Raw genomic sequence first — 71,108 nt, 5'->3', positions numbered from 1 at the left:
TTTTGAGGCAGGGTCTCAAAAATTCTCCAAGCTGAACTGAAATTTTCGGTCTTCCTGCCTTAGCCTACCACCGAAGCCAGGAATACAGATGTGTGCCACCATGCCCAGTTTATATTTCCTAATATGTTGTCTGTTTTGGAAAAATGCTAATTTACAGAACAGTTTCAAGAATAATGGGTCACACCCATCGACCCTTCATGTGGCTTTACTACCTGTGAACACTTGACCACATATGCTATATTTTTATATCTTGCATTATCACTATTTTACTTATTCAGTTTGCCATACCAGGAATTAGACGCAGGGCCTCCCACACCCCAAACACTCTACCATTGAGCTACATCCCTAGCTCTTGTTTTAAATTTTATTTTGAGACCGGGTCTTGCTAAATTGCCCAGGTTGGCCTTGACTTTGCAATCCTCCTGTCCCCTGAGTAGCTGGGATTATAGGCAACTATACCTGGCTTCCTATATTATTATTTTTACTGCTATTATTTTGTGTGTGGAACCATTGAAGAGGAAGTCAGCCAGAACTGTGATTGTTCCCTCCTACATACTTCCAACATGTATTTCCTAAGAATAGAGATATTCTCTTTCACAACCTTAATTGACTGATCAAATCCAGGAAGGCTAATATTAATTCAACACTGTTACCTACAATCTACATTCAAATTTTTCTAATTATCCTGACAGTGTCTCTAACGACACCCTTTCCTCTCTCTTTCTTTCTTCCTTTCTTTCATATGGTAGATTGAACCAGGAGCTCTCTACCACTAAGCTACATCTCCAGCTTATTATTTTTTATTTTTATTTTTTTTAAAGACAGGGTCTCCTCACTAAGTTGCCGAGGCTGGCCTTGAATTTACAATCCTCCCGTCTCAGCCTCCCAAGTGGGTGGGATTACAACCTTGCACCTCTGTGCCCGACTTGCTTGGTATTTTGTGGTTAAATTCAGGTTGTGCATTTTTTTTTGTTGGAGATGTTGTGTTCTTTTCACTGAATCATATCAGGCCTGTAAGGTTGATTTGTATCCTCTTACTGGTAACTTTATTTAAGACAGATCTCTTGGGCTGGGATGTGACTTAGTTATAGCTCTTGTGTAGCTTGTGGGATGCTGTGGCCTTTATTCCTGACACTGGGGGGGAAAAAAAGTTGTTGGTTAGATTTCTCTACTCTAAAGTTATTATTTTCCCTTTGAAATTTAAATAAATAAATAAATATTTATATTTATATAATTATATATATATATATATATATATATATATATATATATATATATATATAAAATCCGTGGGGAGATACTTTAAGACTGTATAAATATTCTACACACACACACACACACACACACACACACACACACAGCTCCAATTTTATCTAGTGATTTTAATATCCATTTTACCTGAACCAATTATTATTATGGTGGTTGTAATTGGTCAGTTTTTAACTCTATAATCCTTTTAACTTTTTTTTTTTTTCCCCCAGCGTTGGGGATTGAATCCAGGGATGCTCTACCACTGAGTTTCACCCCCAGCCCTTAAAAAAACAAAACAAAACAAAAAAAACTTTTAGTTGTAAACAGACACAATACCTTTATTTTATTTATTTTTATGTGGTGCTGAGGATCAAATCTGGTGTCTCACATATGCTAGGCAAGTGCTGTACCATGGAGCTACAACTCCAGCCCATAGTCAGCCCTTTTAATTTTTTTCTTCTTTGATGCACTTATTTCTTGCTAAGCTGCTTAGGCCCTCGATAAGTTGCTGAGGCTGGCCACAAATTTGCCATCCTCCTGCCTCAGCCTTCGAAGTCTCTGGGATTACAGAAGTGTGTCACCATGCCTGCCTTTGCCATTCTTTCTTTCTTTTCTTATTTTTCAAATATTGTTTTAGATGTTGATGGATCTTTATTTATTTATTTTTTTTCATTTATTTATATGTGGTGCTGAGAATCGAACCCAGGGCCTCACACTTGCTAGGCAAGTGCTCTACCACTGAGCCACCACCCCAGCCCCCATTGTTTCTTTTGATGCTCAAAGTATCCCTGCTTTGGCTTTGTAACTCCTTCAAGCTGGTTCCTTGTCCTTTGGACATGTCTTTATTATTCTTTGAGCACTTATTTGAGACAAGAAGATTTTCCAGGCTTGTCTCATGCTTTGCCTACTCCAGCCCTGGAATCAGTCATGTTTGGAAGAGCCCTGGTTCCTACAGGGACAGTGTATTTGGAAGCCAAGACCTGGTTGTCAGATGCTGGGTCCATTTTGAAGGTGGAAATGACTGCATTTATAGATAGGTTGGATGGATGTGTGTATAAGAGAAGGAGATGGGTCCCTATTTCCTTTAGCTTTTTCTTTTTTTTTTTTTTTTGGTGGGAAGTACCAGGGTTTGAACTCAGGGGCACTTGACCACTGAGCCACATCCCCAACCCTTTTTGTGTTTTATGTAGAGACAGGGTCTCATCGACCTGCTTAGCACTTTGCTTTTTGCTGAGGCCGGCTTTGAACTGGCTATTCTCCTGTCTCAACCTCCGGACCCACTGGGAATACAGGCGTGCATCCCTGCACTTGGCCTCTGGCTTCCTTTAGTTTTTTAAAGATCCAGCTCAAATATATTGCTTCTCTGAAATCTTCCTAGACACACCTAAAGACTGTTATCTAGCCCCTATTTTCTTTTCCTTTTTCTTTTACCTAGCCTCTATTGGATTATTCATACATAAGCAACATCAGATGAAGATCCTTACCCTTGGTCTTTGGCCTTTAAATAGCCTGGCTCTGAATCTCATCTCTAGCACTTGCTGGTTGAAGGAGTTGCAAATCTCTTAATCATTTTGTTTTTCAGACTTGTTTCTCAGTTTCTTCACCTGTAAAATGGGGTTAACGGCATGGATGTCACAGGGTGATTTCAGGAGTAAATGCTATGTGCATAGACCATGCAGGGCTCTGAGCCCAGCTCACCTAAGCTCCTCAGGCAGCTAGTCAACCTCTCAGTGCCTCTGCTTCCTCACGCTTCGAGGAACAATTGGAATCAGGCAGGGAGAATCTTTGGCACTGTACCCGGCAAATGACAAGTGCCAGTCCCCACTGCTGCCAGCAGTTTTCTCAGTTTCACTCTTCTCTGGTACCTTGAGGTCACCCCTAGTTCCTGTTTTTAATCTCTCCCTCACCTTAGGGTCTCTTATTTTTGGCCATGTCAAACATGATTTTTGCCTCAGTGGGTTTTATTTTAAAGGATGAGAGTCTTTGTGCAGTCTTACATCATTTTTTAAAAAATCTTTTTCTACAGTTAAAATATGTTTCACCTCTAATTACTTTGCAGCCATTTATTTATTTATGAATTTTTTTTTTTTTTGAGACAAGTTTGCTGAGGCTGGCCTCGAACTTGTGATTCTCTTTCCTCAACTTCCTGAACTGCTGGTATTGCAGGCATGTGCCACCACACCTAGTTTTGCAGCTAAGTATTCTTGACTTTTGGAGGGTCGGGGGGCAGGTAACAGGGAGTAAACTCAAGGGAACTCAATCACTGAGCCACACCCCCAGACCTATTTTGTATTTTATTTAGAGACAGGGTCTCACTGAGTTGCTTAGTGCCTCGGTGTTACTGAGGCTGGCTTTGAACTCGCAATCCTCCTGTCTCAGCCTCCTGAGCTGCTGGGATTACAGGCGTGAATCACTGTGCCCGGCCTATTCTTGCTTTTCTATTTGCAATAGCAAAAGGTCAGAACAATGTAAATGTCTAACAGTGGGAAAGTTTCTTCTGCTTTCCTTCCTTCTTCCCTCACTGCCTTTCCCAATGTCTTTCTTCTTCCCCAATCTTTGTTTTAATACATGATCATCCCACAAAAATAAACAAAAACATTTATTGCAGATTTTTTTTTCTACCAGCAATTGATTTCAGGGGTGGTAAACCACTGAGTCACATCCTAAGTGGTTCACTGAGGGTCTCACTGAGTTGCTTAGGGCCTTGCTAAGTTGCTGAGGCTGACCTCCGCCTCCCAAGGTGCTGGGATTATAGGGAGTGTGTCACCACGACCAGCTGTAGTACTGTTAATAATGATGAAATATTGAAAACAATCTAAATGTTCATCAATAAGGAATACTTAAATTGAGGTGCTTTCTATGAAATGTAATGCATTTGGAAGCAAGAATCCCAGTGACTTGGGAGGATGAGGGAGGAGGGTCTCGAATTCAAGAAAACCCTGTCTCAAAAGAAATAAGAAAAAGGACTGTGGTTGTAGTAAAATGGTACTTGGGTTCAATCCCTGGAACTGCAAACATAAAATAGAGAGATTGGTATTTTTTGAAATAATGCATATGGCTGGGACTATAGCTTAGTGGTAGAGAACTTGCCTAGCTTGTATGAGGCCCTGGGTCCCATCCCTAGTGTGGGGAGCCAGTCTGAATGATTCGAATTCTCCTTCTCTGAGCCAGAGAGGCTTTGACTGTCACTACATCTCGTAGTGACCTGGACATTGACTGGTCCTGGAAGTTTGAGGACGCATCTTCAGACACAGGCCTGTTGCCCCATGGATTGAGCTACGCTCACCTGTTCCTTTGTGATATTACCCCTTTGCCCTGTTTTGGATAGAATGTTCCATGGAAACACTTTGTGTGTCCCTTTCTCTTGCTCTGCCTTTGGGTGTGGCCTTCCAAGATGTCAGCCAACCCGCTGACAGCAGACATCTGGAAGGTAGAGTCAGCCCCTGAAACTTGACCCCTTGCCTCATTTGAATGGCTTCTCCCCAATAAAAGTGTTCAGCACATGCTCTCTCTCTCTCTCTCTCTCTCTCTCTCTCTCTCTCTCTCTCTCTTTCTGAGGACCCTTAATGTCAGAGGACCCATCACAGGACTCCAAAGGAAAAGGTCTCTTTGTCTCTTGTGTGGTTATTTTGTGCAGCCCAGTTCCCCTGGAGTGACCCTGAGTGTCTTAGTCACAAGGAACTCGACACCCTAGCACTGTAAAAAATTAAAAAAACAAAACAAAACAAAAAATAAACCGTATGTATGGGAGATATATAAATTGCCAAAATATTTTTCAATAACAAAACCAAAAAAAGTTCAGAACAGTATATAACAAAATACACAAATATATGCTTGTATAAACACACTGTAAGAAATATTTATCTGGGGGTGGGTGTGAAACTTTTCATTTTCATTTGATACTCTGCTGACTGGTGGGAGAAGCCATCAGCCACAGCCCCTGAGCATCCCTGCACATTCTTATTGGTATACCAAAGATGCAAGGCCCTGATCATTCCATACCCAAGTCGTTTTCAGCATTGTATTGTGGTGGGCAACTCAGGGATGAAACTGTGTCTCCCTTCAAGACATGCAGTAGGTTGGGTTACTACGGGCTATAAAAGAGGCAATAGGTCAGGGTTCCTTGGCTGCCATGTGGGCCTACTGTGTACACAGTGGAAATGTGGACCCTTCTGGGCTGGGGAAATAGCTCAGTTGGTAGAGTGCTTGCCTAGCATGCACAAGGCCCTGGATTCAATCCCCCCGCCCCCCCCCCACACAAAATGGACCCTTCTGTGTCACCTCCCCCCGGGGACTCCCGGCATCGATATAAACCTAATGCTTATTTTTCTTGCTATTCTGTGAGTAATGAATTCCTAAGTCTCTGACCCAAGAGTCTCATGTCTCTGGGTCAGATTAACTCATCAGCTTGGAACTAGGGCATACTCCCTGACACTGCTGGGGACCGTTCTAATTTATTATGCACAAGTGTTGCTTTTACAATATCAAAATCCGTTTTTAAAGGCAAAACCCCCAAACGACACATACCAAAAAGTTTAAGCTTCTCAATTAGAGGAAAGTCAGGAAACAAATGTCCAAAGGGAAAAAAAAAATTACATAGTTCTTTACTTGGGGCTGGTGGTATAGCTCAGTGGTAAAGCCCCTGCACAACACCTTTGAGGCCTTGGATTCCATCCCCAGCACCTTGGGTGGGCTGGAGGAGAGAATCCCTACTCTCACCCAGCCAAGTACAATTGGGCTAACCCCTCAGTAGATATATTTCCAGACCATTTTCCATATAGATCCCCACATCTTTACTAGTAGCATACAAAAATAAAATCATGGTGTAGGAAATGTTGAGTAAGGGCCTTGGTTTAGTTAAGCATGTCCTAATGGGGGCTGTTGTGGTGACCCTTAATTCCTTCTGGTGTGGTCAAGAACTTATCAGCCTGCAAAGGATTTCAGGGCCCCCAGTCAGAGTCTGGGGCTTCCCCTGACCCTGCTACTTCCTGGGAGCTCTTGGGGACAGGAAATGCACCACCCTGGGTCCTGACCTAACAGCTTGGGGGACCACAGATGTAAAGGAAACCACCCTCCCCTCCCATCTCCCCCTCTGCACCCTCTAGATGCACCTTCTTATGCCAGCTCTCACCCTTTGCCATTCTGTACCCCAATTAAGACTCAAATTCCCATTCCGGAAAACCCACACCCTCTCCTCCCTCTGCTGAGCCCCCAAGTCCTCCAGTACCTCGGTGGTGATGGGAGCGGGAGTGGGTGGGGCAGGATGCAGGGGTGGGGTGGGTGGAGCCAGAGCCCACTTCCTTTCCCCTTGGGGCCCAGTCTGCCCCAGTCCTGCCTGAACCTTAGGAGGAGTTGGAGTGGCTGGCGCCAGCCCTGCACCTTATCAAATTGAACTGGTAAGAGTGTGTGACCTGGAGTAGGCAGAGGCCTCAGAAGACCTGGCAGTGTGCATATGGCTTAAAAAGATCCTGACAGGTGACGGGAAGAGAGAATCTGGAGCCACTGGGCTGCATAGAATAAGGAGAGACCCAGAGGGCATGGTCACTGCTGGAGTCTCAGTTGCCAAGGCTTGGTGTGCGGGGTGCATATGGTGGGGGTGATAGGGGAGCCGCCAGCACATTCCCTTGTTATTTTTGATAATAGTAAAAGCGAGGGTGGAAAAGTCGTTAAACCACAAGTTGGGCTGGCAGTTGGCAGGGAAGTGGGCAGGGGGGAGGGCTTGGCTAGGTCCTTCCCCTAGCCCCTGAGTGTTCTGTTTCTCCAACTTCCCCACCCGCAGGTCTCAACTCCTGTGCATGCCTGTCGCTCTGGAAATGGCGCTGCTTCTCCTTCTCTTTGGGGGCTTCTGGGTCCAGGTGGTGAGCCAAGAGTCTGTGGTGAACATGACGAATGCCACAGGACAATCCTCTGCTTCTTCAGTCACAGGTACCTTTGAAGTCACAGGTACCCCGAGCTTCAAATCAGATATCTCCGCCATGCCAGTAACAAGTGACCCTAAGGAGGCCAATAGCGCTGGAAGCCTGGTCTCACACCCACCCTCCTCAACTACCTTTACAACCAGTGACGAGACCCACCCTCAGACTTTCACTGGCGCCATCACTGGGCCCCCTGTACCTGAGCCAACAACATCCCAGGAAGTGTCCACTGAGAAGTCATCAGTACTCCCCCAAACCTCTAATGCAACTAGTGACCCTTCGGTCACTGATTCAGTGAAGCCTTCGGGAAACCCCACTGTGACAAGTGAAAACACGACATTTGACTCTCTGGACACCTCCAATGTGACTAATAAGCTCCCTGTCGTCATAACAACTAGTTCTCTGGAGACCTCCAAGGAAACCAGCGGACCCCCTGTCACCATAGCAACTAGCTCTCTGGAACCTTCCAATGAGACCAGTGGACTCCCTGTCTCCAAGGCAACTATCTCTCTGGAACCCTCCAATGAGACCAGTGGACCCCCTGTCACCATGACAAGCAGCTCTCTGGAACCCTCCAATGAGACCAGGGGACTCCCTGTCACCATGGCAACTATCTCTCTGGAACCTTCCAATGAAACCAAGGGACACTCTGTCACCATGACAACCAGCTCTCTGGGGACCTCCACTGTGACCAAAGGACCCCCAGTGACTAGCATAAAAACCTCTGCATCTACTACCTCCCAGTCCTCTATAAGCATGAGCACTAGCTCCCCGCAAAAATCAGGGTCGAATGGCATGCTGCTGGTACCTGTGCTTGTGGCCCTGCTGGTGGTCATAGTCCTCCTGGCCCTGCTCCTGCTGTGGCGCCGGCGACAGAAGAGGAGAACCGGGGTCCTGATGCTGAACACAGGTGGAAAGCGCAATGGAGTGGTGGATGCCTGGGCTGGGCCAGCCAGGGTCCCTGATGAGGAGGCCACAACCACTCCAGGGGGAGGGGCTGGGGGCAACAAAGACTCTAGGGTCCTTGAGACGGAGGCGTCTGGCCAGCGGCCCTTGCTCACCACTTTCTTCAGCAGACGGAAGTCTCGCCAGGGCTCCTTGGTGCTGGAGGAACTAAAGTCTGGGTCAGGTTCCAACACAAAGGGGGAAGAGGAGCCACTGGTGGGCAGTGAGGATGAGGCGGTGGAAGCCCCCACTTCCAATGGGCCAGAAGTGGGGGATGGGGCTGCACGTTCAAGTTTGTAAATAATGCAATTCTGAGGATCCCTGCCATCTGCCATCCCCTCCTCCCTTAGCATCGCTTCCAACCCCTTCCTCACCCTGCACACTCACTCAGCACCCTCTGGGTTCTTGCCCAGCGTCTTGACTCAGAATTGCACCTACCTTCTCAACCCCAAGCCTCCCGCCAGCATTGTTACCCAGTGCCACATCTGTCACCTGGGCCGGGGCGCACCTGCAGAATAGAATGTTTGTGAACGGAAAGACTCAGCCTTCTCATTGACCTCCGCTTCCCCCACCGCTTCCCCATTACTTTCTGTTCTTGGAACCAGCTGCTGAGTCTCCATGATGCCAACCTTCACTTGATTTCTCAAAGGATCCCTCTTGAGGACATTGGAGAAGGAAATGACAATCCCCCAAATTCCTTAGGATTAAACTTTGTAGGTGACACAAGTCCCTCAGGTAGGACAGTCCTACTGGGCCAGCCCAGGACCTGCATTCACTCTGGCCCAGCCAGGAGCCGGGACTGGGCAGGGCTATCCAGCTGTGTCCTCTGTGACATTTCCCAGAGCACTGGACTCTGGGCTGGCCCATAGCCCAAGCCATGACCCTGTCCCCGACTTATGGACTGAAGCGGCCAGTGACTTCATTATTTCGTCTTCCACGGACAAAGATGAAAAGACTTTCTGGCCTCGTATAGTTCTCAGAGACCCCACACCTGCCGGGGTCCACTCAAGATGCCATTTGTGCCAGAGGTGAGGATTCCACGGTGTTTACAGAGGGTGGCAGTAAGTGCAGTGGGAGGGATGGGACAGAAAGTGGGCAGAGACTAAGGAGATGCCAAACCCAGGGTGGGGGACCCAGGGACTGCTCAGAATATATGTGCTCTTGTCTTGGTTCAGACGGGGTGCACCTAGCAGAAAATCCGACTCTCTCTGTAGCCCCCCCCCAAAAAAATGCCAATTTTGCCAACTTGATAAAAAGACCAAATATGTTACCAAGTCTGTTCCTTCAGCTCGGCCACCATTTCCAACACACACACACACACACACACACGCACACGCACACACAGAGGCTGTGGAGAGGCGTCTGCCTGGAAGTGAGGGGACTGGTCCCTGCTGTTGTCTGTTTAATTTGCTGTCCCCACGTCCTCTTCCAGGGCTCAGCTTCTTCCCTTCTCCCAGGGGAATCAGTGAGAGTGAGTCAAATAAGGAGAGGGGATGCCCAGGGAGGGGAGTGCCAGGGACTTCCCCTGTGGATCTGGGGTAGACAGGAGGGGACAAACCTCACAGCTATGCTGCCCCTGAGAGCCGCCCCCGCCCCAGCCCAAAGGGGCCAAAGGTGGTTGTGCTGTTTCCCCAGAGCCAAGAGGAAATTTGCAAAGAGGAAGTTGTTGAGTCAGAGTGCAGTTGTTTGAAAGCAGACAGACTGACCTATTAAAAAAAGAGATGTGGGAGCCATGTGAGTGTGACCACCGTGTGGCCCAGAGGGGAGGGGAGGGGAGGGCCTATGGTTGAGGGAGTCGGAGGGCAGAGGGAATGAAGAGTGGTGGCAGCATCTAGCTATTGTTTAGGCTGGGCCATTGCTTCTAGTCCTGGCCCATGGGGAAGGGCTAAGCTGGCATGGAAATGTGTCCTTTGGCAGCCAGACTGGGCACCCGGGGGCCACACTGGACACTTTTTCCTATTTTATCCAAAGTTGCTGTTTGGACTAACTGCAGCCCCAGAATGGCAGAAGGGAGTTGCCAAAGTCCCTTAGGGGTACAGCAACTGCTATCTTAGATTTGTCACACCAAGTGCCCCAGTTTCAGATTTAGAAGACACTGTCACCAGATGGAGAGGTCATCCGCTCCACCTCCCTCTCATGGGAAAGATACTGTCATCTTCTGAGCCGTGGTTTTCAGGTCCTGGGCAAATCCTGAAGAGAGCAGGGGCAGAGTGGGAAAGCACCCAACAGTAATTTCACAGTCTAGAAAATCTCAAGGTGTTCTGAGGGTTAAAATAGAGGCCCAAACACAAGCAAGTTACTCATTTCGTGAGCGCATTAAAGGAAAAAATGACACATGGCTTGCTCACTCCCGAGGGAAGGTTGGGAGGCTGCAGAGTCTGTCCCAGGGTCTATGTCACATTCCTAGTGGCTACTGTGCTTGGCAGATATGAAATAGGTGACCCCTCAGAGATTATGAAGGATAGGAAGGATTTGCCAGGCTGGAAAAAGGAAGGACATTTTTTTTTTTTTTGGCAGAGGGGAAGGCAAGAGCACAATAAATATGTTAGGCAAAAACATAGAGGCATTTCAATTTTTTTTTAATATATATATATATATATAATGAGGATTGAACCCAGGGGTGCTTTACCACAGAGCTACATCCCCAGCCGATTTTCTTTTGAGGCAGATCTCACCAAGTTGCTGAGGCTGGCCTCTAATTTGTAATCCTCCCACCTCAGCCTCCTGAGTCACTGGGATTACAGGTGTGCACCATGGTACCCAGCTGCCTTTCAGTTTTCTAGAGGAGAAATAAAAAAAAAAGACTGAGAGAAATAATGAAATATAAAAATATGGTGGTAGGTTCAAATGTATCAATTATGAAAATAGTTATAACTTCATGATAATTGTGATAGTCACTCGAAACCATGTTTTTAAAAGCTTTACGGGGCTGGGGTTCTAGCTCAGTGGTACAGCACTTAAAAAGGGCTGGGAGTGCTGGGGTTGTGGCTCAGCAGTAGAGTACTTGCCTCGCATGTGTGATGCCCTGGGTTCGATCCTCAATACCACATAAAAATAAATAAATAAAATAAAGGTATTATGTCCACCTACAACTAAACTATATGTACATATATACACACGCACACTATTTAATGGCACTGAGTGTTGCCAAAGGCAGAGCACATTTTTACGGCAAAACTAAAGCAGAACCAAAAATCTGTCATGATTTGGATGTTGCTACACTATAAATAAAAAAATCAAAAGACATATATACATTTATAGAAAAAAGAAAAACGAATCTTGCCAAATGTTTGCTATGCTTGTCTATAAAGTGATGAGTGCGATTTTGATTTTGTTTATACCTCTCTGTATTTTCCAAGTTTTGTACAATAAACATGTGAGATTTTGACATTTAGAAAAAATGTTGACAAAAAAGATGTTCCGCGGGGCGACGTGGGGGTGCGTCTGGTTTGAGGAGAGCTGGGGATGAGGCCGGAGGGGCAGGTTGGTGTCCTGCAAGGAGGAGCGGAGGGTGGATAGGCCAGACACAGGAAGACAGGGCCAGAGAGTCACCAAAGTCAGCAGAGCAGTGTGCGCCTGCCTCTTTCCGGGCCTCAGCAAGGGATGGGTACCACTGTTTCTCTGGTTGCCCAGGCAACACGCCTAGGCAACATCCTCAAACCATCTCTTCTGTTTTTGCTCCCCAGGTGCCAAGTCCAGCTGACCCTTCTTCCACTGTCACTTGGGTCTCTTTCTTCCCTTTCTCCAGGCCCCCTCACCCATCACGGGGTCCTGTCCAGACTTCTTTGCCTGATCCTAATTCCTTCCATCCCGTGCTTGTGAAGGTCCAGAGACCCTTCTAATTCTTTTTTTTCTTCTTCTAAGTTTTATTATAGTTTTAATTGACGCACAGTAACTATTCAGATTTATGAGGTACAATGCGATGTTTCAATATACATAGACAATGTGTAATAATCAAATCAGGGTTATTAGCATATCCATCAACTTGAACATTTATCATATCTTTGTGGTGAAAGACTTAAAATCTTCTCTTATTTTGAAATACAAAAAAATAATATTAATAACTGTAGTCACCCTACTGTGCAACAGAACACCAGAACCCAGGAGTGTTTTAACACTGAACTCCATCCCCAGTCCTTTTTACTTTTTTGGGGGGAGGGGGGTACTGGGGATTGAACTCAGGGGCACTCAATCCCAGCCCTTTTTTGTACTTTATTTAGAGACAGGATCTCACTGAATTGCTTAGCACCTTGTTGTTGCTGAGGCTGACTTTGAACTTGCAATCCTCCTGCCTCAGCATCCTGAGCCGTTGGGATTACAGTTATGCACCGTTTTGCTGGGCCTAAAATTGTTACTTTTTTTTTTTTTTTTTTTTGAGACAGGGAGCTTGTGAAGGTTTATGGTTTGTTTTGGGGTTGTTTTTTGTTTTGGTTTGGTTTTTTATACTGGGGCTTGAACCCAGGGATGGTCTACACCCTAGTTCTGTTCATTTATTATTTCAAGATAGATATGTTGCTGAGGCTGGCCTCAAACTTGTGATCTTCCTGTTTTAGCCTCCTGAGTTGCTGGGATTACAGGTGTAGAACAGGGCTCCCAGCTAGAAACCAGAAATTATTCCTTCTAACTGTAACTTTGTACTCATTGACCTCACACCCTGCTTCCTGACCCCTCCTGACCCTCTATAACCATTATTCTAATCTTTACTTTTATGAGATTGGCAACTTCATAATTAGGAGTATTCCCAAAGGAAATAAGTATTTTCAAAGAGACACCTATACCCAGAACCTCTGGGTTCAATCTCCAGAGCTACAAAAAATGAAATAAATAAAATCATGGTTACAAATGAGACATGAGTTAGATCATACAGTATTTATCTTTCTGTGTCTGATATATTTCATATCACATATGCCTTTCATGTTATCCTCAATGACAGAATTTCATTTACCGAAATGCTATTCCAAATACTGAGTAGTAAATACTGCATGGTGTACACGTGCCACATTTAATTTATCCATTCTTCCACTGATGGGCAATTGGAATTCCAACAGCTCCAAAAACAAATAATCCAACTAAAAAAAGGGCAAAATGGGCTGGGGTTGTGGTTCAGTGGTGGAGCGCTTGCCTAGCATGTGTGAGTCCCTGGGTTCGATTCTCAGCACCACATATAAATAAAATAAAGGTCCATTGACAACTAAAAAAAAATGCTTTAAAGATATGGGCAAAATACCTGGATAGATATTTCTCAACAGGTATATGAAAAAAATATTCATACCACTAATCACCAGGGGAAATGCAAATCAAAACCACAAAGAGATATCACCTCGCTCCAGTTAACAAGGCTATTGCCTCATCCTGTAGCACATGCCCATAATCCCAGCTACTCGGGAGGCTCAAGCAAGAGGATCACAAGTTCAAGGCTGGTCTTGAAAAATTAGTGAACCCTCATCTCAAAGTAAATTTTTAAAAAGGGCTGGGGATGTAGTTCCATGGTAGAGTGCTTGTCTAGCATGCACAAGGCCCTGGGTTCAATACCCATACCACAAAAATAAATAAAATAGCTATTATCAAAAAAAGACAAAAAATAAATGCTAACGAGGATGAGGAGAAAAGGGAACTCTCATACACTTGTTGGTGGGAATGTAAATTAGTACAGCCGTATGGAAAACAGTATGGAGGTTCCTCAGAAAGTTAAAAATAGATCTACAATATGCCCAGCAACTTCATAATTAGGTATATTCCCAAAGGAAATAAGTATTTCAAAGAGACACCTACACTCCCATGTCTACTGAAGCACTAATGACAACAGCCAAGATAACAAATCAACCAGGACCCTTCTCAAAGGCACTGCTGTCCAGGTATCATTCCTGCATCCACAAGCCCTCCCTCTTAACATAGTCCTGCCCACCCTGTGCCCACCCTGCTTGACTCGCCTTTTGCCCAAACATTATAGATCCCCAGCTTCATCAAACTCCTGTTCCTCCCTGAATAAGTCCTGTGCTCTTTCGAGGAGTGAGAAGAGAGTTTATAGTTTAAATTATTGAAAATATTTGTTTTGTTCAGAGATCAAACTAGTAATTTTTCCTCTTTTACAAAAGTTAATTATGCAGGTGCTTCATTTTTTAAATAAAATTTTTTTGTAGTTGTACACTATAACTTTATTTTATTTATTTATTTTTATGTAGTGCTGAGAATCGAACCCAGGACCTTGCACGTGCGAGGCAAGCGCTCTTACCACTGAGCCATCGCCCCAGCCCCTCTAGGTTCTTAAATAACAAAATTTTCCTCTCTCTTATATAACCACACAAACACATCATCACATACAGTATATTATATTTCATCTTATATTTTGAAATGTATGTTTCTATTTTACTCTCAAAAGTACACATAAAGATCATGGTTATGTCTGGGCAAAGTGTCACATGCTTCTAATCCCAGCCATTCAGAGACGAGGCAGGAGCACTATAAGTTCAAGGTCAATCTCAGTAACTAGACCCTGTTATAAAGGGCTGGGGATGTAGTCCAGTGGTACAGCACCCCTGGGTTCAATCCCCAGTGCTACAAAAAATGAAATAAAAGCATGGTTACAAATGAGACTTTGCTATTTAAAGTAAAAAGGCCAGATGAAGAAGGAAGAATTTGAATGGGAAGGTCTTGAGAGATCTGTCAATGTAGTTCACTTTTGCAGACAGGCAACAAGAAAAGAGGCTCCATACATGGTGCTAAGAACATTTCATTCCTGAAAATGTATATTTACACCACTTTACTTTGCATGTCCACTTCTGACCCTGACCAGAAATGTGGTATGTGTCCAATTGCTCTGGGCAAAGACAGGGAAGGAACCAGGCACTCCCTCCGGTGCAGTGGCCCCTGCCAACTCAGCCCCAGGGCTGAGGGAGTGAGAAACAGACTTCAATCCTGGGCTGCCAAGCTTGAACTGTGCGTGCCAGGAGGCAGATCACACGAGGACTGTCAACGTGCCAAGAGAGGAATCTGCTCAAAGCAGAAACAAAGGAAAGAAGAAAATGTTCAACTCTAGAGTGTTGCTTGGGTTGAGAAACTTCCCAGTGGGTTTGGGAGAGGTTTGGGGAGGGGCCACCAGACATGGAAACCCTGAGTATTTTGGTGACTGCTACTTGCCGCAGTGTGCGCCTGTGTCCCTCAGCCCCCTGAGCCTCGCGGCATCAGGACAGCCTGGCTGCACTTGGCCGAGATCCCAGTTCAAGCAGAGCCGACTGTTGGCTGTGAAGACAGCCACCTGCTTGTCCTTGCATTCGCACCCGCTTTGCCTGAAGCCAGCCCACCCCCAGCTGTCCCCACAACACCCTCAAGCTCCACTTGTCACCAGCTCTTCCTCAACCGTCAAGATTCGGCTCAAATGTCACCGCCTGTGTGAAGCAGGCCCCCGCCCCTGCCCTCTGTTCAGTCTCTACTCCTACAGTCTACTCCTGTGACATCATGAACAACAGGGCCGAAAGCATGCAAAGGTGTGAGCCCCTCCAAGGCCATGTGTCCTCTTTGTGACTCCAGAGTCCAGTGTCTGACACGCAGTAGCTGCTAGGATTACTGCGTGCAGGCATGAATGAATTATTGAATGACAAAAAACTATTTTTTTGAGACAAGAACAGATCTGTCTTTTGGAATTCACCGTGTCCTCCAGGAGGCCCCACGAGATAACATTATTCTACCACAACTTAGACACAGTCTAAGATGGAAGAAGAGATCAGCTTTGAAATTGATTTATTCAGAGAATAAGATGCACACCTGTAATCCCGGCGTCTCAGGAGGCTGAGGCAAGAGGATCGCCAGTTCAAAGGCTGTCTCATCAAAAAAGCAAGGCCCTAAGCAACTCAGTGAAACCCTTTCTCTAAATAAAATATAATCCTTTCTCTAAATAAAATATAAAACAGGGCTGGGGTGTGATTCAATGGTGGAGTGCCCCTGAGTTCAATCCCTGGTACCCCCGCCCTCCCGCCAAAAAAGATTTTAGAATGAATTAGCTGCTGAAGTGGTGGGAGAAGAATAAGGTTAGGATTCAAGGTTTCTGTTTGGGGAAGTTAAAGAAAGGTGGATGAAAATCAGGGAATTGAGTGGTTTGTGGGGAAACACACAACGTAATTTTTAGAACTATTAGGAGGAACCATTTGGAGATAATTAGGAATAGAGGTCTGAAGATATGAATTTAAAGGTCATATGATTATAAATAGCAAAAAAAAATTTTTTTTGGAGTGGTGTTGCTATGCTGCCCAGACTGGCCTTGAACTCCTGGGCTCAAGTAATTCTCCTGTCTCAGCCTCCCAAGTAGCTGGGACTGAAGGCATAAGCCACCATGCCTAGCATGAATAACATTTATTTTATTAATACCAGGGATTGAACCCAGGGGTGCTTAACCATTGAGCCACATCTCCAGCCCTTTTTATATTTTATTTAGAGACAGGATCTTGCTGAGTTGCTTAGAGCCTTGCTAGTTGCTGAAGCTGGCTTTGAACTTGTAATCCTCCTGTTTCAGCCTCCTTAGCCACTGGGATTACAGGTGTGCACCACCCTGCCCAGCTATGAATAACAATTTTGATGATATTGGTAGATAAATGCATAAAGTTTAGCGTTTACTATTCACATGGGGAGAGAGCTCAGTGTAATAGGGAAGGCTACCTGCTATAACAAACAACCCCCAAGACTCAGGGGTCTAATTCAAGAGAAGTTTTCTCTTTGCTTATGTAATGAATGTCTCATTCCTGGCATTTGAAGGATGACCTTCCAAAAAGGTCATACAGAGATCCAATCTCCTTCCATTTTTTTTTAATATTTATCTTTTAGTTGTCGATTTATTTATTTATACGTGGTGCCAAGGATCAAACCCAGGGCCTTGCACATGCCAGGCGAGCACTGTACTGCTCAGCCACAACCCCTGCCCAACTCCTTCCACTTTTGTAGCTCTGCTTTCAATCAGCTGATGACAAGAGACAGAGAGAAGAGGAAGTGTGAAGGCTCATGGACCACGTCTGGAAGCCACATTGCCCACACTCCACTTGTCAGAATTCAGCCTCATGGCTGCCTCCGTGCACAGAAGGCTAGTGAGTGTAGTTTAGCTGAGTGCACGGGAGGAAAGGAGAACCAGTCTCTATCACGGTGAGGGAACACCAAGATCTGAGAGCTGGATATAGGAACAAGGGCCTGCAAGAGATCAAAAAGAAACATTAAAAGATAAACTGGGGCTGGGTTGTGGCTCAGCGGTAGAGCGCTTGACTAGCACGTGCGAGGCCCTGGGTTCGATCCTCAGCACCACATAAAAATAAATAAAATAAAGGTATTGTGTCCATCTACAGCTAAAAAATAAATATTAAAAAAAAAAAAAAAGATAGACTGGGGCTGGGGAATGTAGCTCAGTGGCAAGGTCTTGGGTTCAGTTCCAGCACTGGAAAAGAGAGACAGACAGACAGACACACCAGGAGAAGATGGCATTGGTTGTGGGGCAGGGGGATAAGAATAGTTGGAGAAGGTCTTTCAGAAGCAGGCCCGGATCTTGAGTGAGATGCTTAAGGTGAAAAGTGAACATGAGGATGAGGCCTCCTTAAATTTCACACTCTAGATGCCTCCTTGCCTCCTCCTAGACCCAGAGGAGAAATGAGAAAGGGCTGGGAAAGTGCCAGAGGATTTGGCATTCACTGGTTCCTGTGAGGATTTTATTCTTTATTTATTTGGTTCCCGGGATTGAACTCAGGAGCGCTTAACCACTGAGCCACCTCCCTAACCTGTTTTATATTTTGTTCAGAGACAGGGTCTCACTCAGTTGCTTAAGGCCTCACTAAGTTGCTGAGGCTGGCTTTGAACTCATGATCCTCCTGCCTCAGCCTCCCAAGCCACTGAGATCACAGGCATGCGCCACTGCACCCGGCTCTGAGAGCAACTTCAGCAAGAACAGTTTCTGCTAAAGAACAGAAACATTGGAAGTTCTTGGACAGGAACTTGCCTGAAGTCCAAGTACAGGTTTTTTTGTATATGTGTTTGTTTTTATGGGTCCTGGAGTTGAACCAAGAGGTACTTAACATCCCCAGCCCTTTTAAGACAGGGCTTCACGAAATTGCTGAGGCTGGCTTTGAACTTGCCATCCTCTTGCCTCAGGATCCCCAGTTGCAGGGATTACAGGCCTGCGCCACTGCACCCAGACAGTACAGGTTATCGACAGTTTCCCAGTTTTCTAACCCAGAAGCCTGGCTCTGATTAGCCTTTGTAACTGAAAGCTTGGTCCATGTCCCCAATGAGGATCAATACCAATTTAATAACGAGGACATGGTTTTGAGAAAAGGGGAAAAGAAGGTTTATTGCTTTGCTAGCAAAGGAGAAACCCAGCACTCCTGTCCCAAAGGCTGTGACTCTAACAATCAGAATGGACAGGGGGCTTGTTAAAGAAACAATGGTTGCATTCCAGGTGTATTCTGGCAGGAGGTCCCAGGGCACCCTTAATTTGGGAGATATCCGCTTTCCAGATTATCAGCAGGTATCTCCTTCCAATAGTGGGTGTGTTCAAGGGCAATTAACTAGGGGAAGATAACACTGTTGCCCCAATCTTGTTAGGGAGGGGAAGAGGGGAGAAGGGAGAAAAAATTTTTTAAAATAAATAAATAAACCTTAGAGCAATAAGGGTTATGTTCAGAAGGTGAAGGGACCACTGTTACCCCTGTGCCTTTACTATGGCTTGGTGTCTTAGGTAATTTTCTGTTGATATGACAGAATACCAAAGATTGGGTAATTTACTGTTTATTTATTTCTTTAGCACCAAGGGTGCTCCAGTGAGCTACATCCCCAACCCTTTATTTTGAAACAGAGTTTTGCTAAGTGGCTGAGGCTGACCTTGAATTTACAATCCTCCTACCTCAGCTTCCCAAATCTCTGGATTACCACTGAGTGTACCACTGAGCCCAGCATAGACTGGGTGATTGACCAAGAAAAGAAATGTATTGCTCAAAATTTTGTAGACAAGGAAGTCCCTTATCAAGCTGCCTGCATCTGCTGAGGGCCTCCTAGTCCATTGTCACATGGTAAAGGACATCAAACAGCAAAAAAGCAGGGCTCTCAGCCGGGTACAGGGTCATGCCTGTGATCCCTGCTGCTCCGGAGGCTGAGGCAGGAGGATCGCAGCCAGCCTCAGCAATTTAGTGAGGCCCTAAGCAACTCAGAGAGAGCCTGTCTTAAAATAAAATATATTTTTTTAAAAGTGCTGGGGATGTGGTTCAGTGCTTAAGCACCCCTGGGTTTAATCCCCAATATAAAAAAAGAAAAAAGAGAAAAAGAAAGCAGGACTCTTTTTCTTCTCCTTCTTATAAAACCACTAATGCCGTCTCGGGCCCTGTTCCTGTCCCTTATGACCTCATCTAAGTCTAATTACCTCCCAAGGGCCCCACCTCCAAATACCTTAAATGTATGAATTTGGGGGTTAAGTTGGGGGGTGGGTTAAGTTTGGGGGGTGGGGAAGGTGGGAATTCAAGCCATCACCCGGGAAGAGGGAAGGAAAAGGAAGGGACATAACTCTGTCACCTGCAGTTGTTTTGACTTGATGCTCAGTAGCCATTCTTTCTTTCTTTTTTTTTTTTTTTGGGTGGGGGTGGTTACCGGGAATTGAACTCAGGGACACTCAACCACTGAGCCCCATCCCCAGCCCTATTTTTTGTATTTTATTTAGAGACAGGGTCTCACTGAGTTGCTTAGGGCCTCACCATTGCTGAGGCTGGCTTTGAACTCAAAGATCCTCTTGACTCAGCCTCCCAGTCCGCTGGGGTGACAGGGGTGCGCCACCATGCCCAGTTATCATTTCATTTTATAGCTAAGAAAACTGACACACAGAAAAGAGCTTTGGAGATAAAAGAGAAGGGAATTAGGAATGGAACCATGGTTTTCCCAGTAAACCATCCAAGAGGCTCCCCAGGGGCCTGGGGTTGTAGCTCAGTGGTAGGGCGCTTGCCCAGCCCATGTGAGGTCCTGGGTTCAGTTCTCGGCACCACATAAAGATAAATAAATAAAGGCATTGTGTCCAGTTACAACTATAAATAAATAAAAAAGGCTTTCTGGCCCTCTCCAGGAGCCATATTCCTGCTTTCACAGCCTCCAGCCCTGCGGGGAGTTGGGAGTAGGGCCAAGTAGGATGCAGGGCGAGAACAGGGCCTCTGGTCTTGGAGGAGGGCTGGAAGCAGGGAGGGAGGTCTCCCTGGGAAGGGCTGACCCATTGGAGCCTGGCCCCTCCCTCCCTCCCCTCCCTCCCTCTGGCAGCCCCACCCCCACCCTGGGCCTCTGGGAACACCGGATCTGCGCAGTGGACACCCTAGCCCGGCCGCTCCAAGTCACCATGGACACTGAAGGTGAAGGGACATCTCTCCCCAGTGTCTCCGCACCCCTCTCCCCGCTGCTGGCTGCCCCCCTCTCTTCCCAACTTCTCTCCATCCCTCCCGCCCTCTCTGGCCCCCCATCCACTCTCTGCCCTTCACCTCCCTTCAACCTCAGGGAACCCAGAGGCCTCCTCTCTCTTGCTTTCTTTCTCCTTCCCTGTTGGGTCCCCAAGGAGCTCCAGAGAAGACAGGGCCCTGGAGTCCTAGAGAGCAGGAGCCCCTGAAAGAAGCCGGTCTCCTGGGGGCAGACAGGGACTGGCAGTGAAGGGGAGCCACTCTGGACTCTGCCCCTCCATCGCCACTCGATGGCGGCTCAGGAGGAACCGAGGCAAAGTCCTGTCTGTGGCTCTGTGGGGGAAGGGACCTGGGGTCCGTGAGTCCCTGCATGGGAGTGAGCCTGTATACAGAGTGACAAGGGCCAGGCTCTGCAGCCACAGGGCTCCTGTGTGAGTCCAGTCTCCACCAGGCACAGGCTGTGAGACGTTGGGCAGGTCAGAGACTCATTTCCTTGCATCTGTAAAATGACAGTAACAGTTTCCTGCCCACGAGGTTGACAGGAGGACAGAGGACAGGCCATCTGGCAGGTGCCCTCCCAGGGCCTAGGCACAGAAGGTCCTCCCTTGATCTCCCTGTGTTTTCACTTTCTCTCCTTAAGGGCTCAGTCCCCAGCCTCCAGCCACCCACCCCCATCCAGGGCTCCTACACTCACCCCTCTGCTTGGCTGTGGGATCTGATCTCGGGGTTCCCTTTATGATGACTCCCTGAGCACCTACCTTCCAGTCTCCTTTGTGCCTTTCCCTTTTGAAATCACACTGACCTGGACTTGAGTCCCAGCTGCCACTCACCAGCTGGGGGAACCCTAGCAAGTGTCTTAAGCTGCAGGAGCCTTGGTTTTCACATCTGGAAAATGGATTGATGGCATTGGCTTTATGGGTTGGAGGGAGGATTAATGGCCTTAGCTGATGTCAAGGTATCTTCACCTGATTCCTTTAGGGCTGGGGTTCTTTACTGAGGAAACATGGATAGGCTTTGGGGGAGTTCAAGAACCCCAAAATACGTATGGGAAATTACATGCCTTTGTGTGCACATAGTAATGCATTTTTTTCTGAGAGGGAGTCTACAATGTTCATCAGACCCAAAGTCTAAAGAGTAAGTGAAAACCTCAAAAAGTCAAGCATAGGCAGGGTACGATGGGGCACATCTTTAATCCCAGCGACTTGGGAGACTGAGGCAGGAGGATCGCTAGTTCAAAGCCAGCCTCAGCAACTTAGTGAGGCCCTAAGCAACTCAGTGAGACCCTGTCTCAAAACAACAACAACAACAACAACAACAAAAACGGGCTAGGGATGTGACTCCATGGTTAAGTGCCTCTGGGTTTAATCCCCAGCAACAAAACAACAACAACAAAAAACCCTCAAGGATGCTCGTCCACAATACACCCACCTCTGCAGCCTCCCACCACACAGCTTAGAAATGACCTTAGAGTAAGAAACTTGCATTCAAGTGTCACCCCTGCCACCTGATTGCTGTGTGATCTCAGACAAGATGCTTAGCCTCACTGTGCACTGTTCCCTCACCGTGAAAATCATGCCTTCCCGTAGGATTGTGGGGAGGATTAGGAACAACAGCCTGACTCACAGAAACCACCTGGCGGTCGTGGGCTGGACATGTAGTTCCTGGTATCTGTCTTTCCTCCTCTGATCTCGCCTCAGGTTCCAGTTTCATTTGGAATCCCAGATTGTCCCTTTCCACCTGGACATCTCTGGACAGGTTCATCTCAAAGTCTTCTCTGCCGCCAGTCTTCCTCCAGTGTCTCTGGTCACTGACCCACGTGAATTAAGCCAGGAGGGAGCGGAGAAGTCAAGGTGGAAAGACACAGGCTGGGGATGTGGAGGAAAGAAAGAGGCTAGTCCAGATGCCGCTGGGCAGGGGTAGGCCAAGGCCAAGGCCAAGGCTGAGTGGTCAGGCTGGGCCAAGCTGTGAGCATGGCAGGGCCCGTGGGAGCATCCAGGCGGCCCACAGAGGGACGCCCTTCCATCACAGTTCATTACTTCTTCTTGTCCAGTCCCCCGAACCAAGACACAATTTAAATGTTTAAAGTTCATTTTTGATCCTGTGACTTCTTTTTTTTTTTAATTAATTTTATTTTTTTACACAAATGGAGTACAACTTTTCATTTATCTGGTTGTACATGATGTAGAGTCACACCATTGTTGCAATCCTACCCATACAGAGGGGTAGTAATGTCCATCTCGTTCCACCATCTTTACACCCTCATACCCCCTCACCGCCCCTTCCTCCCCCTGCTCTACCCAAAGTTCCTTCTTTCTTCCCTTGCCCCCAACCCCCCATTATGGATCAGCATCCACTTATCACAGAAAACATTTGGCCTTTGGTTTTTTGGGGATTGGCTTACTTTGCTTAGCATGATACTCCAGCTCCATCCATTTACCTGCAAATGCCATGATTTCATTTTTCTTTAAGGCTGAGTAATATTCCATTGTATACATATACCACAGTTTTTTTTTTTATCCATTCATCTATTGAAGGGCATCTAGGTTGCTTCCACAGTTTAGCTATTGTGAATTGAGCTGTTACAGGCTTTGAGGTGGCTGCATCACTGTAGTATGCTGATTTTAAGTGATTTGGGTATAGACCGAGGAGTGAGTCAAATGGTGGTTCCATTCAAAGTTTTCTAAGGAATCTCCATACTGCTTTCCAAAGTGGTTGCACCATTGAGCAGTCCCATTAGCGATGAGTCAGTGTGCCTTTTTCCCTCATCCTCTCCGGCTCTCACTGTTGCTTGAATCCTTGATAACTGACGTTCTGCCTGGAGTGATGATACCGCCGGTAACCAGTGGTGAGTTCTGCTCCCTCAAATGTTGAAGTTTGAACATTAGAGAAGCATACCGAGGCAAGCATATAAAGCAGGGTTTATTTAGAAAGGGGGAACATGGACTTCTCCCAGGAGGGAGAAGGGGCCATAGCTGGTATGCTAAGGGTTACCTTGGCAACAGGTTGGAGCAGGGGCAGGATCTTGAGAAGGGTGGAGGAAGGGCTTTGAAGGTATTCACATTTCAATCCCGCAGGGGACAATCTCCAACTTCCCAGAGGCAGTCAAAATTGGCTCTTTACCTGACTCAATTTACCTATCTATACTGACTGTCTAATTCTGCCTTCAGTGAGATGGAATCTTCAAGTGGTTTTGATTGGTATTTCTCTAATTGCTAGAGATGTTGAACGATTTTTCATAAATTTGTTGATTGATTGTATATCGTCTGTGAAGTGTCTGCTCATTTCCTCAGCCCATTTATTGATTGGGTTATTCATTTTTTTTTTGAGTTTTTTGAGTTCTTTATATAACCTGGATATTAGTGCTCTATCTGATGGGCGTGTGGCAAAAATTTGCTCCCATTCTGTAGGCTCTCTCTTCACCTCATTGTCTCTTTTGCCGAGAAGCTTTTTAGTTTGAATCCATCCCATTTATTGATCCTTGATTTTATTTCTTGCACTTTAGGAGTCTTGTTAAGGGAGTCAGATTCTAAGCCAACATGATGAAGATTTGGGCCTACTTTTTCTTCCGTTAGGTGCAGAGTCTCTGGTCTAATTCCTAGGTCCTTCGATCCTGTGACTTCTGATTAAAATTCCATAGTGATTTCCTGTTGCCCTTACTCTGGCCTCTCGTGCAAGGGCAGCTCAGTCTGGCTCCCTCTGAGGCTCACCTTCTCTCTTGATTTCTCCCTCCATGCCTGAGACTCGGCCTCCCTAGTGGCCTGTGGCCTCTATTCTCTGCTCTGGGCCTCCCTCTCCATCAAATTCCAATTGGTTCTAGAGCTAACCTGTCCCAGACTCTTTTTTGCTTCCACATCTTAATAAGGGTGATTGAGGATCACACCAGGCTTTATTTAGAAGTCATTTTTCTTACTGGGGAGGCAAGAAAAAAAAAGGAAACAACATTCATCAGAAGAAAACCAAAGCCTCCTAGCCTCTGTCTCCACCTGGTGTTTTGTTGAATAAATCAACAGATAAATAGATGAGAACAAAGCTTTGAGTCAGACACCTGGGTTCCAAAACAGGCACTTGGTTCAGGCGCTTGCCGTGAACTGCACCAGTCTGTCCTCACAGCAGGAAGCCCCATAATATCCTCATAAAACTCTCAGAGAGCAAAGGACTTGCCTGAGGTCAACCAGGGAGTAGTTGGTTGAGTCATGGTTCCGGCCCAGGTGTTTCTGACCCCCCATCTGGACTGTTCCTGGTACACCTGGGAGAGAGAACCCTGGGGCTCTGGGTTTGGCTCATAGAACCTCACCATAACTTGGTTTTAATTACAGAACACTTTTTACTTTGGCAGCCTCATCTAATACCACTGTTTGTTGAAAGCACAGAGCAAAACTTGCCCTATTTATTTTGTGTGCATTCTGGGAAGCTTCGCCAGGCCTCAAGACAAAGGCACATCTGGAACATCTGGTTCTCTTTAGGCCTTGACTGGCTCCTGCATTTCCAGTAAAAGTGTTTGCTAAGTGATTGAATGAAAGATGGAGGAATGGGAAGTTGGATTCCAACATCATCCCTCGTCCCTCCAGCAGGGAACTATGGTTAGGCACATCATAGAAACACAATAAATCAGTCAATGATCCAGCAAAAGCCAACGGCTAAAGGGCCAGAGGTGGGGAGAATCCTCATCTATTCAGTTATTTGGACCGCTTTACATTGTTCATAAAGAGATGAATGTGGAAAATATCAAGCTATGGAAAATTTCAGAGAGAGAGAGAGACTTATTTTATTGCTGTTCAGACAACCACTTAATAAATTGTCACCTCCACCTGGGGTGGTAGCGTATGCTTATGGATCTCAGGGACTCCAAAGCCTGGGGCAGGAGGAGGATCGGTCACAAGTTTGAGGCCAGCCTTGGCAACTTAGACTCACTATTTAGTGAGACCCTGTCTCAAAAAAAAAAAAAAAAAAAAAAAAAAAAACTTAAAGAAAGACTGGAGGTATAACTCAGTGGTAAAGGGCCCCTGGGTTCAATCCCCAATACCAACCAACAAACAAAACACAAAAAAGCAGGAATTCCCTTGAGAGATCAAAGTTACATCCCTCAGGATAAAACCTCTGAAGTCCTGGTGTCTTGGAAGAACTTTTACATGCAGTAACTGCAAGGCCAGAAATCAGGACTGGGCTGGCACAACTATCTTCCCTGGAGGAAGCCTCTCTAGAGCTTTCTATGCCTGTCTTCCACCTACAAGCAGCTTCTCTCTGAAGTGTGTGCCTTTCAGGGACAGCTGCTAATTAGCGAGCCTGGATATTCAAAGCAACCCACAGGAGTCCCTTTTGTTGGAAATGCATGAGCTGGTCAGGGCCCAAAGAAAACCAGATGTGTTTATTTACTTTTCACAAGTGGAACTTTGTGCCTCTACATTATGCAATCAAAACAACTGATCTCCAATAAGTGGGCCAGAGGCAACCCTGCAGGGGACAGCTGCTAGGGTGTTCTAAAAGTGTCCTGCTGTGGAGAGAGGAAGGCCTGTCCATGTTTATTAAATCCTAGTTTTAATATTTTTCTAGCTCTGCTCTTTTGGGTAATTTCCCCCTTACATTTGTGAGTCTTGAATTCCCATGTATGAATATGAGTGCTCCCTGCCTTAAAAGACTGAGATAGGCTTGTATGGGAGAAGAGACTATCTGGGGAAGAGGGTCCCTAGGAATTCTCAGGGATGGGCGGGGTGTGGGAGGGTGGGGGAGGACTCCACTCAGGCCCATTGGGGTCCTTTGACACACATGATGAAAAGAATTTCAGCATGTGTGGGTAGAGACACAAATATTTATTTGGGAAAGCAAGGAATATACACTTGTGGGATAATTTGGGCCATCTCAAAGTGAGAGATGCATTTTGGGGGTTCCCAGCTATTTATTTATTCAGGTACCCAGAGGCACTGAACTACATCACCAGCCCTTTTTAATTTTTTAAAATTTCAAAACAGGGTCTCACTAAATTGCCCAGGCTGGTCTCTAATTTGCAATCCTCCAGCCTCAGCCTCCTGAGACTCTGGCAAAACCCAGAGCTTTGCACAAGCCAGGCAAGCACTCTACCACTGAGGCACATCCTCAGCCCCTGGCTCTTCTTTAAAAAGAAACTTGGTGAGGGGTAGGTATATTTCTTATACCCACCCCTCACCAAGGGAATGGTATCAGTCTGGTGATTGCAGGATGGTTTCTGGTGGTCTGATCAATCTCAGGATCCTTATGTTACAGAGCTGGGGGCCTTCCAAGAAACTGAGGCAATGTGAAGACTCCTCTTCACACCCTGATCTTGCTGTCAAGTCAGAAAGATTTCAGACATGTCACTCAGTAGCAGGCATCAGTTTATTAGTAGAGATAGGAAAGGGGAAAAAGGGACACTCTTAAGCGAGAGAGTGGGTTCTCTCAGAGAGGAAAGGGACAACGTGCCTCTCCTGCACTCCAATTTTTTTTTTGGGGGGAAGGGGTTCCAGGGATTGAACTCAGGGGCATTTGCTACTGAGCCACATCCCCATCCCTATTTTGTATTCTGTTTAGAGACAGGGTCTCACTAAGTTGCATCCAGTTTTATTGGGAATTCCAGAGAAGTTTCCATAGAGTCTTGTCCAGTCCATCTCTTGACTTTTGATGCAAGGTGACTTCAGACTTTCAAATCCCTACTGTCATGGTAACTCTGGTCACCTTGGCCCATGCTGACTGAATCTAATTGGCTTCGCAACCATGCATGCTTATAGATTTTACGGTTAGGGGAAACTATTCTTATTTCCCAGAGCTTCAGGATCTGGTCACAAAAGTCTCCTCCTTCAGGGTAACTTGGGTTCCTCTTATCAACATTATTTTGGGCCTGCATTTCTTCTGCAGTGAATGGGTAGTTTGCTAAGGGGTATAAAATGCTGTCCACATAGTCCAATCAAGGCTGTAGATAAATTGTGTCTTGGAAAAGAAAGCATGTAGGGGGTCAGCACAGTGGGCACATTTTATATAACTATTCTCTTAACCTCGTGTTCCTACCGTCCTTACCTGTCTGTTCCCTAACACTTAGGCTGACAGGGTCTTCATAATCTGATCAATATCTACACTGGATAGTTCCCTAAATTATAAATTTCTTACTGTTTTTTTTTTGTTTGTTTGTTTTGTTTTGTTTTGGTTTTGATACTGGGGATTGAACTCAGGGCACTCAACCACTGAGCCACATCCCCAGCCCTATTTCGTATTTTCTTAGAGCCAGGGCCTCACTGAGTCGCTTAGCACCTCACTAATTGCTGAGGCTGGCTCTGAACTTGTGATCCTCCTGCCTCCGCCTCCTGAACCGCTGGGATTACAGGTGTGTGCCACTACACCCAGCTGTATCTCTCTTTGCTTAATTCATTTTTGTTGGGTTAATTAACAGAGGACACGGTAAGTTTACAGATTTCCCAGGAATTTGGGAGTGTTGGGCCTGGGAGAGAAGACTGGTTTAGGAGGTTGCAGGCCTGGAGAAGTATGCGGAACTTCTGACTTACAATTTTATTTTCTTGTCCTTCCTTTATGTCTCCTTTCTTTCTTTTTCTTTGGGACTAGGGATTTAACTCAGGGGCACTTTACCACTGAGCTATATCCCCAACCATTTTTTTGAAATTTTATTTTGAGACAGCGTCTTGCTAAGTCAATAAAGCTGGCCTTCAACTTGTGATCCTCTGGCCTCAGCCTCCCAAGTGGCCTATGCACCTGTCTCCTTTCTTTTTTTTTCTTTTTTTTCATCCAACATCAGGATCTGTGATAAGATAAGGAAAGTGCCTGGCATATAGTAGGCACCAATATGTGGCAGCTCTTCTCTCTTGTACTCAAACGCTGCCAGCTCTCCTACAAATCGGATATAGGTTGCCACATGCTAGTCCAATTATACTAGAACTTCTAGGGGTGGGACTCGGGGGCCCAGGGATCAGCATTTTGGTAAAACTTCCCACGTGATTCCATTGTGCAGCTGAGGTGCAGAACCAGCACCCCATTCCGATATTGTGATTTGGAATAAGAAATATATATTTTGGTCTTCATCCCTAGAACCTGACACAGGGCACCTAGAACTACATTAGGCAATCAGAACAACCGCTGGGAGACTTGTCCAAGAGGGAAGCCCCTGAGGGTGGAAGCGCCTGGGGTGTTTGAAACTTCAAAAAAGAATCTTTTAGTAATTTCCTGAGCAATGGGGCTTCTAGAAGAATCTTTGGATCTAATATTTGGTTTTTGACCTTGTTTCCTGACACAGAACTTCTGGTCCCTTGAAATTTCCTGGGTGACAGGGACAGTTTTAGCTCTAATGAGGCAACTATGGGATGGGGCTGATCACCAGAAAGATCAAGCCATGGTTAGAAGCTGGGAACTGTCAGTGACGTTTGCCCACTAACTCTCCCACTCCTGAGCTCTGGAAAGGGACGAGGGGCTGGAGATTGAGTGACTAGTGTATCCTGCCCAGGTGATGAAGCCTCAACTAAAACTAATAAAATAATAAAATAAAATCCCCCAAATGCAGGGTACCTTCTTGCAGGCCTGTAATCCCAGAAACGAAGAGGCCAAGGCAGGAGGATTGCAAATTGGAGACAAGCCTTGGCAATTTAGCAAGGCCCTAAGCAATTTAGCAAGACCCTGTCTCCCTGTCTCAAAATAAAATTTAAAAGAGCTGGGATATATCTCAGTGGCAAAGTGCTCCTGGGTTCAATTCCCAGTACCAAAACAAAAAAGAAAACAAACGAAAAAACCCCACAACAACAACAACAACAAAAACCCAGTAGAATCCAAGATGTACAAATTGTAATTGGTTAGTATGTGTTTTAAGAGTCTCTTAATCTTTTGTTTTCCTTGCAATTATCTGTGGAAGAAATTAGTCCATTTTTTGGTAGAGTTACATGTGGTCTGAATTTGTTTTATTCTATTTTGGGTACTGGAGCTAACCCAGGAGCGCTTAACCACTGAGCCACATCCCCAGCCCTTCTTATTTTATTATTATTTTTTTAAAATTTGAGACAAGGTCTCTCTGAGTTGTTTAGAACTTCACCAAGTTGCTGAGGCTAACTTTGAACTCACAATCCTTCTGCCTCAGCCTGGGGATGTGAATTAGTAGTAGAGCTCTCCTGGGTTCAATCTCTAGTATCGCAGTGGGGGGAAAAAGTAAAAATCCATGATTTTTTTTTTTTTTTTTTGGTTTTGGGGATTGAACTCAGGGGCACTCAACCCACTGAGCCCCATCCCCAGTCCTATTTTGTATTTTATTTAGAGACAGGGTCTCACTGAGTTGCTTAGGGCCTCGCTTTTTTGGTGAGGCTAGCTTTAAACTGGCAATCCTCCTACCTCAGCCTCCTGAGCCGCTTGGATTACAGGTGTGGACCACTGCACCTGGCAAATCAATGATTTTAATATGCAGCAATCACCATAGGATATCCTCACAACCCCATTTCCTCTTTTTTTTGAAATATTTTTATTTGTTCTTTTTAGTTATATATGTGATAGTATTTTGATATATCAAACATAGTCGGAGTATAACTTCCCATTTTTGTGGTTGTACCTGATGTGGGGTTACGCTGTGGTGTATTAGGAAAGTTATGGCGGATTCATTCCACTGTCTTTCCTAGTCCCACCCCCCTCCCTCCCCTTCATTCCCCTTTGTCTAATCCAATGAACTTCTATTCTTCCCTTCCCCCATTTCCTCTTTAGTTCATTCTCAGCCCCTGGCAACCACTAATTTGCTGCCTGTCTCTATTGATTAGCCTTTTCCGGCATTTCAAATCAATGGACGTATAGAAATATGTTGCGGTCTGAGATGAACTCCTTGGGTGCTGGGTGTTGAACACAGGGCTTCTTGCATGCTAATCATGTGCTTTATCAAACCCCAGCCCGAGCATGGCTTCTTAACCCTCATGCGTGAGAGTCACAGAGGGGTGGGGGTGACTCTTCCAGAACCTCCATGCGTGGGACCCTCCTCCCCGATTCTGATTCAGTTGGTCTGCAGTGGGCCTGAGCATCTGAAAGTTTGAAAAGATTTCCACATGATTCATTTGAGGGCCTTTATTTATATCTTCTGAAAGGAGTGGTTTAGACCCACTGTCTAATTTCTCACCTCCCACATACTTCTTGACCATGGTGATGTGGCTTCTGCCTCGTCACTGTGCACTGAAACTGCTTTGGTCACAACCTCCCACTTGCCAAGTCCAGTGGCCCATTTTCAGTCTTTTTTCTCAAGTGGGCCCCCCTCCACTTCTTGAACCCTCTCCTCCCAGATATCTGGACATTCTCTCCGAGCACTGCCCCTCTAAGCGAGAGCCACACCTCTCTGCCTGACTTTGTCTTACTGATCTTCTTCCTGTCCTGGGGGATCTCCTCCGCTGACACTCTGTCATGGTACCCATGTGCTACTGGTGGCTCCCAACTCTATTCCTTACCCCCCCCCCCATCTCTTTGGAAGTCCAGACCCATCCTCTTACCCACTGTCTGGAAATGGCCATCCACGTACGTCCCTTGCAGGCATCTCAACCTTAATATCTGCAGAATCAAACTTGGTCCTTTCCCCAGCTGGGCTGCTGAGAGACTGTATTGCCCAGGCACCATACCGGAACTTTGAGGTGTGGTTTCTGTACTTGTAAAAAGGGAATAATCCCTGGTGGGGACTTTCAGATGAGACAGCATATAAGAATCCCGGTGCCCACTCACCACAGGATTTCTGTTCAGTTACTGCCTTCTGCTGTCCCCTCCTCCGGCTGGCTTGGGATTTTGTCCAGGTTCTCAGCTAAATAGGCCAGTGCTGTTGTACTCGGGCCTGGCCTCCGCAGTTTCTTCTGTGCACTCTCTGCTCAGCCCTCTCTCCACCTCTGCTGTTTGCCTTTGAGCCCGGAACACCTCTTTTTTCAGCCTCCAGTGTCTTGCCTCCACTCCACACCTCGTGTCTGGCAAACATGACTCATTCCTTCTCAGGGACAATTAGTCACCTCTTCTTCCAGGGCCCCCACCACACTTGGGAAATGCTTCAGTCACTTCTTTTGCAAACACACCTACTATGTGCCAGACGATGCCCCTGGGCTTTGCAAATGTTAACTCTTGCTATTTTCTAACCCCAGGTCCAGAGACTTGGCTCAGAGATTGTGCCTGGGGGTTAAGCAATCCATAAAACAGCCCTTTATCTCTTCCCCAATAATAACATAATGAGGCCATTATTATTATTGTCCCTGTTATAGATGAGGAACCTAAGGCCCCCCAAAAGTCATGGGCCACAGCTAAAAGCGAATACTTTCAAACCCAGGTGGTGTGGTCCTGGAGTCTGAGTTCTGAGTGGTTTTACATGTGGCCCCTCTGAGGCGATAAGTTTCACTGAATACTTACTATGAAACTATCATGGCTGGGGTTATGGCTCAGGGTAGAGCACACTAGCATGTGCGAGGCCCTGGGTTCGATCCTCAGCACCACATAAAAATAAATAAATAAAAAAATAAAGATATTGTGTCCAACTTCAGCTCAAAAATAAACATTAACACAAAATGGGCAATATTGGACCTTTTCTCTTAACCTATAAAAAGCAGCAGATTTGTACAGTTCAGCATGCAGGGCACTTAGAATACAGTGGAAAACTCAACAGCAGGCAGAGGCCACTGTAGGGAGAAGACAGTGACAGAGCATGGCAGTGGCGAGAGGACAGGGAGCTGAGTGCAGGGCTCTGTGAGGCCCACTGAATAAAAGATGTGTAAGAGAAGCCCCCACAGAGGAGCGAGAGGTGGAGGGGGTTTTTGGGGTGATGGTAACAAAGGCACTGACAGGCACAGACACCTCTGAAAGAGCTGCCCAGTCTGTCACCATTGTGACCCAACAATTAGTACCTGGCGGAGAGCAGGTGCTCAAAAAGGACGGGTCAAAAGAATGAACGAACTAGGTGAGGTGGTGCACACCTGTCCTCCAAGCTCTTCAGGAGGCTGAGGCAGGAGGATCTTAGCAGGATTCTTGCTAAAATTGGACAACACAGAACAAACACAGAAGTTCAAAAGTGAGGGCCTCCTCACTGAAGAGTTTAGGGGAGCCTGAGTTGGTTTGGAAAGACAGACTCTGAGTGATCCATTCATATTTTCTTTTTATATTGTTTCATTTTAAAGATGACTTTTATGAAGTATAATTACAAACAGTCAAATTCATCTTTTCTGGGTACAAATGCATCTAATGCATAGCCACCACCACAGATAAGAGATAAGACAGTGCTATCCTCAAACAGCCCTTGGGTGCTGCCCCTTTGTGGTCAATCCCTCCTACGCCCCGGCAACCACTCATTTATTTGTTTGTTCTGTTGCTATAGTTTTGCTTTTCTAGGGCATCATATGAATGGAGTTATATAGTCAGTGGCCTTTTTTCTTTTTAATATACTGGGAATTGAACCCAGGGTCTTGCCCATGTGTGCCACTAATGAGCTACATCCCCTTTTGAATCTTGCTTTTTGTGCTTAAAATAATTATACATTTGAAACAAAAATTTCCTATTGTTGTGCATATCAGTAGTTGGTTACTTTTTTATTGCAGAGTTGAATTCCACAGTATAGATGCAACAGTTTGTTTATCTGATACTGAGCTCTTTGGCTATTAATTTAAAGGATTCAAATTTGCTTAAAAAAAAAAATCAATGTACCTTGTGTTGCCAGAATTACAGTCTGCTGCCTTTCCCATGATCAGCCAGTTAAATTGAGAGGCCGGCAGGTGTTGTGTCTCGGAAGGTGGCTATTTGGCAAGCCAGCTCAGTAAGAGAAAAGGGGAGCCCTTCTTGCCAGGAAGCTGATCCAAGATGGCTTATATAGGTGGCCTTTGGGTGTTCCCCAGACTGGTGGGCGCCTTCCTGCAGCAAGAGGCCTGGATGATGCACATCCTACCTGATTACTTAGTCATGAGGTGTTTTTCAGTTTCAGCAATTCTCGAAATAATGATCATTATTTCTTTTGGCTAATCCTGCCACTCATTAGCCATGTGTTATACAACAGACAGGCAAGAGATGGGCCTAGCTGCCCCAAGGCCCTCTTATTGAGCTGTCAGTTGATCATCAAACTCCTGGTAGTGAACAAGAATGCTCTTTCTCAGGACTGGGGTTGTGGCTCAATGGTAGAGCACTTGCCTAGCATGGGTGAGGCTCTGGGTTCAATTCTCAGCACTACATATAAATAAACAAATAAAATAAAGGTTCATCAACAACTTAAAAAGAAAAGACTGTCCTTTCTCTATGTGTTACATATTACAAATTCTCTGCAATGACCGCAAAACATCCTTCCTTTGTTAATTGCAGAACCCAGCTAAGCACCCAAACATCCTCAGTGCTTGGTTTCACTAGTTTGAATAAAGTGGGGTGGGCTGGTCCCTGCATGGCTGACGTTTGTTCCCAGGCCTTCTCCTCCAGGGATGGTGAAGGGTGTACACGGGGTCAAGGGGTTTGCTCTCAGCACCCAGCCTAGGCACAGGCAGCTCACAGCTCAGATGTGAGAGAGAGTGTGGAGGAGGGTGGGGTGCAGGAGAGGTGCGATGAGTGGGTGGAGATTGAGAGCTTGGCTTTAGGAAAAGGCTAGACAAGAGAGCGCCTGCTTCTGAGAGTAGAGCAAGCCCAAGTGCGTGCATGTGTGAAAGCACAAGCTAGTTGTCTCCTAGACCCCTGGAAGCCAACGACAAAGGTAGCGAATGCCCAGGAGGCTGCAGCTCTTTTTCTGGCCGATAGATGGCGATGTTGTACCGCGTCTGGGTTCTGCCTCTGCAGTCACGCAGTTCAACAGTCCTGAAAGAATAGCCCCTGGGTTCAGGCAGTTAAGGACATTACAGACCCTGCCCCCGTCCTTGAAGTGATGTCTCTCAGAACAGGGGTTCAAACCAGTTATCCCAAGTTTTCTCCTTGTGCGGCCTCCATCTCTAGAGAGATCACAGTTTGTTGAAGCTTCAGCCTTAAGAGAGATGTCCAATTGCGGAGGGACAGCCAGCCATGACCACAAGGGGGCTGGTTCTGATCCTGTGGCCAGTTTACCGGTGCCATCACCCATTTGCCTTTCCCTATGGTCCTTTGCGTCAGTAAAATTCCGAATTTCCAGCTTTAAAGTGCTAGCTACTATAGAGGTACTAGGCTGAAAGGGACACACAAGGTCCCATTTTGCTGGAGGGCTTCAGTTTATAAATAACTAATCTTTCCGGGCAAAGCAGACCAGAATGGAGGCAGGGTGACCTTCAGGTGGTGCCTACAGGATGATTGTATGTGTTGCTAAAATATTGAAATGTTCCTCTTCTAGTTGGTAATTAGCTGTTGACCCAGCACTAGGCTTGCCAGATAAAATACAGAGCGCTCGGTTAAATTTGGATTTCAGATAAACCATAGGTAATGTTTAATATGTTCTAAATGTCATCAAGGACGTATACTAAGAAATCCAGTATCTAGCCGGGTGTGGCCTGTAATCCCAGTGGCTTGGGAGGCTGAGACAGGAGTTGGCAGGTTCAAAGCCAGCCTCAGCAACAGCAAGGTGCTAAGCACAGTGAGACCCTGTCTCTAAATAAAATACAAAATAGGGCTGGGGATGTGGCTCAATGGTCAAGTGCCCTGAGTTCAACTCAAAAAAACAAAACAAAACAAAAAAACAGAAGAAGAAGAAGAAGAAGGAGAAGGAGAAGAGGAAGAGGAGGAAGAAATAATAATCCAGTATCTAAAATAGTCAAAATAATAAAGACAAAGTAGAGTGGTGATTGCTGGAAACTGGAAGGGGGATAGTTTGCTAGCAGACTGGGGGATTGTTATATGATGAGTAGAGTTTTAGTTTTGCAAAATGAAAAAAAATTCTAGTGATCTGCTATATAACAGTGTATTTATAGTTAACAAGACAGCATTGAATACTAAAATATTTGTTAAAAGAGCCTGGCATGGTGGCAACTCAGGAGGCTAAAACAAGAGGATCGCAAGTTTGAGACTAGCCTCAACAATGTAGTGAGACCCTGTTTCAAAAATTAAAAAATAAATGAAAAGGGGCTGGGAGTGTAGCTCAGTGATTAAGTGCCCCGGGTTCAATCCCCAGTAAAAAAAAAAAAAAAAAAAAAAAAAAAAAGACAGAAAGAAAAGAAATTTGTTAAGAGTGTTGCTCTCATGCCCTCCCCTTTTAAACCTCTAATAAGACTAAGTAAATAAAGTTTAAAAAAGGGAAGCTCAGTCATGACAGGAAGGAGCACATGTGCTCTTTAAAAAATCTTTAATGCATATCAGAAGTTTAACTAGATGTGTTTTTATTTGCTCCATTTGGCAACCTTGTACAAACGCACCATTCCCACCCTGAGTGACAGTCCCTTCCCTGAGATCCTGGTCCTCATCCTGAGTGCTAGGTGTCCTATTTAATAAGTTGTTAACTATTTTGACTGTCACCCTTGGCTACAAGGGAGGTAGTCCAACGCCACAGCTGTCTCTCTTTTTCCCTCCCAGGCTTATCTCTGCTGCTGCCCCCAACCACCCTGGCAGCCCTGGCAGACAGCTGGCTCCGAGAAGACTGCCCAGGCCTCAACTTCGCCGCCTTGGTCACTGGGGCCGCCCCCTCGCAGGCAGCTCTGTGGGCCAAATCCCCCGGGGTCCTGGCTGGGCGGCCTTTCTTCGATGCCATCTTTGCCCAACTCAACTGCCAGGTCACTTGGCTCCTCCCCGAGGGATCGCAGCTGGTACCCGTGGTCCAGGTGGCGGAGGTGCGGGGCCCCGCCCACCGCCTGCTCCTGGGGGAGCGGGTGGCCCTTAACATGCTGGCCCGCTGCAGTGGCATTGCCAGCGCTGCCGCCACGGCTGTGAAGATCGCCAGGGGCACTGGCTGGACAGGGCACGTGGCGGGCACCAGGAAGACCACGCCAGGCTTCCGGCTGGTGGAGAAGTACGGGCTGCTGGTGGGCGGGGCTGCGTCGCACCGCTACGACCTGGGAGGGATGGTGATGGTGAAGGACAACCACGTGGTGGCCGCCGGCGGTGTGGAGAAGGTGCGTGTCGGCCGAGTCCCTGCCGCGCTCCGATCTGACCCTCGCCCCCACAAGTGCCTGGTGGCTGGGGGTCAGGGAAACAACTGCTCCACCCCCAGCTGTCCCATCTGCTCAGGTGGCAGTCAGACTTGCCTGTCAATGGCTCTGTCAATGGCAGGCGGTGGACCTTGGATGGATCGCTTGAACTCTGGCCTATTTCCCAAGCTGTGGCACAGGGCCACCCTCGGTGTGGGTCCTTTAATTTGAATATTGAGTCCAGCTGAGCTCAGGTCCATTTTTTCACCCCCAACCATGGTCCTCTTATGTGGTTTAACCTCATAGAACCTCCCGGATCGGTTTCCTCATCAATCCCAGGTTCGGTATCCACCTGGGCCATTTTGAATGCCAGTGCCCTCTCCCTGGGGCCCCAGTGCCTGGTGCCAGGCCACCCATCCTCCCCCTCTCTCTCCTCGGCCTGGCAGGCAGTCAGGAGCGCCCGGCAGGCAGTCGACTTCACTCTGAAGGTGGAGGTGGAGTGCAGCAGCCTGCAGGAGGCTGTGCATGCAGCTGAGGCTGGGGCCGACCTGGTTCTGCTGGACAACTTCAAGCCTGAGGTGAGGTGGCCTCTGATTCCTGGGAGGGGGCTTTTGGGGGCTCTCACTTCCCCTTTGCTTGTGTCTTGCAGGAGCTGCATCCTATAGCCCAGGCACTGAAGGCCCAGTTCCCAAGAGTAGCTGTGGAAGCCAGTGGGGGTGTCACGCTGAGCAACATCTCTCAGTTCTGTGGGCCCCACATTGATGTCATCTCTTTGGGGATGTTGACCCAGGCTGCCCCGGCCCTTGACTTCTCCCTCAAGTTGTTTGCTGAAGGGGCCACTCCAGTGCCCTATTCCCGCCGTTCCTAAAGCCAAAGAGGATACCAGCACAGCAGTGTCGACATGACCTGCTGGGACCCTTATGTTCCACATCTTTAGGTTCAGTGGCCAACAGGATACACTCAGCATTAGGCTGGATTTGGCTCCAGCTCTGCCATTTACTGCTTCTGTGACCTGCCAGGGACTGACTTCACCTCAATTTCCTAATCTGTAGAATGGGCCTAATAAACACCCAAGCTTATGGGGGTTTGATATTTATAACATAGCAAGTGGTCAGTAAGTATTAGAGACCATCATTGTTCATCTTTTCCAAGATGCACATTTTTTTTCCACCTGCTGTCTTCTATGATGTCAGGGTGCCCCTTTAATCAGCAATGCTCCACAGAGTTTTATAGCAAGACCCCTGTCATCGTGCAACCACTGTGGCCTATGCATGAAGCTCATAGATACACAATATAAATCCAATGTTGAATGGACTGGCAACTTAGCAAGACCCTGTCTCAAAATTTAAATAAATAGAAAGATGTGACTCAGTGGAAGAGTGCCCCGGGGTTCAATCCCTAGTAAACTCCCCTGACAAAATCTATATTGAAGGGGCTTGCAATGTTAGAGCACTTGACTGGCATGCATAAGCTCTTGGGTTTGATCCCAGCACTGGGAAAAGAAAATCCATATTGAAATAGCCCAAGATAGCTTTCTTTTTTTCTTTCTTCTTTTAGAGACAGGGTCTCTCTCACTCTGTTGCCCAGGCTAGACACAAACTCCTGGGTTCAAGTGCTCCTCCTGTCTTAGCTGCCCTAGTAGCTGGCACTATAGTCACGGGCCATCTTGCCTGAATTAAAATAGTTCTTTCCATATGTACAAAATAGAAACTGTAAGCAATAAGAAAGTGTTGCTCATAGTTTAACTGATAGTGTTCTTTTGAGAAATAAGATGTTTTATAATCAATAGTTTTTCTATATGAAGATTATGTGGCATGAGGTCTGCTATTCAGTGGGAACATTCCATCCGATGCCTGTGTTAGTACCAGTTATTAGGAATTTTTGCCCTTTACCTGCTTCTGGAAGCTCTTTGGTGGCAGTGAGAACCTGTCCCCTTCTCACTTCTAGGGTCTCCAACACCCCATTATGCATCCTTCCCAAAACGAAAGACTCCCATTCAGGTGAGGGCCTTGTAGGATCTGGCCCCATGGGGCTAACACTTGGTGGGGAAGATGGTGGACACAGCTGCTGGGGCCAGAGCAAAGGTCAGTGAGGGAGTGAGGATGAGGCAGGTGGAGGGTCCATGTCACTACGTCAGGACCTGGGGATCTAAGCAGAGGACACAGGCCAGCTCCCAAGCACACACTGCTAAGTCCTGCTCACCTCCATGGCTGCCTTCACACTCCTCTCAATCCTAGCATTTACCTAGGAAGCATGAGGCAGACAGATGGAGATGCTAGACTAACCTAAATGTGGCCTTGGGTGAAGCGCTGAGCCAAAGGGATTATTCCCATAGGTCTCAGCTCAGAAGTGCCAGGTGGGCGATGTACCTACGCTAATTCCCACCTCCACCCTGGGTCCTCCTCTCTTTCCTTAAAGAGAAGCAAGGATACATCAGCAAGGTGGCCTTCCCTGCTCCTCATGCTTGAAGGGAGAGAACTGAACCCCTCTAGAACAGGGGCACTCCTGGGCAGCAGAGCAGAAGATTCGGGCTCAGCGGTGACCTGGGAACTGGAAGGCAAAACACGTAGGATTCAGGGGAGAATCAGCCGGAGAGCAGCAAGGTGTGAACCTGGAGTCCCAAACTAAAACACCTCCAGGACCAAAATGGATAAACTAAATGGGTGAAACTGGGATGAAATGAAGACAGTGGGCTGTGGCCAGGAGGGAGGTGTGGGTGTGGGTGTGGCTGGAGGATAAGCTGTGGAGGATATATGTCACACCCACAGCATTGCAATGAAAAAAGAAATCTGCCAGGTTGAATCTTAAGGTCACTTTTTTTTGGGGGGGGGTACCAAGGATTAAACCCCGGGGTCCTGAACCACTGAGCCACATCCCCAGCCCTTTTTAATATTTTATTTAAAGACAGGGTTTCTGCTGAGTTGCTTAGGACCTGGCTTTATTGGCCCTTACAGGAATCTCCAAATTGAGACCTGGGGGGGGGGGGAATGGGGATGGAGGGGTGGTGGGCAGGAATCCATTACCAGAGGAAAAGGAAATGGATCTTGGGTGAACTAAAGCAGCACACACCCTTTCTTGCAGAGGGATGGATTTCCAGGCAGAAGAGACTGCATGGGCAAAGGCCCAGAGGTAGAAATAGCTTGCATTGTGTGGTGTCAGATTTGAAACTGGAATCAAGAAAGATGAGATGGCGAGGAGATGAGCTGGCTCCAGACCACAAAGTGGTAGGTCAGAGGAGTTGGACTGTGTCCCAAGAACAATCAGATTCAAGCTGGAAAATGAGATAAGCCTATTTGTAGTTTAGATCCAGTCCACTGCAGGAAGGTGCATTTGAGGGGGCAGAGTGGAGGCAGAGAGTCAGGAGGAGGCTGTCCAAGAGGGCTTGAATGCAGGTCATGCCCATGGGGTTGGAGAGAAAGGAAGGCAGGCAGGAGATGGAGAATGTGCAAAGCAAAGCCTCAGGGACAGAGGGAGCCCTTTGGGTTCTGGATGGAGGAACAATGGGGTGTGGCTGTGGGGGTGGGGAGGGAGGGATGGGTGGCAGGAAAGGAATCTCACACCTCTTTGGGATCTTCCTGTCTAGCTGGCTACACTTCCTCCTTGCCTGGCCAGTCTCAGACTAATCCTGGATCATTTCCCCAAGTTGGCCCATGCCCAGATGTAAAGCTAATTTGGCAAATGTGCCCATCAGATCAATTTGCTAAATGAAAATTATATACTGCCATCAGTATATGATGCACCAATGGGAGCTGGTGGATGGGAAGAAAACAAGAAATGACTTGAGTGGCCGGGTCCAGTACATGTCCCCTTCCCTCGGTTAATGCTTGTGGGGGGGTGGGTGTTAGCATCTTCATTTTACTCACAAGGAAATCAAAGCTTTATAAAGTTAAGAGAGCTGCTCAAGGTCACCCATCAATAAAGTGGGTGGGGCAGAATTTAAAATCTGTCATTAATAAGTGTTTCTTGAACACCTATTATGTGTCAGGAACTTTTCCAGATGGTGAATATGAAACTATGAGTAAAAGAAAATAAAATTATCTGACCTCAGGGAGATTATATTCTTGTGTTTGGTTGGGGTGGAGGTGGGGAAGAACAGACAATGAAGAATCCTTAAGGAAAAGATATAGAGTGCCAAATCCTCAAATAACCACCAGAGGGCACTGCAACCACACCACCTTCCCTTCTCTATTTTTGACACTGGATTCTGAAGACAATAGCCAAGGTGGCAATGAATACCAAGTAGAGCATCTGCTGAGGAACAACTTGAAAGCTGAAGTGGGATTTTTTTCATCCACTTTTCCAGCTGAATCTCTTCATCAGATCCTCATCGGACTTCCCAAGGTACCTCAGTTACTTTTCAAAGCCCTGTGAACTTCAAGTTCACCAACCCATCAACACCCACCCCCTCCATTAATCTATTGCTTATCGGCTTCCCCTACCCACCCACTCAACTTCTATCCATCCTCTTTCTCATCTACCCACCTGCCTGATCACCCACCCCATCCATCAAATGCTGTTCCATCGACCCTCCTGACCACCCATATATCCTAAGTACCCGGTATGCTTCCATCTACCCATTCTTCCTCCCACCCCACTCCACCCATGGACTGATGCTATGGACACCCAAAGCTAGGCCACTCATTCTACAGGGTCAAAGAGGTCAAAGCAGGTTGTCAGTGGACTGCCTCAGTAGCTTGAGATTTTGTGTGCCACAGCCAATGAAGGGTGGAATCAGACATTCTTAGCAAACCAAGCTGTATCTTAAAATAATTCAATTTTGGATTAAAAACATTCCACTGTGGTTTTATTCTGGGGACTCATACATTACTTTGTCGCTAGCCTTCCAAGACAATAGAGTAGGTAAAATTCCATAAATGTTTCAGCATCTCTATACTTTGTTCCAATGACTTCATGAGTCATAGATCATTTTGGCAGTTACTCAGTAACATTTAAGGCCAGATCTCTGAAGCCCTACGTAGCTCAGGATTGTGAAACAAAACTATAAATACCTAAGAAAATCTGACCCCAGACAGGACACAGTGGCACATGCCTGTAATCCCCATAATTCAGGTGGCTGAGACAGGAGGATCAAAAGTTCCAGGCTAGCACTGGCAACTTAGCAAGACCCTGTCTCAGAAAAATAAACAAAAGGACTGGGGTTGTGGCTCAGCAGTAAAGCACCTGTGGATTCAATCCTCAGTAACACACACACACATTCTCTCAAACATCTGACCACAGGCGATGAATAACATCTTCATCTATTATTGATTTCTCCCCAGTATATGTGAACTTTCCTTATTTTAGATAATTAGTGCTCTTCTGATGACTAGAATACAGCACAGCACATCTGAAAAATTAGCAGGGCAAAGAGATCATACATATCTTTAGTTTGGTGACTTCCTGGTAACCTCTTTCATCTCTTTCAGTTCTTCACCTAAGTCAGGAGCCTCACACAGAACCAATAAAGAGCTGTCCTGCAAAATGTGTTCTCCTAGGGGTGTGTGTGTGTGTGTGTGTGTGTGTGTGTGTGTGTGTTTGGTACCAGGGATTGAACTCAGGGACACTCAACCATTGAGCCATATCCCAGCCCTATTTTGTGTTTTATTTAGAGACAGGGTCTTACTGAGTGCTTAGCGCCTCACTTTTGCTAAGGCTGGCTTTGAACTTGCGATCCTTCTGTGTCAGCCTCCCAAGCCACTGGGATTACAGGTGTGCACCACTGTGCCCAGTTTGGATGCTCTTGTGCTTTGGTGTTTGCAATGCTTAGGATGGAAGCTTTGAGCATACCACTGAGTCACACCCGGAGCCCCGTTTGGACATTTTTTAACCAAAGGAAAAAAGCAAGTAGGGGACTTGGTTCTCTTTCCCATCTTGCAAAATAACAGGTGAAAAAGCTGAGAAGCCGGTCACTAAGGAGACGAAACCTGGAACCAAGAAGCCCGATGCCATTGGCACAGTAAAAAGGGAAATCCGAAGGTTAAGGCACTCAAGAAATGGAGACCCAGTGCAGCTAAAAACCTGTCATGATTAGAGGAATTGGCAGAAATACAAGATAGAGTACTCAGCTGCTAAATGGAACATTGAAAGGAGGAGGTTCTTCTGTCACAAAACCAATCAGTGGTGACAAAAACCATGGTACCAGGGTGGTTAAACTTCACAAAATGCCCAGGTGCTATCCTAGCAAAGATGTGCAATAAAAGTCATGGAGCCTGGGCATAAATCGCTCCGGGACCATCTCGATCATCCTCAGTGAGTGCCACAGAGGAAGAGAGCAGTTTTCCAGAAGCATTTGAGCAGTGGCTTGCTACTTGTGACCGGACCTCTGTCCCTCAATTGAGTTCCTCTGCATAGAGCACACCACAAATCTGTTATCACTGTCTCCACAAAAGCTGATATCCGCAATGGGAAAATCCCCAAACATCTCTGATGCTTAATTCAAGAAGCAGAAGCTGCAGAAGCCCAGACACCAAGAAGGTGAGATCTTGGACGTGAAAAAAGAGAAACACAAGATTACAGAGGTTGACCAGTTATTCCTTAGCTCCAGGGCTACATGTGATCCGTTTTCCTCTAAAAAATGGAATTATCAGGGTGGGTTGTGGCTCAGTGGTAGAGAACTCACCTAGCATGTGTGATGCCCTGGGTTTGATCCTCAGCACCATATAAAAATAAATAAATAAAATAAAGGTATTTTATTCAACTACAGCTAAAAAATAAATATTTTTAAAAATGGAATTATCCTCACAAATTGGTGTTCTAAATTTCTTACCAAGAACCTAAGTAACTGATAGTTTTTAAAAGAAAGGTTCGTTCTTTCTTTCTTCCTTCCTTCCTTTCTTTCTTTTCTTTCTTTCTATTTATTTTTGGTACTGGGGATTGAACCCAGGGATCACTAAGCTACATTCCCAGCCCTTTTTATTTATTTATTTATTTATTTATTTATTTATTTATTGGTGCTGGGGATTGAACCCAGGGCCTTGTGCATGCAAGGCAAGCAGTCTACCAGCTGAGCTATATCCCCAGCCCCTATATATATATATATATATATATATATATATATATATATTTTTTTTTTTTTTTTTTTTTTTTTTTTATTTTGAGACAGGGTCTTGCTAAGTTGCTTAGGCCTGGCTAAACTGCTAAGTCTGGCCTCAAAGTTGTGATCCTCCTGACTCAGCTTCCCAAGTTCCTGGGATTATAGGCCTGTTCCACCGCACTCATCCAAAATATTCCTTTCTTTAAAGCTGAATACAAAACATGCTTCCCGCTTTAAAAAATAATAAGCAATAAAGTCCTAGTAAGTCTCACTAAAAACCAAAACAATACTTAATTTGAATTTTTGTACAATCTGCTTTGTTTTTCAATCTGTTATGAGCCCAAAAGGGGAACTCACTGAGACTCTGCAGTTTTTTTAGATGAAGGATTACAGTTAATATATTTTTATATTGTATAGTAATTACCTAAATTGGATGTACGATTTCAAGGGCCAAATCAAGTCTTGCACATTTTATTCCTGACTAATTAATTCCATTGGATGAAAAGTCTGTTGGGGGAAAACAGAGAACATTCGGAAGAACTGTTTACACAATCTATGAGTCAACGATCTGGTGACGCACTGAGTATAAGAATTAAAGCAGAATTCCCCAAAAAAGTTCATCATAAATTTTCTGATATGTTTAATTCACCCTTCCCCCCACCTCCCGGTTTGTTAATTTACTTACCAGCATATAAAATGAAGAGAATTTTTTAAAAAATCCCCATCCACTCCCATCCCCCTGAGATAATCATTTCTAAGGAGCTCTGCTTTTAATTCTTCCAGAAGCTTCCTCTCGGATTGTAAAGACGGATCTTTTATAGCTTTAAGAATGTGTTGTGGATTGGAGATATAGCTCAGTTGATAGAGTGCTTGCCACCCATGCACAAGACCCTAGGTTTGAGCCCCTGCACACCACACACACACACACACACACACACACACACACACACTAAACAAACAAACAAACAAACAAATAAAATAAAAAATAAAAAATCACAGGCCTGTAATCCCAGCGACTCAGAAGGCTGAGGCAGGAGGATCACAGTTCAAAACCAGCCTCAGCAAAAGCGAGTCACTAAGCAACTCAGTGAGACCCTGTCTCTAAATAAAATGCAAAATAGGGCTGGGGTGGGGCTCAGTGGTGGCAAGCCCCTGAGTTCAATCCCAGTATCCCTCCCTCCCAAATAATGAGATGCGAAGGACAAAGAATTTATCTCACTCACACTTTTTCTCTTATTTTGTCTTGTGTTTTAAATTTTTCTTCTTTATTTTATTTTTTTTAAAAAAACAAGAGTTTCTTCTCTTAACTCTAAAGTATATGAACCTATAGTAGTTACAAGTGTGACATTAGAAGGAAATTCACACTTGTCACCGAACTTGCCAGAGGAGGGCTTCCCGCACCCTGCGTGACAGTGTGTTCCCCTGATGGAGAAAGAGGCCCAAAGGTAGTTCACACAGGTGACAGCTGCTGTGTACCGCTGCCACCAGAAGGGCACGGTCCATCAAACCTTATCCTTGGGAACATTCTGCTGGATGCTGCACATGATATGCAAGGAGCAGATTCGGGGTTGGACCGCAGGGTCATGGCTGACCCCAAACCTGGGCCCATTCTGTGCCCTTCTTGATTCTGCTCCGGAATTCTTCCAGGGCCAAGACGGAGACGCTCCTGCGGTGAACATCTGGATTACCTGTCCTGACCGCTTGGCTCCGCAAACTGCCTCTGCGCTGGTACCACCCTCCCGAGAAGTCTACCCTCAGGAAGAGCAGACGGCCCCCAACTGTCTCCGCCGCCCAACAGAAATGTTTCTCCTCGCTCGTGGGTCCACGCTAAAGGTCTGATCTGATTGGTCACATTCCAAGACCTTCGCCAATCACACTGGCCAAGGAGGGTGGAGGTCTCTTCTGATTGGTCAGTTTGCAGACATGTGACCTCCGCCTCCAAAGTGTCTTGGGAGCCGTTCACTTGGATTCCAGGTGGGGGTTGCTATGATGCCCTACAGCAGGGTTCAGCATGGAGCCTCTGCATGCTCTGCCCTGGGCAGTGCCTGCCCATACCTCCTCCCGCACAGCACTGTCTTCTGTTCACAGAGGTATCCATGGCAGCCCCATTACACTTCTGAAAGAATGGCAGGACTTCCTGTGTGGAAGTCGGATTTGGGATTTGCAGCCCGCTTCTAGGCCTGCTCCTTGTTTGAGGTTATAGTCAGTTATGAGTCAACAAACATTCACTGAACACCTACTATGTGCCAGGCCTTCGCTAGGTGATGGATTCAAGGATTACCATAACTGATTACCTCCTGTCCTCAAGGAACTGACATTGTAGTGGAGAGCCTCACAGCCAAACTGTCATTCAGGGATCTAATCATTGCTTCCCCACCATCAGTGTCTCCATCTTCTGCGTTTGGGACAGTGGTCCTCACTGGTCTTCAACTCCTGCTTTTGGATCTGCTAGTAGATTCCAATAACCATCTCCTGGGGAATGTTCACACCATTGCCCCTACGTGAAAATAGGACCTTATTTTCTTCTTAACAGTGTGACTGTGAGCAAGTGATGGAGTCTCTCTGAGTTTGGTGTCCTTTTCTGTAAAATGGGTCATCAAGAGCACTGGTGACTTAGTGGGCTTGTTGTGAGGAAATAAGAGAGGCACCTAATGGGCCTGGCATAACCTGGGAGATACACCTGAGAGAAGGAAAGATTTATTTTGGCTCACAGTTTCAGAAGTTTCAGTCCGTGGTCACTGGCTCCATTGCTGAACATCAGGGGTGAGGAAAAACATTCTGGGGGAAGGGCATGGAGAAGGACCCCTCTCAGCTCACAGCAGGCAGGAAGGAGAGGGCACTTCTGGGCTGGGGTTGTAGCTCATTGGTAGAACAATTGCCTAGCATGTGTGAGGCACTTGGTTCAATCCTCAGCACCATATAAAAAATAAATAAAATAAAGGTTAAAAAAAAAAGGGTACTACTTATATTTTTATTCATAGTCTATCCACTGCTTATCATTATAACATAATATATCAAATTCCCCTTTCTTTATACTTTGTTTTAAAAACTGAGATATGATTTACATACCATAAAATTCACCTCTTTAAAGTGTTTAATTTGGTGGGTTTTTTTTTTGTATTGTCATAGAGTTGTGCAACAATCACCCCCATAAAATTTCAAGACATTTAATAGCCTCCCCACCAAGAAACCATGTCCATTAACAGTCATTGCTCATGTCCCACTTCCCTTCGGCCACTGGCCACTGTTATTCTAAGTCCTGACTCTACAGATTAGCTTATGCTCAATATTTCACATAAATAGGTTAGTATAACATGTGACCCTTTGTGTCTGACTTCTTCCACTTGTTGCCAAGGTCATTCATGTTGTATTATGTATCAGTACTATTTTTTATATTTATTTTTTAGGTGTAGATGGACACAACACAATGCCTTTATTTATTTATTTATTTTATGTGGTGCTGAGGATCGAACCCCGGGTCCCACCCGTGCTAGGTGAGCACTCTACCGCTGAGCCACAATCCCAGCCCTCAGTACATTTCTTTTAATGGCAGAATCTTTCATTGTATAGATATACCACATTTTATTTATTCATCAGTTGTAGGAATGTATGTTGTTCCACATGATGCTATGAAAATTCATGTACATGACTTTTTTTTTTTTTTTGTCCTGGGGATCGAACTCAGGGGCACTCGACGACTGAGCCCCATCCCCATCCCTATTCTGTATTTTATTTCGAGACAGGGTCTCACTGAGTTGCTTAGTGCCTCCCTTTTGCTGAGGCTGGCTTTGAACTTGCGATCCTTGTGCCTCAGCCTCCCAAGCTGCTGGGATTACAGGCATGTGCCACCGCACTTGACAGCAAATACAGATTTATTTCCTTCTCTCCAAAGTGGATGCCTTGGTTGGGGATGTAGCTCAATAGCAAAGTGCTGGGCTGGGGATGTAGCTCAAGCGGTAGCACGCTCGCCTGCTATGCCTGCGGCCCGGGTTCGATCCTCAGCACCACATACAAACAAAGATGTTGTGTCCACCGAAAACTAAAAAAATATATATATATATATTAAAATTCTCTAAAAAAAATTTAAAAAAAATAGCAACGTGCTTACCCAACATGTGCAAGGACTTGGGTTCAATCTTCACTACTACATTAAAAAAAAATAGTCTTCCATTCTGGATGCCTTTTATTTCTTTTTCTGGCCCATGGGTTTCCATGTCCACATACATACACACAAACCTGACTCAGCTCATCACAGGTGCCCAGAGGGGTACACAGTTACATACATGCACACACGTGTACTCACGCACCAGCGGGAGGGGGCTCTATAGCAAGAACCATTACTAAAGGTATTTATTTCTCCTTTGTCCCATCTGTTCTTTGTTCCCTTTTTCCTCCCCTTTTTTGGGGGTACTGGGGATTTGGGGACTTAACCTGGGGATGCTCTGTTATTGAGCTACATCCTCACTTGTTTTTATTTTTTTGAGACAGGGTCTCACTGAGGCTGGTCTTAAACTAGTGATCCTCCTGTCTCAGCCTCCCAAGTTGCTGGGATTACAGGCATGTGCCACCACACTACCTTTTTTCTACTTTCTTTTGAAATAAAGTATTATTTTTCCTTCTTTTCCCCTCTTTACCCCCCCCCCACTTCTTTCTTTCTTTCTGAGGGTGTGGGTACCAGTATTGAAACTGCCACAGGAAAGCAGAGAGCTAAAACTCCAAACCTTGGTTCTTATGTTCCAACAACAACAACAAAAAATTTAGTCAGACACCCAAATCCATAGAAGAGAACTTTATCATAAGTGAAATTGAGATGAAAATAAAGTCAAAGCAAAGTGAGGTTCAAGCAGAGAGCACTTTCAGAGGAGAGAGAGAGAGAGAGAGAGAGAGAGAGAGAGAGAGAGAGAGAGAGAGAGAGGACATCTCTCAGCAGAGAATGACAAGGGTTACAATGCTGCCTCCAAATTTATCACTGTTTGATGTTTACCAGGAGAACTGGGGTCCCCTTCCAGCAACCTTCACCAATCAGGTGCCCAACTCCTCCTTCACGTCAGATGGTGGAATTTTTGACCTTAGTTGGTTCTCTCCGGAACTGTCATTGTGGCCATCCTATTTAGGGGGGCTTCATCTACAAGTCAATGTGGACACTGGGGCCAGTAGCTGGTCAGAGGTTGTCCTCGCGTGTCACCACTGAAGGAATCCTCCTTCCCAGACAACGGAAACACAGCCGCAATCCTGAGTTTCATACCAACCTCAATGTCACATGAGTTCTTTTCTCTTGACATATTTTCCAAGTAGCTCCTTTGTTTTCATTTATTTTCTACAAATTAACGACCATCTTTTGCTTTCTTGTCCACCTTGAAAGTGTTTAAAGAGAAACCCTATAGCAATTTAAAGAACACTTGTGACCTTGGCATGCATTTCACTGCTAATTACTACCTGACAAACGAGGGGTGCTTTGCCACGGAGCTACATCCTCAGTCATCTTTATGTTTTATTTTGAAACAGGGTCTTGCTATATTTCCCAGTCTGGTCTCAAACCTGCAATCCTCCTGCCTCAGCCTTCTGAGTTGCTGGGATTACAAGTACACACCACCATGTCTGGCATTATCTGATGGCCATTTGTATATCTTCTTTTGGAGAAATGTCTGTTCAGGTCTTTTGCCCATTTTAAAATCAGGATATTTGTTTTTGGTTTTTGAGTTTTTTGAGATTTTTAAAAATTATATATATATATATATTAGTTCTTATTCATTTATTTATATGTGGTGCTGAGAATCGGACTCAGTGCCTTACTCATGCTAAGCAAGCACTCAACCACGGAGCCACAACCCCAGCCCTTGAGATTCTTATATATTTTGGGTATAAACACTTCATCAGATGTGTTGTTTGTAAATAGTTTCTCCCAACCTGTATGTTGTCTCTGCACTGTTTCTTTGCCTAATAATACTTTGATTTCCAAATATTGTAAATCTAACTTTGTAGAGCACCGGATATTGGCATAATCTTTAGGACTTGTTAGGCAGGCCCGGAGCAGTGTTCAGTCTGGGGTTAATTATTCCCTCCCCAGTGCTGTGTGAATTCTGAACGTTAGCAGCCTGGCTGGTGGGAAAATGCCCTGGCCCTGGCCTTGTGTGAGTCCTGGGCACTGTTCCCTCTAATCCTTTCAGATGGTTCTTTCCCTGGCCTTGGGTAGTTTCCTCACACACATGTGCTGATTAATTCTCTGCTGAGTACTTGAGGGAACCCTCTGAAGGTCTCTGGTGCTGTCTCTCTGCAGCTCTCTCTTCCCCAGTATTCATCTCCAGCTCCAGCTGCTGTGGTCTCCTCGGACCCTCAGCTCCATTTCCTCAGCTCAGAAAGTCCTCTGGGGTCCACCTCACTTCTCCCTCCTTGCTCTGCCACTGGGAACTCTTTTGAGAGAGTAAGCTGGCCAATCTTAGAAGGGCAAACCTTGCATGTTTCCTTTCTCTCTGGGATTTCATTGCCTTCGTTATTGTTTGTCATTGTCTGATGCACAGTTTGGAACACTGTAGTCTTCCTGTATTTTGTCTGTCTTTGTTATGTCTTTGTAATGGTGATGGTGGTTGTTTCCCGTGGGGGCCCTGTTCCTCCATCTTGCCAGAAGTGAGAGTCCTCCAGCAGTGGTTGAAAAGCTCCTCAGGTGATTCCAACATGCAGCCAAGGTGAGAGCCACCTTTTTCTCCATCAAATAGAGTCTTTGATTATTTCTTTTGCTCCATTACCCCTGTACTCTCTTTCTGGAAATTATGTTATACATTGAATGAATTGATCTTCCATCGCTTAACTCTTTTTTCCCATTTCTTTATCATTTTGCTCTACATCCCTAGAGGTGTCTAAAAATATTTCCTCCTGGGTTCAATCCCACCTGTGTGCATGTGTGCATGCATGTGCATATGTATGCATGTGTACACACACACACACACACACATACACACACACACATACACACACACACACACACTCACTTCTGGAAACTTCCAGGGTAGCTTATTCAATTTTGTTTAGAAGAAACCTCTATCTGGTGGTCCATGGGCCCCATGTACCTTTTGTGGACAGAGATTTACATATATATTCAAGAAATTGTCAACAATTTGGTCACTTTTAACTAAAAATCCAGGTTTATAGCTTTTCCTAGAAGTTCAGAAAATAGAAACAGACGGACTGAGCGAAGCTGCCCCTAGAGTCAGGCAGGTGGTCTCTTTTTACCTATATCCTCCCATCCACTTCCCTCACCTGTGCCATGTGCTTGGCCACTTTATATATGTATTCATGATCCTTGGGGTTTTTTTTGTCCATGGAAGAAATATTGACTCTATACACAGGGATGGCCATGGAGTGGTTATGAGATTGTCCTTTAATTAATCATCTCATTTTCTCTCCCACTTCCCACTCCTCTCTACAAATCCAGTGCCTTCTATTTGGAGCCCCTCACCTCTCCTGGGTAGATTCTATTTGGTTTTGTTTGTTTGTTGTTGTTGTTGTTCTGTTTTTTGGCAATGCTAGGGATGAACCCAGGCCTGATACATGCTAGGCAAGCACACTACTAGCATTGAGCCATATCCCAAGCCCCTTCTGGGTAGGTTCTAGGCAAAGTTTCTACTGCTCTAGTTTCTTTGTCAGTATGATACCATTTATTTTCTGTCTTCTAGAAATTCATGTTAATGTATGAGCTGCTGATGTCCCCTCCACTCTCAGCACTGTTTTAAATTTATATTAATACACTTGTCTTTGTTTTTATTTCTCTGCAGTATTGAGGTGTTCTTTACCATTTAGGTACATCCCCAGCCCCTTTTATTTTATTTTGACACAGTATCTTGCTAAATTGGTGAGGTTGCCCTTGAACTTGAAATCTTTTTGTCTCAGCCTCCTGAGTCACTGGGGTTATAGGCAAATGTCACCATGCCCAGTTATTTTAATATTTGCTTGAGATTTGGACTTCTGAGAATTTGGACTTTTAGAATTAATATAAAACTCTACAACATGAATGTAAGTTTTCCTATAAAGTATATCTTATTATTTTATGCTTTTGAATTTTCTCTCATTATCTACCACAGAATGTTTTTTTTTTTCCCAGATTAAAACTAGAAACTTTGTAGGGAACAGTCTGAGACACGTGTTTAATAAAGTATTAGCATTGTTTCCAGAGAAATCCAATAACTGGAGGAGGAAAAAAAGGAAGTTACTCCTAAATCATTTGCTAATATCAATTTTTTAAAGAAGTATTTTGCTTTACTTTAAATGTGCACGTTTGTTTTTATTTTACTTTATTTATATACTTATTTATTTTGAGATGGGGGGTCTCACTGTGTTTCTAAGGCTGGTTCAAACTTCTGAGCTCAAGGGATCCTTCTGTCTCAGCATCTCAAGTGCTTGGATTATAGGTGTGTGCTACTGAACCCAGCTTCACATTTTTTTGTTTGTTTGGTTGGTTGGTTTGGTTCTGGGGATTGAACCCAGGGTACCTAACCACTGAGCCACATCCCCAGCCGTTTGTATTTTTCATTTTGAGATAGAGCCTCATTAAATTGCTTAGGTCTTCACTAAGTTGCTGAGGCTGGCCTCAAATTTGCAATCGTCCTGCCTCCTGAGTTGTTGGAATTACAGGCATGCACCACCATGCCCAGAATACATTTATTTTTATTTTCTGGGGATACTGGGGATTTAACTCAGGAGCACTTGACCACTGAGCCACATTCCCAATCCTATTTTGTATTTTATTTAGAGACAGGGTCTCATTGAGTTGCTTAGCACCTTGCTTTTTGCTGAGGCTGGCTTTGAACTCATGATCCTCCTGTCTCAGCCTCCAGAGCTGCTGGGATTTCAGGCATGTGCCACTGCACCCATATCATATGTTTTTAGTTTTTATTTTATTTCCTTTTTTTGGTACTGGGGTTTGAACTCAGGGGCATTTCACCACTGAGCCACATCCCTAGCCCTATTTTGTGTTTTATTTAGAGACAGAGTCTCATTGAGTTCCTAAGCACCTTGCCATTGCTGAGGCTGGCTTTGAACTCGGGATCCTCCTGTCTCAGCCTCCCAAGACCCTGGGATTACAGGCTTGTGCCACATGCCCAGAACGTTTATTTTTATTGATAGAATATTTTAATTGTTTATTATATTACCAAAGTTTATTTTAGATTTTTCCATTCCAAGGTTGATTTATATAGCAAATGATTAGTTTTATTGAAAGAATTGCTATTTTTTTATTAATAAAGTGATGTGCTTTGTGATATATGGCAAAATGAACCCTCTATCATCTATCATCAATCTACATCTCCTTATGGCAGACACCCTTCATGGTTCATTACCTATCCAATGTTCATCATTTCCACCTCCTACTCTTCTTTCTTGCTAACACAGTGCTAATTTTGTTTGGGGTGAGCTCAGCTCTAAGGGGTAAATCACTGTTGGCCTGGGTTCCCTGTGACAAACCCATTTTTTATTGCCAGCTATGTGGTTTCCCAAACTCCCTTGTAAATGTGAATGCCCATATGACATGGTTATGACCAATGGTAAAGGGTCTGCTAAGAGGTTTCTAGAAGGCCATTTAGGGTTGGAAGGGTGGCTCAGCAATGCTTTGAAGCTCCAACACTCTTTCCAACCCGTTAGTCCCCCAATGCTCAGTGTATTGGCTCCCTATCCCTTAAGACTGGATTTAAATCACCAGTGCCCTGCTACTGTAAGCCTAGAATGTTCCTGATGATATAAGAGCCACATTAGACTTTAGAAATAGTGTCTGTTTTCTAATAGTGCTGCCTCTGAAGAAGGCCTCCCTAGAAAATGACGGTTTGATTAGGACCTAAAGGAAGGAAATAACCAAGACAAAGTGGAGGGAGGGAGATGACAGGATATGCAAAGGGGACTAGAAGGAAAGAAAAAAGTTTAGTATGACAGGAGTTTAGAGAAGGCCAAGCCTGAGCAAGGCAGGCAAGGATGAGCAGGGGAGGCAGAGAGCTTGTATGAGTTTCCTTTTGCTGTGATAACAAATTCTACCAATTTAGTGGCTTAAAATAGCACCTGCTATTGTTTCACACTGTGTGGGAAACTCACACACATCAGGTATCAGCTGTTTCTCTGCTCTGGGTTTCACAGGGTACAAATCAAGAGACAAGACCCTATCTCAAAATTAAAAAAAAAAAATACGAAAAAATTAAAAGGGCTAAGGATGTTGCTCAGTGGTAGAGTGCCCCAGGGTTTAATCCCTAGGACCTCAAATGAAACAAAAGATGGTGATTGGTTCTGTGAGACCTCTAGGGGTTTGGGCCTACAGTTGATGGGATGTCACTGCTGAGTTTGAAACAGAAAAGTGCTTAGTCTTTCATTCTCAAGATTCCTATAATGGAGTTAAATATGCTAGAGTTAGTATAAGGGGAAAACCCATATTATATCTCCCCGGTGCACTGGGAGTCCTAGTAGAAACTCCTGGAGCTTTAGGACTTTCTAATCAGACACCTTGTATCTGAGCAGTTGATAAGTCTTCATGTTTGACTGCTTTGTCGTTAAAAGAAATCTGTTCATGAAATTATGGGAGTCAGAAACCCTTTTTAGCAATTGGGATGGTAGTGATGGGGATCAAACTGAAGGCCTCATACATGCTAAATGAAGGCTCTACCACTGAGCTACATCCTCAGCCCTTATTTACTTATTACTTACTGGTACTGAGTATTGAACCCAGAGGTGATTTACTACTGAGCTACAATCTCAGCCCTTTTTTTTTTTTTCCCAATACCAGGGATTGAACTCAGGGGCACTTGACCACTGAGCCACATCCCCAGCCCTATTTTATATTTTATTTAGAGACAGAGTCTCATTGAGTTGCTAAGCACCTCACTGTTACTGAGGCTGGCTTTGAACTCCCCATCTTCCTGCCTCAGCCTCCCAAGCACTGGGATTATAGGCATGCGCCACTGTGCCTGGCTAAAACCCCTTGTAATAATCATACTTCCTGTTGATTTTGTTTTTCTAGGAAACCCTGACTAATACAGAAATCATACTGTGTTGCTTTATAATCATCAGTTTAGGAAGACAGCGTGTACAAGCTGGAGGTACAGACTTGGAGATCAGCAGGGTCTGAGACAGCAATTGAAGTCATGGGTGAGATTGCCACCCAGCAAGGAGAGCCAGGGAGTGTGACCACTGAGAGAAAGAAGGGATGCCAAGCTTCTGTGGAGTCATAGGAGCTGAGGGAAAAGAAATTTCCAAGGAGTGAATCACCATGTCTAATGCTGCCTGCAAGAGGCTTACAAGTGTCCTTTGATTAAAATATACAGGCATGATTTTGGCAAAAGCAGTTTCTGTAGAGTTCTGGAAAAGCCGGCAAGAAAATTGAGACTGTTAGGTTAGATAACTCTTTCCAGAACTGGCTATGAAGGAGATGAGAAGTCATGCTATATGTGAAAGAGAGAATTCATTGTTGGTTGGCTGTGTGTGTGTGTGTGTGTGTGTGTGTAAGTACCAGTGATTGAACCCAGGGGTACTTAACTACCGATCCACATCCCCAGCCCTTTTTGTATCTTTTCTTTTTTATTTATTTTTATTTATTTATTAATATTTATTTTTTAGGTGTAGATGGACACAACACAATGCCTTTATTTTTATGTGTTGCTGAGAATTGAATCCGGGTCCTGCCCATGCTAGGCGAGTGCTCTACCGCTGAGCCACAATCCCTGCCCTTTTCTTTTTTATTTTGAGACAGGGCCTCACTAAGTTGCTGAGGATGGCTTTGACCTTGCCATCCTCCTGCTTCAGCCCTCTGAAGCCGCTGGGATTGTAGGCATGCACCACCGTAGTACCCGGCTCATGGTTGGCTGTGTTTTAAGGTGCAGGAGATGTCTGTTTGCTTGTTTTTTGAGACAGGGTACTTACTCTGTTGTTCAGGTTGGCCTCCAGCTCCCGGGCTCAAGTGATCCTCCTGCTTCAGCCTCCTGAGTATCTGGGACTATGGGCATGTACCACCACACCCAGCACTTGGTGAAAGAGATCTGAAATTCATTTATATGAGGAAATAGTCTGGTTTTGTGTGAGTGTGTGTGGGTTTATGATATTATAAATAGATTAACTTGCCAAGCATGTCTCCACCATGAAACATCCAGAAGCACTTTATAAAATTAAGCAAATGTCCTTTAAGATGAACAGCTGAGCTAGGTGTGTTGTGCATGCCTTTAATCTGAACTTCTTGGGAGGCTGAGGCAGAAGGATCACAAGATCAAACCCCATCTGGGCAACTTAGGGAGACCCTGTCTCAGAAATAAAAAGGGCTGGGGGTGTACCTAAGTGGTAGAGTGCTCCTGGACTCAAACCCCAGTACGGGGGGAGGGGGTGGGAAGCATAGCCAAGCCACAAGAAAGTAAGAGACCTCCCCAGAAGGAGCACGTGAAGAGGAAATAGAAAACCATAGCTGTGGGAGGTGCTGGGTGGTTGAGGCTCTTGGCAAAAAAGAGGCTTGGGGAATTTTTTTTTTTCAGTACCAGTACTGGGGATGGAACCCAGGAGCAGTTTACTTATGAACCACATCCTCAATCCTTTTTATTTTGAGATAGGATCTCACTAAATTGCCAAAGCTGGCCTCAAACTTGGATCCTTCTGCCTCAGCCTCCAGAGGCTACTGAGTTCCATTCCCTGGGGAATTAAAAACTGAGATCCTGTTGGAAAGTTTAGATCTTTAAAGGATGACATCTGACTCCCAGGCCAGGGAGCACAAAAGAGCTTGTCTGTCACACCCTGAGATCTGACAACAATAAAAAGTGTCCCCTGATATTTTATAACCAACTGTTTGCCTTCACTTAGATTTGAGGTTCAAATTTACACCATCTTCATGGTCTGGGAAACCCAAATACATTTAATAAATATTGTGGTCCAGGATTGGTAATACCCCTGAATTATCTGAGGCAAAAATCAAACACAAAACTTCTCTAGAAAGACTAATCCTTGTTAGTCAGCTTTCTGTTAATATAACAAAATGACTGAGACAACTTCTAAAGAGAAAAGGTATATTTTGGCTCATAATTTTATTTATTTATAGAGATGGAATCTCACTATGTTGTCTTAAACTCATGGGCTCGAGTGATCCTCCTACCTCATCTTCCCAAGTAGCTGGGACTCAAGCATAAGCCACCATACCTGGCAACAGTTTGGGAGGGTTCAGTCCATGACAGGTTGGTTCCTTTGCTTCGGACCTGTGGTGAGGCAGCACCTCACGATAGGAGTACATGGTAGAAGAAAAACCAGAGAGCAGAGAGAGACTGGATGGGCCAGGGTCCCAAAATCTCCCTCAGGGGCCTGGCCCCAATGCCTCCCCCTAGGCCCTACCTTTTAGACAAGATTGGGTGCATTCAGGGTAGTATGGTCATAGACAAGGCCCTACCTTTTAAAGATTTCACCTTCCAATAGTGCTACCCTGAGGACCAAGCCATTAACACATGGGGCCTTTGGGAGACATTGAAGATCCAAAGTATAGCATCCTCAAACCTGGTCATGTCAATTCCTACTGATAAAACTCTGATGAAGCTCAGATCATACCTCAAATTACAAAATGTAAGAAAAAATCTGTGGTGAATGAGACGAAGCACACAACATCCAACAGGATTCGCCTTGGCCTAGAACCCCAGACATTAAAGTTATTGGGTAAAGGACTGTACAGTAAGTACAATTTAAATGCTTAAAGATGTAAAAGAGTGAACCAACATGAGAAAGATGGTGTTAAATATGGTGTTAAAAATGAGAGAGGTTTAAAAGAAAGAGAAAGGAGAAAAGAGAAAACGAATGCACCTATTAATCCATCCACTTATTCATCCCCTTTCAATTGAGGTTTCTGTTATGTCTTGGAACCCCATGCTCTGGGTCTGGGAATGGGAAGATGATTCTGGGAATAGCAAGTTGTACTTGGCCTCAGGAAGATCGTGTGTACCTGTCCATGTGTTCATCTATCCACCAGCCACAACTCCGCTCACCCAGCTATCCATTCTCCCTCCATCCACCCATCCATTGGCTCAGCCACCTTTCATTTTATAGCATCCTCCAGTGTCACAGCTAAAAAAATTTGCAATAGAACATCTTGTTTTATTGCCTGTCTCTTGTTGTACAGAGAAAGAACATAAGGCCTTAAAAAAAAACACAAAAAACAAAAAACACTTTTCTTAACTCTCTAAAGTGATGGGAATTAAAGTCAAACTGAAAGCCAGACACCTTACCCTGGTTTCCTGTCTAGCGCATGCTGTCTCTCCTGAGCACTGGCAGGGAGCTCCTAAGTTCTGAACCCCAGTGTCTCTCTTAGTTTTTCCCTTGGTAGACTGTCTACTCTTGGTGAGCAGAGTCCCCACAAACCATCTTGTCAGCTGATGACCATGACCATGACAACTGATATAGTTACCCAGCTCATGAGTGACAAGATTTTCATCTTGTATCAGTTTTTCCTTTTCTTTCTCTTTCTTTCTTTTTTAAAAAATATTTTATTTTTTAGTTGTAGTTGGACACAATACCTTTGTTTCACTTATTTGTTTTTTTATGTGGTGCTGAGGATAGAACCCAGGGTCTCGCATGTGTGAGGCAAGCGCTCTACCGCTGAGCCACAACCCCAGCCCCTTCCTTCCTTCCTTCCTTCCTTCCTTCCTTCCTTCCTTCCTTCCTTCCTTCCTTCCTTCCTTTTCTTTTTCTTTTTCTCTTTCTTTCTTTACTTTTCTTTTAACCCAGGGACACTTAACCATTGGGCTACATCCTCAACCCTTTTTATTTTATTTTTTAAATTTTGTGACAGCGTATCATAAGTTGCTGAGGCTGGCTTTGAACTTGTGATCCTCCTACCTCAGCCTCCTGAGTTGCTGGGATTACAGGTGTGCACCACCACTCCTGGCCCTTGTGTCAGTTTTGACCTGATTTCTACCTTGCATCAGTTTCAAGTCTGTGTCCCATCTCACCCCTGCCTTCTTCCCCCAACCTGATACTATGAGTTCCTTGAGGGAAGGGGCAGGTCTGATTCCTCCAACACCTGGCTCAGAAGAAGGTGTTCAAGATGCACCTGGGGACAGAGGCTTCGCAGGGTTCTTGGTCCCTCTACCTGGGGGCTACTTGTTGCTTGACTGCTCCTTCAACATCTAGCATGCGAGGGACTAGAGGGGAGTCTCCAAGTGCTCCTCAGCTGCCTGAGCAGGAAGTACAGAGTGATTCCCTGGGCATGGCTGCACTTGAGAGGCTCCTAGCCACAATACAGGTTTCCCTGCATGACTGAGCCTGCCTGTGATCCCAGTTACTTGGGAGGCTGAGGCAGGAGGATCACAAGTTTGAGGCCAGCCACAGTAACTTGGCAATACTTTGTCTCAAAATTAAAAATAAAAAGGGATGAGGATGTAGTTCAGTGCCCAGCACATTCCCAGTACCACCATAAATAAATAACAACGTAGTATCACTGTCAACTCCATCCACCTCAGCACTCCAGGAGAAGATCTGTTTGGTGCTAGAATCTGACACTTTTCCGACTTGCTGATCCATTAGTATGCTTTTTTTTTTTTTTTAACAAAGGCAGAGTTTGGGGTCAAAGCCTTTAACTGGAAACAATGTCTACTTGAAACTTAATAACTTCATTTACATTGTATTTATTTTCACATTTGACCTTCTATTTATGGCAAGTGATACTGGTTTTCCATTTGTAGAAGTGATACAAAAAGAGATTCCTTTAAAAGTAAATTTATTAAGAGCCAACTTAAAGAAAAATGTAAAGCCAATGACAGTGCAGGTTGATAAGCTAATGTAACAAAAATCCTAATAATCCTTACAGAAATTTGAGAAATTGAAAAACCAGGGAATAGAAACTTGCCACCCATAGCTCCTCTCCTAGTAGGGAGGTCAGTTAGTAGACCCACAGGCATTTGGGGTACCATTTCTATGGGGTCAGTCATATGTAAGCCTGTCTCTGTGGACTATGCAGAAAGCTGAGAGGGACGATGGCCAGAGACTGCATTTTGGAAAGTCTTCTTTCCAAGTTTGACCAGATTGGGTTCTTCTTGGCCCAGGTTTTCCTCACCCTGGAGTAAGATCAGAGGGCTGAGATGAGTCAGCCATAGGCAGATGGGCAGAGGAGCCTGTTCTTTGACTTTAAGTCCCAACTCCAGGCAAGAGAAGGGCCCTTCAGCTTGGCTCAGCAAGTTCCTTTGCCATTTGAGAGTCAGAGTCATAGTTCATATGTAATAAAAGGCTCCTTTGCTTGATCTCGTCTTCTGCGTTTTCCTGAGGACCTCACAGCAGTTAGGGATAGAATGGCTTCGGAGGGATAAGATTTGTGGCTCCAGGAGGCTGGATTCCTGTCATCTGTTGCCAACACAACTGTCTCTTTCTCTTGACATCTCACATCCAGGCCACAAGTCACCATCCATCCCTTTGCTTTCATAGGGCATCATAGACACACACTGTTAGAAGGTGGAAGTGGCTGGGTTGACACTATTTCCTGTCTGTTACCTTGAGTTCTTACTCTGAAAATCAGTCTTGGAGCTTTCTGTCAGCAGCACTTCCGGTTCTCTGAGCCACAGCTCAGAGTATTAAGCAGAGGCACCTATGGGTTCCCTGGAGCACGACTCTGTCCACACTCAGGCTGCCCACCGTCCAGGCTCAGGAGAATTGAAATACAGACAGAAGGCTGAGAGAATATCTTCTCTGGGGCAGCCTCAAGACCAGCCCTGAGGCTGAAGCCTGGGATCTCATGGTCCCTTGGATATGGGGCCTTTTGTAGGGGTCTCTGGGAGGCCAGTCACACAGGCTCTGGGGATTCAGAACCCCACACTGGTCCGGCCTTCCCGCCTCCAGAATGCTGAAATTTGCTCCAGGGTGACCCGAGGCTGGAGTCCCCAGTCAGGCTCAGGGCTCCCTGGCCTCTGCCTCCAGGCCTTAGGGCTCCCCAACTGCATGCTGACCTCTGACCTCAGCTCAGGCTCAGCCCAACTCACCAGGCCCGTGGTATGGGGCCTCTCTTCCTGGGGCTGGGGCCCCCAGAAGGTGCTTTGGGCTGGGACCTCAGGTGGGGTCTGGAGGACCAAGGAACTGGGAGCAGAGTGTGGGGCTAAAGGGGCAAGTGGGGCGCTTGCTTGGGCCTCCAAAGTGCCCCCAGGGGTGGGAGGGTCTGGGGCCCTGCCCGACAGCAGGGGGACTGCTGCGCCATACCAGTCCTCAGAGCGCTCTCGGGCCGTGCCTGTGGGCTCGATCCACAGCTCCCCTCCGGGGCGCCAGACCAGGGTGGGTGCGTGGTGGGTCCCAGGGTCTGTGCGGAGAGAGCGGCGGAACAGGCGTTCGGCCAACACGGCTGTAGTCAGGATGAAGAAGGCGGCGAGGGAGGCCAGGGCCAGCATGATGGGGATGCAGGGGCCACAGGGCAGCGGAGGCCACAAGGCTGTCTCGGACGCACTGGGTGCCTCCATGGGCTCAGATGGCTGCCCACGAGTTGCAGGCATCTGGAGACCCAGAGGTGAGAAGAGGGAGCAAGTAAGGCCGCGTCAGCACAACCAAGACGTGGACAGGGGCACAGCGTCCAGGAAACAACAAGGGACAAGGCAAAGGGGACTCGGGATCCAGCTCGCAGACAGAGGGACAAAGGGAACCCAAAGGGGACAAGAACAAGCCAGGCGGGGCCAGTGGACAGGCGGACCTCCTCCTGCAGGCCCTCCAGTCCCCTTCTGGAAGCCCCATTTCCTCCCAGACAAAAGCCTCGGGGCCACAAGGGCTTCTTTCCTAGGCCCCTCGGGTCCTCTGGCCTAGAGAGGAAGTAGTAGGAGAGGAAATGAGAGAATCTCCCTCCCTCCTGGCCCCGTCCTCTGCATGGGCACCCCCTCTCTGGCTGTCGCTGCTGAGGCCACCTCAGTGCTCCTTTACTGAGTCACCTCCCTCCTTGGAGGTGGTCTCCTCTCAGGGCTCCACCATATTTGCTGCTGTGCCAGGTCTCTGGTGCCACCTCTGCACCTGTCCCAGCCTCTCCAGCTGTGCTATCTCGGCCTGTCCCTACCTCCCTTGTTTGTCTCTGCCTGCTTTTCTCCCGACCCCAGGTCCTCCCTCTGCGGGCGCCTCCTGCACCCCTCATCTCACCTCCTCGGGTCAGCCCTGGGCTCCTCTTCCTCTCTTCAGAGCCTCCGGTTGGTGCCCAGCGGTTGTTGAAAGGCCTGAAGGCACAGAGAGGGCTGGCCTCACAGAAGGGCGGAAGGGAGGCCACCACCTGTTGCTGGGCAACTGTGACCCAACTCCTCCAGCCCCCATGGAGTGTTGCCAAGGCAACCTGAGGGGATGTGGTCACTGCGGCAAGAAGGCGTTTCCTGGTAAGGTGGGGCGGGAGTGGGCAGTGGCTCTGTTGAACTCAGTGTCACCTCCAAGCCAGCCCCCAGCCCCCAGAACGTTCACACAGAGGCCAGGAAATAGGATGTGGAGATTCTGGCCATTCTACTCCCAGAGCACCATGGTGTATCCTCTGTTGGCCCCTGGGAGGCTGCCCCATCCCTGTTCTGCCCACTGGCCTCTACAAAACTGCTCCTGCCATCTGGTTCCCCCTACACCCCTCATGCCTGCCTGACCCATCTGCCTTCCCACTTTTAATTAACACAACTCTCCTTGTTTTCAGACCATTTAACCTCAATTTTGGTTGGAAAATATCTGTGAGGTGGAGCTTGAGTAGTAACAGTGTCAGGGGAAAGATTGAGAGCATAAAAATAGGCTTAGGCCTGCATCTCGGGCCCCAGCCTTCTGCCATCTCTCTGCTCCTTTCTCCTGGTGCTAATGGTCAGAGCAGACTGCAGCACCGTGTGATGGAGTATAATGGGGGTCTGGAGTCCAGGAATCTTCCAGAGATTTCTGACTCACTCATCAACAAATGACAAAAGGCCTAAAAAAGGGAGGTGACATACCCAAAGTCACACAAGCCACCTGCTTTTGTGTGGGTGTGTGGGGTGGGGGTGGTAGGGCTGGTGAGCTGGAGGGGGAGCATAGTTATAAATACCTGGTCTGACAAGCTCCTTGCACACAACACGGCTCATTAGGCACCCATATTTTGTTTTGCAAAGTCACAACCAATTAATGTGAAAGGCTACAAGAACAGTTGATGTGTTAGTGTCCTTACAAAGACGGTGCAAGGGCAGCCTGATTCAAGACAGTTCTGTTGGTGGCTTTGAGGAAGGGGACAGGAAGAGAACAGGGCACTGAGGTGGGGGGAGTGCATGGAAGTGGAGGATCCCAGGACTCTAAGCCTCAGGACACCTGCAGAAACCTGATGGGATTAGACTTTGATGAGATTACCAGCCTTAAAATAAAACCTGGACTTAACACCACTACCTGTACACTTGACATAGTTAAGATGGTTAAGTTTTATGTTTATATTTTAATCTAAATAAGCAAATAAATAAAACATAAAAATTAAGTGTGCTTTCTTTTAATTAATCTTTCTAATAACAACAAATCAAAAAAAGTCAAGGGCTAGGGAAGTAGCTCAGTGGCAGAGTGCATGAGGCCTTGGATTTGACCCTTGGGGCGGGGGAGACAAGACTTTAGATAAGTAAACATTAAAAATCAGGATGATTAGACATGGCAGGATTTTTTCTGCTACTATCAAACTGACTATTTTGATTCTTTTTTTTTTTTTCCTTATTAGGGATTGAACCCAGAGATGCTTTACCACTGAGCTACACACCAACCTATTTTATTTTTCATTTTGAGACAGGGTCTTGCTAATTGGCTGAGGCTAGCCTTGAACTTGTGATCGTCCTGTCTCAGCCTTCTCGGGTCACTGGGATTACAGGCAGGCACCACTGTGCCTGGAGTCTGTTTTGATTCTTATTTTTTGTTGTTTAAAAAAAGAAACAATTTAGCATACCTGTAAGCCCAGTGACTAGGGAGATGGAGGCAGGAGAATCATAAATTCGAGGCAAGCTCAGCAACTTGGCAAGACCCTCAGCAACTTACTAATACCCCGTATCAATATAGAAAATAATTTTTAAAAAGAACTAGGATATAGCTCAGTGGTAAAGCACCTCTGGTTTCACCCCCCCCACTTTGCCTCCCCACAAACAAAGCTTAAGAAATTTTAACTGATTTATCAAAAAATGAAAAACCGAATTATTTTATCCACCTCTATCTATGTACCCCAAAGAACTGAGAGCAGAGACGTGAACAGTTATTTCTGTACTCACACTCATAGCAGCATCATTCACAATAGCCTTAAAGGGGAAGCCACCCCAAATGTTCATTGGCTGTTGAATGGTCTATATATACAATGGAATATTATTCAGCTTTTAAAAGAATTCTAACATATGCTACAACCCAGATGAACTTGAACATGTTGTGCTAAGTAAAATAAACTGGTTACAAAAGGACATACACCGTAGAATTCCATTTTGCCTAGAATGGTCAAAAATCAGACAGAAATTAGGATGCTTGTAGGGAGTTAGTGGGGAGTTAGTGTTTAATAGGTACAGACTTTCAGTATGAAAAGATGAAAGAGGGACTGTGGTTGTAGCACAGTGGTGGAGCACTTGCCTAGCACTTGTGAGGCACTGGGTTTGATCCTCAGCACCATATAAAAAATAAATAAATAAAGTATTTTTTAAAAAGATGAAAAATTTCTGGTGATGGATAATGGTGATAGTTGTACTGTACTTTCAATGTACTTAATTCCTTACACTTAGGGTTAAATTTTACACTTAGGGTTAAAATGGGGCTGGGGGTTTTGGCTCAGTGATAGAGGCTTGCCTAGCATGTGCAAGGCCATGGGTTTCATCCCCAGCACTGCAAAAAAATTTGAAAAAGTGGTAAGTTTTATTTACCACAATATGTTTAAACTTATATTTTATATGAATATATATAATTTATTTATTTAGGGATTGAACCCTGGGGGACTTTACCACTGAGCTACATCCCCAGCTCGCTTATTTATTTATTTATTTAGAGACAGGATCTTGCTAATTTTTCTTAGGACCTCATTAAATTGCTGAGGCTGGACTCATACTAGCAATCCTCCTGCCTTGGCCTATTGAGTCGCTGGGATTATAGACTTATGCCATAGTGCCTATCTAAACTAATATTATAGAAAATTAAACTGTGAAGAAGGAAATCATTCTCCACAGTCTACTCTCTTGCAATAACCTTTCCTTTTTTATAGGTTTGTGCAGGATGGAGAATCAGAATCCAGGTGTCCTGGCCGCAGGCTCCTCCCACTCTACTATGCAAGAATTTCTGAAAAAAGGAATCAGGATGTTACTCAAGGAGTATGTGCAATAGAGAAGTCTCTGCATCAGAGGCCTAGAAAATAGGCACTTGGGGGTACTTCTGGACAAGTGGCTGCTCCTGGGGCCAGGTGTTCAGGAAGGAGCACAGAAAAATTTCTTTCTTTTTTTTTTTTTTTTTAAAGAGAGAATTTTAATATTTATTTATTTATTTTTTAGTTATTGGCGGACACAACATCTTTGTTTATATGTGGTGCTGAGGATCGAACCCTGGGCCGCACACATGCCAGGCGAGCGCGCTACGGCTTGAGCCACATCCCCAGCCCCAGAAAAATTTCTTAATTGACTGGGGAGCTGGTTTGTGATTTTCCGTGTGCTTGCTATTTACTGACTTACTGAAGGTTTAAGTAGGAAGAGGCTCATTGTCCCCCCAAAACAGTGAAGCTCCTTAGAGTTCTGTGCTTGGTGCTCTTCACTCCCAGGTCTATGTGGAGGTTTTAAACTGTGGTCTGCAAATTCTTTCTCCCTGTTTCCCCCCTGCTCCCAGTACCAGGGATTGAACCCAGAGGTGGTACCACTGAGCTCCATCTCCAGCCCTTTTTATTTTTTATTTTGAGACAAGTTCTCGCCAAGTTGCCCTGGCTGCCTCTAACTTGAGTTCCTCATGCCTTGGCATCTTGAATTACTGGAATCACTGATGTGCACCACAACAAATTCTTTAACACTCCTATCAACAAAGGCTGAAGTTGGACATGGGGGTACACACCTATAGTCCCAGCTGCTCAGGAGGCTGAGGCAGGAGGATCTTTTAAGATTAGGAGTCTGGGGCCAGATCCCATCTCAATTTAAAAAAAAAAAGTTGAGTTTTTAAGTTCTCTCTTCTTGAATATGGGCTGACCTTAATGGCTGATTTCTTTTCTTTTCTTCTCTTTCTCTCTCTCTTTCAGATGAGGAAATTTTTATTTGCAGCTCATAGTCCATTGTTGGCTGACTTCATTGCTCTAGGCTGGAAGTGAGGCAGATCATGATGGAAGTTGTGAAGGAGGAAATCAGCTCAGGATATGGCAACAAGGAAGCAGGGAGCCTTCATGCTGATATCTAATGGACAGGATGCAGCAGAAGTGACACGGCATGACTTCTGAGACTAATTAAAATTTTTAAAAAAGGATAGAGCAGCCACCTGGTACTCCCACTCCACTCACCCTTGGAACTCAGCCACCATGTTGTGAGGAAGCCCAAGACACATGTAGGTGCCTTGGCTAAAGTCCCAGCTAGGGTCCCAATCAATAGCCAACATCCACTACCAAACATGTAAATGGGCAAGTCTTCAGATGACTCTAGACCTAGGATTTGAGCCACCTCAGCTGATATCAAGCAGAGCAGAGATGAGCTACCTGCCTGGAGCCCTGCCCAAAACACACACTGAGGAAAAGAAATATTGCTATCTTAGGGAATTATGTTTTGGGGTGGTTTGTGACATAGAAATAGAAAACTGGCACACTTGACTTCAAGGGTTCTCACCAGGTGGGTTAAGGGCAGTAGTCCTGTATCACATGTGAGATCTTCTCAAGGGTTCACACTTAATCCCAATGTCCCCCCACCCTGTCTTGCTAGATTCTTACACTACTTTAGGGTATGAATTGGGTAGGCTGGGGAGAAATATAACAGCAACAACAGTGGAGTTGGTTCAGAAATTTTGTAGAAGATTCAAAAATGCCCTCTCCATAATTAAGGTCCACTAGATCTGCTCAGTCTAATACAGGGGCCATCAGACACATGTGGTTCTTTAAATTAAAATTTATTAAAGTAAAATAAAAATTGAGTTTCCTGGTCTCATCACACACATATGTGGTTTTTTTTTTTTTTTTTTTTTTTTTTTGTACTGGGTATACTGGGTATTGAACCAAGGGCACTTTACCACTTTATATCTCCAGTCCTTTTTATTTTTTATTCTGAAACAGGGTTTCACTTAGTTGCTGAATCTGGTCTCAGACTTGCTATTTTCCTGTCTCAGCCTCCAAAGTCACTGGAATTACAGTTGTGTATCATCATGCCCAGCTTCAATGGTTACATCTCAAATGTTTAACAGGTACATGCAGCTAGTGGCCACCATTTGAGACAGCATAGGTACAGAATGTTTCCATCATTACAGAAAGTTCTATCAGGCAGTGAGGTTGGGTGGAATCTCACTATCCTGTCAACTGTGGATGCACACAACTATAATCTCAGAGACTCATGAGGCTAAGGTAGGAGGATTGTAAGTCTGATGCCAGTTTCAGCAACTTCATGAGGACCTCAGTAACTTAGTAGGATGCTGTCTCAAAATAAGAAGGAACTGGGGATGTTGTTCAGTGGTAAAGTGCCCTGGGTTCAATCTCCAATAGCACCCCCCCAAAAAAAAAGACTCATCTAAAACATCATGCCTTTTGCCTTTAGAACTTTTCCATGACTTTTCTAAAGATGAAGAAGATACAAAGTTCTCTCTGTGATGGGCAGAAAGGCTATGGCAGAGAAGCCTTCCAGGAATAAGTGATGTTTGACTATTCACCAAGGATCTCCTAAGGAATGACTCCACTCTGGGCTTGATTCCAAGAAAAATCATCAGGAACCACCCAGGATGAATTGGCCAGGTTTTCCAAAAAAAATGCAGCAATGCCAAGTTCACTAGCAGATACATCATGCTGGAAGTGAAGCTTTTTTTTTTAATATATATATTTTTTAGTTTTAAGTGGACACAATATCTTCATTTTACACTTATGTGGTGCTGAGGATTGAACCCAGGGCCTCAAGCATGCTAGGCAAGCACTCTACCACTGAGCCCCAACCTCAGCCCCTGGAAGTGAAGCTTGATACCTAATTTTCAGGAAGAGGAGCCAACATGGGTTGGAGCATGTGTGCAGATGAGTGTGCTCCCATCTCTGTGTGTGCACATGCTTGTGCTTGTGTGTGCCTGGGGTATCAGAATCCCTGATGATTCCAACTGAATGGAGCTACAATTTGGGGTAACAGTGGTTATGCTCTGGAAAGAAGTCTGGCTACTTTCAGATGTAGATCTCTGCCTTAAGGATGCCTTACTTGCTGGGGAAAAGCATACCCTGGTCAATCCTACATTGAGTTGAAAACATTTTACTTACAAATCAAATTATAAATCTAAGGTGGGTACAGGGGCACAGGCCTGTAATCCCAGCAACTCAGGAGAAGGCCTACAAGTTCAAGGTCAGCCTCAACAACTTAGCAAGGCCTTAAGCAACTTAGTGAGACTCTATCTCAAAAAATAAAAAGAGTTGGGGATGTAGCTCAGGGGTAAATCACCCCTGGGTTCAATCCCTAGTGCCCCCCATGCTAGGCACTAGGATTCAACAGTAAACAGTGAACAGTCAGACATGGTTCTGTGGAGTTTGGTTGGGGGAGACAAACAAGGAACCAAACAATCATAATCTAGTATATTGAGCCCTAGAAACAACTACAGCCCAGGCCCCTACTTGTCTCAGCATATCTTAATTATTTGCCACTTTGGTGTATGTAGAATTTTTAGGAAAGCTTCCTTGACAAATCTATCTGATAGAGGAAGGGAGGAAGCAGGCTCTTCCAACAGAGCAGCCTCTCTGGGGGAACAGGTGTTTTGCAAACTTGGGGATCACAATTCTGGTCTCTGTCCTCTCTAATCAGAAGGTCCAGATGATCACAGGTCCAGTGATGTAGTCTTCAGAGGAACAGAGATTTGGGGGATTGGGACCCCCTGAGGTTTGGCTTGCATTCAGCCTGCAGGGCTGGCTGACTGACCCTAGTAACCTCCCTTGCTTTGGCTTGGATCCTGCCTTCCCAGTCTGGCCACCTCACACCTTCATAGTCCTCTGCAGATAGGTGTAAGCTGAAAACTGAAGCTCATGAACCCTATCAGGGGACAATAGGACCCGAGACCTGCCCCCTAAGAAAGAAGCAAACAATTGAGCTGAGTATGTGTAGGCACACCCTACTCACATGGCCACACTCTCTGCCATTGTCCCACTTGGAGAGTCACTGAGGGCTGCTGCAGATTAACACTTTCAGTGGCCAGCATCTAGCTAACCCTCTGCTGCAGAGCTGTCCATGAGGTGTTCCCAGGAGAAAGAAGGCCCAAGGGACTACTGCATCCTTCCCAGACTCCTATGCACAATGGGCTTGACCATACTTAGGCTCTTAGCCTGATTTTGGTGGAGACAGATGCTCTCAAGAAAACTTCATGTTTCATACCCTTTACAACTCTGTTAGTCAGCTTTTCACCACTGTGACCAAAACATCTGGTAAGAACAACTTACAGGAGGAAAGATTTATTTTGGTTCGTGGTTTCGAGGATTCAGTCTGACTCCACGGCAGAGAGGCTTTATGGCAGAAGGGCAGAGGAAAGCTGCTCGGCTCATGGCAGCCAGGAAGTGGGTAAAAAGAGGCTGGGGTGCATCCTCAGTGACCTATTTCTCCCAGTGAGTCCCCCGCCCCCCAGTAGTCCATTCAGATATCAATGGATTCATCCGCCAGTGAAGTCAGAGCCCTCCTGATCTGATCATTACCTAAATGCCCCACTTCTGAATCTTGCTGCACAGGGGACGATGCTTTCACCACAGAAGCTTTTGGAGGACATTTCAGATCCAAACCATATCAACAACCCACCTGGTCATCACTGCCTCCATTTCTCAGGAAGTTTTACTCTCTCCATGGACAATAGTCACCTGAGATCCAACTGGGAAACCTACGTAACCTGGCACTCAAGGACTCGTTCATCTGAATTCTGTTCATTCCGATGCCAAGCAGATATCAAGCGGATCCTGAAGACATACATTATGCCACTGCTGGGCCTTCTGTATGCAGCAGGACTGGGGTGGTCAAATTTTTTGTTATTGATTCTCTTGGGCAATAACTCACCATAAAATTCACCCTTCAAAAGTGAATTTGGGCTTTTACAACTCGGGCTGGGGTGGTGGCTCAGTGGTAGAGTGTTTGCCTAGCATGTGGAAGGCACTGGGTTTGATTCTCAGCACCAGGAAAGCACTCTACCACTGAGTCACAACCCCAGCCCAAACATAAGGTTTTAAAGGTTCATTTATGCTGTAGTGTATACTAGTGCTTCATTCCTTCTTTCCTCATTTTCATTTCTTTTTATAGCTGCGTAGTATTCTAGTATATGGTACACTGCATTTTGTTTATCCACTAATCCTTTGATTGACATGGGAGTTGTTTCTGCTTTTTGACCATCATACGTCATACTGTTATGAAAATTTATGTGCTAGTGTTTGTGTGGACATATGTTTTCAATTTGTCTCGGGCATATACCTAAGAGTAGAATTTGTGAGTCACATACATGGCAACTCTATTTTTAATTTTTGAGGAACTGTGGGTGGCCAAATTTACAATGGCTAAGTTTACCCACTTCTTCCTTTCTACTCAGAATGCACCCTTCTACAGCAATGATAGCTTCCACCCATCCTCCTCCACATTTTTTAAGAAAACACCAGAAACCTGATGATTATTACTAGACATAATGTGGAGGCCACCAGTCTCATGTGAGATGAGAATTGACAGCAGGCATGGGGTGGGGGAGTGGAGAACAAGCCTTCCGTGAGACTTTGTCTGGCTCTCTGCCTGTCACACTTACGCCACCATCTTGGCTGAAACCAAAACACCTCTTTTTGTGCAATGTTACTGTAACCAGAGTCCTATCTTATCTTTCAAGCCACCTCTATCCATGCATAACCAACCTCCATCTCACACTCCTTACTGAGCTTTATGTGCTTGAGCCTTGCCAAGTTCACTTGGTGACAAAAGCAAAAGTCAAGCACCGTAGGAGTCAGATTCAAAGGGAGAGATTCATGATTTGTGGTTCAAATCACAATATGAGCAAAATCCAAGGTCTCCAAACAGAATATTGTTGAAAAGTTGCTTTGTGGTGTCTACCTATAATCCATCCCAGCAGCTCAGAAGGCTGAGGCAAATGGATCTCAAGTTCAAAGCCAGCCTCAGCAACTTGGTGAGGCCCTAAGCAACTTAGTGAGATCCTGTTTTGAAAGGTAAAAAGGGGGACTGGGGGCTGGTTAAACACCTCTGGGTTCAATCCCTAGTACCAAGGGGTGGAAAAAGTTGCTTTTCACTTCAGAAGTTTAGCTTCAGCAGACAAAATAGCATGTGGCCAACCCTGAGCTGCTTCCTTCCAGACAGAATTCAGTGGTGCTCCAGCCCTTATGTTCCAAGTAGGAAGAAGCTCTGAGAGCAGGCCCAAGTTAAATGCAAGCAAGCAGTAAATAGACAGCCAGACTTCATACTTACACACTGAGGCTTACAGGGAGTATGTGGTCTGTCGGCGTTAACCAACTGTCCCATCTTGCCTAGCACGATTCTAGTTTTAGCACCAAACCCTC

The 71,108-nt window shown here is 45.6% G+C and overlaps 3 protein-coding genes and 1 pseudogene across 3 annotated transcripts; 3 read left to right on the top strand and 1 right to left on the bottom strand.

Annotated features, from left to right (window-relative positions):
* Positions 1 to 6,585: 6,585 nt before the first annotated feature.
* Positions 6,586 to 8,450, top strand: Spn (sialophorin). Its single transcript, XM_026400434.2, has 2 exons — positions 6,586 to 6,647; positions 7,031 to 8,450. Exon 2 carries the CDS (start codon positions 7,047 to 7,049, stop codon positions 8,409 to 8,411), a length of 1,365 nt encoding a protein of 454 aa, XP_026256219.2. The 5' UTR covers positions 6,586 to 6,647; positions 7,031 to 7,046; the 3' UTR covers positions 8,412 to 8,450.
* An 11,936-nt stretch (positions 8,451 to 20,386) lies between these two features.
* Positions 20,387 to 37,845, top strand: Qprt (quinolinate phosphoribosyltransferase). Its single transcript, XM_026400430.2, has 4 exons — positions 20,387 to 20,461; positions 35,936 to 36,471; positions 36,933 to 37,064; positions 37,136 to 37,845. Exons 1-4 carry the CDS (start codon positions 20,449 to 20,451, stop codon positions 37,352 to 37,354), a joined length of 900 nt encoding a protein of 299 aa, XP_026256215.1. The 5' UTR covers positions 20,387 to 20,448; the 3' UTR covers positions 37,355 to 37,845.
* Positions 37,846 to 38,537: 692 nt separating this feature from the next.
* On the top strand, positions 38,538 to 45,194 carry LOC113190840 (large ribosomal subunit protein eL6 pseudogene; annotated as a pseudogene).
* Positions 45,195 to 59,312: 14,118 nt separating this feature from the next.
* C9H16orf54 (chromosome 9 C16orf54 homolog) lies at positions 59,313 to 61,691 on the bottom strand. The gene is made up of 2 exons (XM_026400442.2): positions 61,601 to 61,691; positions 59,313 to 60,972 (listed from the first exon to the last, which is right to left on the bottom strand). Exon 2 carries the CDS (start codon positions 60,970 to 60,972, stop codon positions 60,295 to 60,297), a length of 678 nt encoding a protein of 225 aa, XP_026256227.1. The 5' UTR covers positions 61,601 to 61,691; the 3' UTR covers positions 59,313 to 60,294.
* Between the last annotated feature and the right edge of the window lie 9,417 nt (positions 61,692 to 71,108).

This window comes from Urocitellus parryii, chromosome 9 (assembly GCF_045843805.1).
Source record: "Urocitellus parryii isolate mUroPar1 chromosome 9, mUroPar1.hap1, whole genome shotgun sequence".
NCBI lineage: Eukaryota > Metazoa > Chordata > Mammalia > Rodentia > Sciuridae > Urocitellus > Urocitellus parryii.
The sequence above is the reverse complement of the archived record's forward strand: the minus strand, read 5'-3'. Positions and strand labels throughout refer to the sequence as shown.

Excerpts from the sequence above, each read along its gene's own strand:
- Spn (XM_026400434.2), top strand. The coding sequence starts at position 7,047 with ATGCCTGTCGCTCTGGAAATGGCGCTGCTTCTCCTTCTCTTTGGGGGC.
- Qprt (XM_026400430.2), top strand. Across the intron at positions 36,472-36,932 it reads CCGCCGGCGGTGTGGAGAAG|GCAGTCAGGAGCGCCCGGCA; the intron begins GTGCGTGTCGGC and ends TCGGCCTGGCAG. Across the intron at positions 37,065-37,135 it reads TGGACAACTTCAAGCCTGAG|GAGCTGCATCCTATAGCCCA; the intron begins GTGAGGTGGCCT and ends TGTGTCTTGCAG.
- C9H16orf54 (XM_026400442.2), bottom strand. The coding sequence starts at position 60,972 with ATGCCTGCAACTCGTGGGCAGCCATCTGAGCCCATGGAGGCACCCAGT.